General features: G+C 46.6%; 3 protein-coding genes and 1 non-coding gene across 5 annotated transcripts; 1 reads left to right on the top strand and 3 right to left on the bottom strand.

The window, feature by feature from the left end:
- The first annotated feature begins 11,697 nt into the window (after nt 1–11,697).
- On the top strand, nt 11,698–14,924 carry Il24 (interleukin 24). Of its 2 annotated transcripts, XM_052736547.1 has the most exons (5): nt 11,698–11,868; nt 12,593–12,655; nt 13,473–13,631; nt 14,075–14,149; nt 14,841–14,924. In XM_052736547.1, exons 1-5 carry the CDS (start codon nt 11,704–11,706, stop codon nt 14,922–14,924), a joined length of 546 nt encoding a protein of 181 aa, XP_052592507.1. In that variant the 5' UTR covers nt 11,698–11,703. The 2 variants fall into 2 exon arrangements, with proteins under 2 accessions (XP_052592507.1, XP_052592508.1); XM_052736548.1 differs by lacking the exon at nt 13,473–13,631.
- An 822-nt stretch (nt 14,925–15,746) lies between these two features.
- Nucleotides 15,747–31,594, bottom strand: Fcmr (Fc mu receptor). Its single transcript, XM_052736546.1, has 8 exons — nt 31,460–31,594; nt 23,097–23,429; nt 22,322–22,453; nt 21,089–21,308; nt 19,819–19,970; nt 19,389–19,547; nt 19,213–19,277; nt 15,747–16,997 (listed from the first exon to the last, which is right to left on the bottom strand). Exons 1-8 carry the CDS (start codon nt 31,494–31,496, stop codon nt 16,821–16,823), a joined length of 1,275 nt encoding a protein of 424 aa, XP_052592506.1. The 5' UTR covers nt 31,497–31,594; the 3' UTR covers nt 15,747–16,820.
- Nucleotides 31,595–41,418: 9,824 nt separating this feature from the next.
- Nucleotides 41,419–57,017, bottom strand: Pigr (polymeric immunoglobulin receptor). The gene is made up of 10 exons (XM_052736693.1): nt 56,975–57,017; nt 50,597–50,941; nt 47,412–48,065; nt 45,879–46,211; nt 45,004–45,336; nt 43,678–43,867; nt 43,155–43,276; nt 42,654–42,785; nt 42,482–42,540; nt 41,419–41,514 (listed from the first exon to the last, which is right to left on the bottom strand). Exons 1-10 carry the CDS (start codon nt 57,015–57,017, stop codon nt 41,419–41,421), a joined length of 2,307 nt encoding a protein of 768 aa, XP_052592653.1.
- A 9,862-nt stretch (nt 57,018–66,879) lies between these two features.
- Nucleotides 66,880–66,960, bottom strand: Trnaa-agc (transfer RNA alanine (anticodon AGC)). Its single transcript has one exon. It is a non-coding gene; the product is annotated as a tRNA-Ala (tRNA).
- Nucleotides 66,961–69,871: the final 2,911 nt, after the last annotated feature.

Genomic DNA, 69,871 nt, shown 5'->3' with positions numbered 1-69,871 from the left:
GCATTGGCTTCAGCTGGAATGGTACACATTTCCAGTATTTCATTGGTCTCACTGTCATGCCGCCATATCTAACTTCAGTGAAGAAAAAAATGATGGTGTATAGTTTTTCCTGCCCATCTAAAACGAGGAAATGGGGTGGGGGAAGGAACGGAGGAGAGGAGGAAGGGGAAACTATGGTCGGTATGTAAAAATACATGAAAAAAATGTTATTTAAATAAAATAAAAAAGTAAAAAGAGGAAATATGTAAACATGTGGGAAGGAGTGCAGGGTCTATCACACATTCATGTGGATAAGAAATCTTAAAATGCGTCCTTTGAAATGTTGATTTAGTTAAGATTTGAGACACAGTTGTATTAAGTTTCCCAGGCTGACTGGGAACTCAGCAACACGTCATTCCCCATTGCCACTGCAGCGGCACCTCCAGTCTCCTCTTTGTTTTCTAGTGCACTCTGCTTCACTGTAAGGATGGAGAGCAGGCATGAGAAGACCACTCAACAGATCCTTGCTGTTGAGCCAGATGTTGCAACCTCAGGAGCACCACAGGATAGCTTCCACTGCTTGGAAAAGTGAGCAGCTCAGAGGAAAGGGAGTTCATTGTGTGTCACAGTTCAAGGGTACTGTCCATCATGGTAGGGAAGTTCAGCGGCAGGAGGTTGAAGTGGCTGCTCATGTCATAGCCACAATCAGGAAGCAGAGAGCAGTGAATGCTGGGACACACCTAGCTTTCTCCTTTTTTATGCAGTCTGGGACCCAGGTCCAGGAAACGGTGCTGACCTCTTTCAGCATGGATTGTCCCACCTTAGTTTACCCAGACAAGATACCCTCTCATAGGTGTGTCCAGAGGTTAACTCATCCCTCACAGGTTCCTGGAGGCTGGCCTCCTCGGGACTAGTGGTCCTATCAGGTAGATAGTGAGTACTAACCTTCACAAGATAGTCTCTCTGATGGGTAAGGGGCATGGGGAGGTGTCATCCCCACTTCAGATGCCATTTGCAAGTCCAAATTACCACTCTGCTTCTGAGCAAACAACTAAAAATTGGAGGTTCTCATTATGACCTCTGTGATGTTCTGGAATCACCCATAGGAATCAGGAAAACTGTTCATGTACTAGATCACCAGTTTGTAATTTTGTAACTGCCAAGTGGAAGAAATATTTGGGGAGGAGGCATGTGGGAAGGTGTGCAGACCCTTTGCAACCTGCCCGTGCACACTGCCTTCTGGTGCTCTCAGATCTTTACCACCAGGTAATTCTCTGAACTCTGCTCCTTGGGGTTTCCATGGGAGCTTCATTGCATAGGCATGAAGTGTTGCCATCTGGGGTCTTGAATGGGTTTGTTTTCTCTGCCAGTTAAACAATTAAAAGGCAAGTAGCAGCAAATAAAATCTCACAAGGCAAGCAGGAGCAAAGAGAATCAGCAGCTGAAGAAAAGTATTTATTGGTGGTGAGGAAACACATGCATCCAGCAGACACACAGAGGAAAAGACCCTCCACAAAAGCACATGGAGGGCTGGGGAAGTAAAAAAAAAATGCAGTCTCTTCTCCAGGGCTGGGGTTATAATATTCTCAGAAGAGTCTTCCTCCCCTAATTTTCAATTTGAAGAAAGCCAGGTGCTGTGGAATAATCCTCTTGTATACTGTAAAGATTTGTCACTGGAATTGGTTTAATAAAATGATGATTGGCCAGTAGCCAGGCAGAAAGTATAGGCAAGGTGACCAAACTAAGGATGATGGGAAGGAGAAGGTCAGAGTGAGGAGATGCCAGCCAGCTGCCCAGGAAGCAACACATGCTAGAGGACAGGTAAAGCCATAAGCCACATGGTAATACATAGATTAATAGAAATGGGTCAGTTTAAGTTGTAAGAACTAGTCAGTAACAGGTCTGAGTTATTGACCAAGCACTTATAATTAATATAAGCCTCTATGTGGTAATTTGGGAAGCAGTTGCTGGGTATTTGGGAACAGGTGGTTGGGACAGAAAATGTCTGATTACATATGGCAGCCCAATTTGGGGCAGGAATCTCCACATAAGACCTGAGAAAGCTTAAAAAAGGTTCTAAATGCACCAAAATAGAGCCACATTGGGCTTCCTAGTCTCTCATGCTGGCCTTGGTGCAGAGACACATCTCTGGACAGTTGCCTGTGAGCTAAGCAGCATGGTGTCTTTCCACAGTCTCTCACATGGGCTGTAGTACAGAGAGGCTTCTCCCAGCCACTGCCTTTGGGCTTGAGCTGCAAGTGCCAGCACACTGCGTGGTGGGTTTAGGGTTTTTGCTCAGGCAGACAGAAAAGGTCACAGATATATAGTAAAGACAGATTCAGACAGAAAAAAACCTCTAAACAGTTTACAGTGTATTCAAAAACATAAACAGGCTTGTGAGAGAAAAGAGAAGGTATAGACAGTCATAAAAAAGAACTATATAGCTTTAAAATAATAAAGCCCTTAAAAAGGGAGTAAAGTAATATAAAGAGAGCCACATAAAAATGGAAAATATACAGAGAGTCTGGGTACTGTATGTTGTTGTGTTGTCTTTGAATTGTTCGAGGAAGGAGCAACAGCTGCTAAGAGACATTTGATTATAAATGTTGCTGGATTAATCCACCCTATATATTTTTAAAAAAGTATCTTGACATCAAAATTTAAGTCAAGAGGTGTGTTACTTTGGGGAGAGGTTTTGCTTTTATTTCCACAGGAAATGAGAGGCTGTAGATTCATTCAAAGTGAAAGACATTCAGATTTCATTGAGGAAATACTGATTAACCCCCCCTGAAATCCTGACTACAGACATAAAAAAAAACCTGAAAGAACTACAAGACACATGATATATATTTTACCTGCTCAAACATATAACAAAAATCATCTTTGGCTGACCTACGCACAATCTATACTTGTACTAATACAGATATGTATATTACCTTTAAAAGTTTGTTCTGGATGATCCAACATGCAGAACAGCTTCAAGGCTGCTGACTGAGATTATCCAGCCTCACAGGATACTCCAGTCAGGACTTGACCATAATCCTGAATTTTCTCAGGGTCCCTTCCCCAAAGATTGCCAGCACCCTCAATCAACATGAAGCAGTCTAGAGAACTATGCCCACATTCCCCAAAAATGGGTTATGTATATTTATTATCATTTAAGGGGGTTAGTTAAAAGTTGTTATGGATAATTGTCAGGAAAAAAGCTAATCAAAGAAGATTAGATTCAGGAATCTTGTTCTGAAAAGAAAAAGGGAGAATACAGAAATGACAGGATAAAAAGATAGACTATTGAATCTAGTTTAATCAAAAAAACAACTATTAATCTTACATATTTTACATTGGTATGGATTTTAGTTTATTGATACAAATTTAAAGATAATTTTGTTATTTGTATATTTCTACTCTTTTTTTTTTTTTTGGTTTTTCGAGACAGGGTTTCTCTGTGTAGCTTTGCGCCTTTCCTGGAACTCACTCTGTAGCTCAGGCTGGCCTTGAACTCACAGAGATCCGCCTGGCTCTGCCTCCCGAGTGCTGGGATTAAAGGCGTGCGCCACCACCGCCCGGCTATTTCTACTCTTTTTAAGATGTTATGTTTATACAAATCATTTAAAAATGTAATGTATAATTAAAAAATACAGATTAAATTAATCTATAATAGTCAAACTTACAGTCATGTTAGTTAGGTTTTCTAGGTGTACAGAAATATATAGGTATCTATATATTTCAGATAGTTAATCTTCAGATATTTCAAAGACTTACATATGGAATTTAAAATGCTTTCATAACTTAGACTTTTCATGACAGTGAGACATGTCTGCTCCTGGCAACACCAATGTACTCCAGAGAAGATGATGGGCATCAAAAAACTTCATATGGAATTTGTTTTCTTTATGGCAAAAGCTAGCCATATGGACAAAGAAACTGCCCTTGCCTCAATTGCTGATAGTTACTGTAGTGGGTAGCCATTCCAGCTTTGGTCTGGAAGTTCCAACTCCCAGATCGAGACTTCTCTGGATTTTAGTATGTGTTTCTGGCTTGATATTGTTCACATTGATTGTAGTTCCATCTTATCTAGGTCATTATCCCTCATTACTCCTGGACAATATTTGATAACCATTCCTTTGTATATAATCTTGTATTAAGTTAGAACCTTCTTATTTAGACAAAAAGGGAGGAGATGTAGTGGGTAGCCATTCCAGCTTTGGTCTGGAAGTTCCAACTCCCATTGAGGCTTTGGTAACTATCATGCCTACAAGGCGGGGCCAAGGGAGGGCCCTGAAGACCTGAGATCGGGACGCGCCACCCTCTCTTGTTCCTGGACCCTGGACAGTGGAGGTTGACTGAGCAGAGCTCCAGAGAACACCGCTGGACTGCGATACACCTTCCCCAGACCCTGTGACCTACCTATCCCTTCATTTGTAAGTTGTGCCACTAATAAACTTTCCTTTTAACTATGTGGAGTGGCCTTAATAATTTCACCAATAAGTTACTGTCCAAACTGGACCAGCAGGACACACAAAAAAGCAACTGCCAAACTGCCAAGACAAGGTAGGATAGCCCTTCAAAATTCCTTGCTTCACAGGAAAGTCTGTCAGATATGCTAGGCCTGTAAGCCAAAGATGGATGCTCCGACATTGCAGAGAAACTTTGGTTGACTGTCAAAGTAGCCTGGTGTCCCTGTCATTAGGTAACATTTCATCCTTCTAGGGTCCTTGATGGAGTTGAAGAGTAGATAGTTATAGTTACAGTTCTCTTTAGTTGTGATAAAAGATAAATTAGGGTACAAAACTTTGGACTCACAAAGATGAGATAGATAATAGAATATTTTCTCTAATTTTGCCAAATATAAATAAACCGGATATTGTTTTGTTTTTTTTTTTTTTTTGGTTTTTCGAGACAGGGTTTCTCTGTGTAGCTTTGCGCCTTTCCTGGAACTCGCTTTGGAGACCAGGCTGGCCTCGAACTCACAGAGATCCGCCTGGCTCTGCCTCCCGAGTGCTGGGATTAAAGGCGTGCGCCACCACCGCCCGGCTCTAAACCGGATATTGTAACTGTAATTCTTATATGATAACTGTTTTTATTGTATATAATCTTACTATGTTACAATTAAAACTTTCCTTTTTAATTAGACTAAAAGGTGGAAATGCTGTGGAATAAACCTCTTGTACACTGTAAAGATTTGCTACTAGAATTGGTTTAAAAAATGATGTTTGGCCAGTAGCCAGGCAGGAAGTGGGTGACCAAACCAAGGATGATGGGAAGGAGAAGGGCAGAGTGAAGAAATGCCAGCCAGCCACCCAGGAAGCAACACATGCTAGAGGGCAGGTAAAGTCACGAGCCACACGGCAATACATAGATTAATAGAAATGAGTTAAGTTGTAAGAACTAGTCAGTAACAAGCCTGAGCTATTGGACAAGCATTTATAACTAGTATAAGCCTCTGTGTGGTAATTTGGAAAGCAGCTGCCGGGTATTTGGGAACAGGCAGTCAGGACAGGAAATATCTGTTTACAGTCAGGATAGCTGATTGGCTCACAACAGTTGTGAAAACATATCTTGATTGGGCCTTGAACTTGTTGAACTAATCCATCAGAAGCAGCCTGCTGGTAGAAGAAAAAGCCCACAAGGACTTTGTTTTAAGTTGCCAGGCTTTTGTCTCAGGTCAGGAGAGTGAGGAAGAAGCCAGCCACCTTGGAAATTTGCCACCTCTACAACCTAGCCATGGCCTCTCTCTCTATCTGTCTGCCTACCGGGGAGTGTGCCAAACTCTGAGTCCCTCAAAAGGATTGAGTCATGGGCCCTCAGTGAGGAACTTAATTGTCAGCCTCTCTTCGTACCTAGAAGTGTATGCGTAGGGCAGGGCACTGACCTTCAACTCTCTAATAACCCGGTTGGTTCCACAGCAAGCAGCCTCCATCCCAAAGCCTGTCTTAGCAGCATCAAAAAGATGAGTGTCATTTCAGGGATTTTAAGAGTTGTGTGCCAGAGAATGACGTCACACCAGCCATAGGACATTCCTTTACCCAACGGTGCTGACTAAACTCCTGGCTGAACTCCTCCTGTTAAGTACAGGAAAGGAATTCAGTGATGGATAAAAATCAGGGCTTGGCACTGATGATCCAAAAACGAACAGCTGTGGCCCAGAGGGCACACGAGAAGGGAAAGCAATGCTTCCTGTGAGTCCAGAAGGTAACTTGTGGGTGGGGAGAATGGGTGGGACACAAGGAAAAGGGTGGCTTTTGGACTGACCCTAGTGACTATGAGAACACAGCTCATTTCCACTGATGCCTCTCCTCTTTCCCCTCCCTGCCTTCCCCCCTCCCTCCCTCCCTCCCTCTCTCCTTTCATTCCTATTCTTCAAGCTTGAAGGTGACCCCTGTGGTTGCCTGTTACAGGTAGGATTTGATAGCTTTAAAATGTATTTAGAGAACGACCCTTTCACAGGAGTCCCCTAAGACCACCTGTCTATCAGATATTTATATTATGATTCAAAACAGTAGCAAAATGACAGTTATGAAGTAGCAATGAAATAATTTTATGGTTGAGGGGGTCACCACAGCATGAGGAACTGTGTCAAGGGGTCGTGGCATTAGAAAGGTTGAGAACCGTTGCTTTAGAACGTTTTGGAATCCCCAACATAAACAGTGTGCTCCTCAGCATTCGCTCCCGTTCCCCACACCCACTCTACCTCGACCCTCAGCCATGTAGATTTGTCTTTTCTGAACCTTTCGCATAACTGGATCGTAGAAATTCTGGCATTTGGGAACCTGAGGTGGAAACATCAACAGTTTAAGGCCAGTCTGGGGAACTTAGTGAAACTCTATTTAGAAAGAGAGGAGAGGAGGGGAGAGGAGGGAGGAAGGGGAGAGGGGAGGGGATGAACTAAAATTCAGAAGACTGGCCCTCTCTCACTGGTTTTGCAGGCAGGGCCAAGGACTCACAGAGTGCCCAGGTATTCCACATCCATTACAACATGGGTTTTCCCATCAGTGGAGAGATAAACATCTGTCTTGAAGATTATGCTCAATTCATTGGAAGAAAAGTGATGTCATGACTCTCTCCTATCTTTTGGCTTTCAAGAAATTCTAATTAACATGCTCATTACTTCTCTCTTTGCTGGGCATTTTTTTCCACCCCTTGGGAAGGGGCAATTCAGGTTTAGTGAGCTCTTGATTGCCTCCTGAAGCAGAGAGGAACTCAGCTCCACGGTGGCTGAGTCCTTTTCTCCTTCTATGTTGGTTCAGAGGAACTCGGAGAGGGAATGAAATTCCAGTAGACCTGTTTTCTGAGTGTAGAATCCGGCCTCTGCAGAGCTCTACAGGACAGCACTATTGATGAGTTGGATGGCACAGTTCTCCCTGGAGAGGGCAGAGATGTGCATTGCAGGAGCTCATTCACACTCCCAATCCAGCCCACTACATGTCAGTAGTGCCCACCAGTCAGGACAACCAAAAACCTTCCCTAACATTGTCCGCAGAACCCTGGTGACAAAACCATTCACTGAGAACTCCTGCTTTAGCTCCTTCTCCCTTAACTTGGACCCCTTGGTCCTAAATGTTTGCCATGTGGAGGGCCCTGGGACAAGCCCTTCAGATGCTTTACGGATGCACGTCTCACAATGTACTGAGAACCACCTTAGGCATCTCTTACAACGAGAATCTTCTGGTTCAGTAGCTTTGGGAAAGGCTTGGCACTGTGCAGTTCAGTCAACAGATGTTGGTACTTGCTCAGGGACCACTCTCTGGGGCAGGACTAAGTGCCACTCTGTCCCCATGGCCCACTGGGGCCTCTGTTATGAAGATGAAGACTGAGGGAGGACCCGAACGGCTCACACAGGAAGCCAGGTCTGCTACTGCTGGAGTCCGCAGTCAGAATCAGGGGGTTTGGGCTGGGCTCTCTGTTTTCTCTCCTCATCTTCCTTTTGAGGAAACAGTATGATGACAGGCTCACCTGAGACTGGACTCTCAGCGTTGCATTCCCCCTTCCTCAGACAGAGCCGTGCCAGTATCCTACAGCCTTCTGCCACTGTTCCAGCCTGGTTCGTCAGCCAGCCCTCAGTCCATCAGCAGCTCTGTAGCCGGAAGTTTCTCCTGTCCCGCCTGGCCCCGCAGTCCAGATGAATATCTCCCACTTCGGTCCTGTAGCCGCTTACAAAATAATTACTCAGAGGCTCAATATTAATTACAAACTGTTAGGCCTATGGCTCAGGCTTCTTGCTGGCTGGCTCATTCATCTTAAATCAACCCATTTCTATTTATCGATGCTTTGCCGCGTGGCCGCTGGCATGTTGCTCCTTGAGTGTTGGGCTGGCATCTCTCCCATCCCGCCTACCTCTTTTCTGTATCTCTGCTTGGATTTCCTGCTTGCCTCTACACTGCCTTGCCATAGGCCAAAGCAATTTATTTATTCCTGCTTTCTTTATTTACAAACCAATGGGAACAACATACATTCACAGCGAACAGAAAGGCATATCCCCCTCCCCCCCCAAGATGGATAGAGCGGCAGCTAGCCTGGGGCTCCCTGGCGTCTCAGCCTCCTGCCTCCACTGCCTGGGGCTCCCTGGCGTCTCAGCCTCCTGCCTCCACTGCCTAGTTGCTCCCCCACCCCCCACTTTGTCGATTGCTCTACTTCTTAACCTGATTCCTTCCAAGAGTGGAAGTGGGTCTTAGGAATGATGTAGGGAGGGATGGAAAGGTAATTCTTGGCTATCACAACTGGGGCGTAATTATTGAATTCTTTTGACAGGAGGGAGACCGGCATCCTGAAGGGGGAAGAAAAGAGTGTCACCCAGTCTCTGCTTTGGGCCAGAATGTGACACTCAACGTCCCCAGCGACAAGAGGACTCAAGCTGGTTGCGGCAATAGTGGGGCCTGCTGGCTGGGAACAACACAGTGTGTTTTAAGAGGACACCGCTGTCCCAGCAGGATGACATCCCGAGGCTCTGCCACCAGCCAGCGCCATGTCCCATCCTCCCTCCCGCCCAGCTGGGCCACGTTAACCCGCCTCCTGTCTTGTTACTTCGCTCCCTGTTTCTTTTGCCTGGACTCAGGCCTAAGGAGGTGTCTAGACTGTGCAGGAGGGTAATTTCTAGCAGGGTGTGGTGAACTTTCTGCAAAGTACCGCAGAGTGGATGTTTTAAACTTCGTGGACCTCACGTCTCACTCCCTGCTGCGTAACCTCTGCTGCCATTCCAAAGCAGCTGGGTAAGGTGCGATGATGTCCTGCTAAGACATATTTAAAATCTGAATTTCATTTTCTTTTCATCTGTCACAAAATACTGTTTTTCTTCCGATTTTTCCTCTCCATTTATTTAAAAAAATGTAAAGTTACTTTTAAGACACAAGATGTTTGTAGCTGAGCAGTCACATGTTGAATCTGGTCTCAGCCTGATTGCCAAGCTTTGACTTCATAACCCACTGTTCCCCAAACCCTGTTCCTCCAGGACATGGGCAAAGGCTTACAGGAAGTGTGGGAGTGTTAAACCAAGTTAATCACTGCTGCCTCCCCGCATCCCCCAACCTGCCCCCAGACCCTATCCACAGGCCTCCTCAGTCCATATAGCTCTCCAGAACAGTATCCATTCCCATGAGGGGCTAGTATTCCATCATGCAGCCTAGGCCTAGGTTAGGGTACCGAGGTCCTCATGTTTATGTGCCTGTCCATTACTATTTTTCCCAGTGCTTAAGGAGAAATATACTTAGGGTGATTGTAATCCCAGAGACTATGGGTGGTTGCAAGTCAGGAAACTCCTAAAATTCCTGGCCCTGACGATTAAAGGAAGGTGTTCATGGGTTAGCTTGGTCTCTGGGCTATCGCTCCATCATGAATAGAGCATTAAGTATTGAATGAATTTGATAGTATATGGTATAACAGACTGGTACACTTTGCATAGTAATGGTATGGTTACATGTTACATGTGTAGGGATTACAGAGTACTTCTGTTTTGCTTCTCTGTTTTCTCCTTATGCCTTTTCTCTGGGAAAAGTAAATCGGACCTTTTTTTAAAAAAAAAAAAAAAAACAAAAAAACAAAAAACAACAACAACAGGAGATCATGTAATTTAGGTAGGTATTGAACTGACTCTGTAGCCAAGAAGGACCATTTTGAACTTCTGATCCTCCTGCCTCTACCTCCCAAGTGCTGGGATGGCAGGCATGTAACACTGGGCATAATTTTGAATGTTTAAAAATGAAATTTTGTAGATGTAGGAACTGCAGTTCAGAGAGGCTTGGAAAGTGATTCCCTTTGCTTGTAGACAGTGGGAACGTGCAGAAATTAGTCTCTCAGGTGAGAGGAGACCTGGGGCTGACTTCTTTATGAGCAAAGTGTGACTAGGCAGTGAAGTCATTCTCTGGAGAAAGCATCACCTCTCCCCACATTCCTCTCTTTCTCGGCCCCTCCCTGCCAGACCCCCTTATATACAGTTCTCCAAGCCTCGCTTCCACAGTTGAGACGGGAACTTTCTACCCACAAGGATATCCTCTGCCAGTGAATGCTGAGGGAGCTTGCTCAACTTTTCCCGTCACAGAAAGAACCAGCCGCTTTCTAACTGCAGCCTCCAGTATCACTTCAGAACCTGAGGTGAGTGGCGGGGCTTCCCCAGCCTTTGCTCTGAGGCTTTAGGCTGTGGCCTTGTTTGGGAACACGGGTTTTAAGGGCGGATTGGCATATATCAACCTTTTATATAAGGAAATGGCTGAATGAAGAGTTGCTTACTACAACTTAACACCAAGGAGACTTGGGGTTGGATGGGAGGAAGGCCAGGGGGATAATAGACCCAGATATGAACTTCAAGAGAAGCTGGGAAGCCTGTAGCACTTAAGAAGAGAACAGGAAGAATTTTGACGATGGCCTCTGGCCTTAGGCACCTGTTCCCTATCCCAGGTGTTCACAGTCATGCCAACGCCGGCTTCTCTGCCCTCTCTGCCCTTCTGGGGTTGGAAGACAGTTTCTTCGGGTGTGAGGAGAGTGTGTAAATAAGAAGGCTCTGATATGGTTGTAGAAAATGGGGCGGAGGAGTTAAGGGGAAGGAGAGAAGAAAAGTGAAGGGCAGGGAGGCCCAGAAAGCAGTCTGCTGTGGCAGTCACCGAGGCCCGGGGCCGACTCCTGCTTGAGGGCCCGTCACACAGTCCTTCCAATTGGCACTTCAGAGAAGCAGTTTAAAAATGACTCACCTGGAACTCCTACCCCTCCTTCTGGTTTCGCTTACTGGAAAGATCAATTCTTAGAGTTAGGAGTGGGTCTGCCAGCTGGATGGCAGGGCTGAATGTGTGACCCAGACTTGCCTTCCGTGTGTCGCCCTGGGCTTCCTTGTGTTGATGCGCGAGGGCTGCTGCTTGCCTTCTGGAAGGAGAAATAGATCCACGTAAGGTCATCCCGGTGACTCAGAGGCAGGTCCTAGAAGTCAAAGGAGGAAGTGAGCTTCCTCCAGTAATCCACACATTCGTGAATTCATTCAAGAAGGCAAAGACGTGGCAGCCTCTTAAAGGCTCTACCTCTACATACCTCACAGGAGGGAGGGAATTTAAATAGGAGTTTCGATGGAGACATTTAAACCATAGCGTTTCTCTAGCCCCAGGCATCCCATTTGTGTCCTCCTAATGGTGGCTTGAATCAACTCCTGGAACATTATTTGGGGATGGCAAGTTCCGAGGCAGAGGTTGGCTTCAGGCTAAAGTCTGCTTTCCTTCAGCAGAAGCACCTGTCCGTTCTTCGACGCAGATGAGCTCAATACTACAGACTCTCTCCTGCCTGAGCCTCATCCTTCTTGTCTGGAACCAAGTGCCAGGGCTCCAGGGTCATGAGTTCCGATTTGGGCCTTGCCGAGTGGAAGGGGTGGTTCTCTCAGAACTGTGGGAGGCCTTCTCGGCTATGAAGAACACTGTGGTGAGTAGAGGCTCGCCCTGGATCCTTTCATGGTGCTTCCCTTATGGGGGGAGGGTATTTTTTTTTCAGGACCGTGGATCCCTTTCCAACTTTCTCAATCAGTTCCATACACAAGAACCCGGATGAGGTCAGGAGGCTCCATACGGCCAGTGCTACACACGGGAAAACAGAGGCTCAGTCATGTGTGGCCAGCCTCCAGCAAAAGAAGCAGAGTCCAAGGGGAGGCAGGGGGACCCTGAGTGGCTCAGCTTCATCCTGGGTGGGCTCTGGCTCCCAGTATAAGGAGTAAGACGAGAGGCTGGGCTTTGGAGAGTCCTCCAAGAGCAAGAGGCAGCTCCTAGGTGCAGCCACATGCTCCCATCTGCTTCCCATGTGAACTGTGGAGATGAACCTTACCCTTTGTGGCTCCTAAAGCTGAAAAGCTTATTTCCTTGTGTCTCATATGGCCAAAGGAAGCAAAGGTCCCCCCTTTTCAAGTCTGTGATCAGGGGGTCCTTGTGCCCCTTTGGGATGAGTAAGCTTAGTGGTTTTCTGTAGACAGGACCCATACCTCCTCCCCAGGAGCTAGCTCATTATGTTCCTTCCTGGGTCCTCCTCTGGTCCCTCTGGTCTCCAAAGTCTCCCAGATGGGATAGCGTTTGGAGTTGGGGGGACAGTATTTCAGCAAGATTGGCTCCTACGAAGATCCCTAACCTGGAGACATCTTTTCTTTCTGTTCCCAAAGCAAACTCAGGATGACATCACAAGTGTCCGGCTGTTGAAGTCGCAGGTTCTTCACAATGTCTCGGTAATCAAATAGTAGAGAATGGGATAGCTCTCCCAAGGGGCTAATGGGAGCTCCTCCTTTCTGTTCTGAGGTGACCCTACACAGGACCCTATGTATAGACCAGAGGGTCTCAACCTGTGGGTCGTGATCACTTTGGGGGTCAAATGGACCTTTCACAGGGGTCACCTAAGACCATCAGAAAACACAGATATTTAATTACAATTAGTAATAGTAGCAAAATTACAGTCATGAATCATCAATGATGATGATTATATGGTTGGGGGTCACCACAACATGAGGAACTGTATTAAAGGGTTGCAGCATTAGGAAATTTGAGAACCCTTGGCCTAGATAGACTGTGAGCATGAATAGACTGATTCCTGAAGGGCGCCAAGCTTCCTGGGCAGAAAGGGTCAGGTAGCACTTGTTGTGTTCAAGGGCATCAGGTTTCTCACTCTTCTCCTTCCTGCCATTTTCCTTCTAATTCTCAATCACTAAGTCCAAGTTCAAACGCTGTTCAGGATCCATCATGTTAATGAGGGCATACAGTAGAGAAGAAAGGGAATCTCATCTGGGTGGTGATCCGGGAGTCCTGGGAGCCAGGCTAGCATCTGGGGTGGCTGGGTTACCTTGGGTGGGTAACATCTTTCTGGGGTCTGGGCTCCCGCTGTGAATGTCAAGTTGTTCCACAAGACTCATGCTGTCCCTTCAGATCTATCTAGTGCCACCATCATTCCCAAGGAGACACTATAGTGTCCATCTTACCTTGAGTAGTACACGGGTTTTTCCCTTGAGGGTCAGGGTTAACAGAGGCCTCAATGATTTGCTTCTTCCCCAGGATGCTGAGAGCTGTTACCTTGTCCACAGTTTGCTGAAATTCTACTTGAACACTGTTTTCAAAAACTACCACAGCAAAGTAGCCAAGTTGAAGATCTCGAAGTCCTTCTCCACTCTGGCCAACAACTTTTTTGTCATTGTGTCAAAACTGCAGCCTAGTGTGAGTAGATCATGGCTGGAGCCTGGGAAAGGATGTGCTTGAGAATCTGCCCCTCCCTCCATTCAGTCCCGGCTTCCATTCTCAACAGAGTCCTAGGTGTCATGAAAAAGGGTTATAGGTTCAGGTCTCTATTTGCCCTGATCAGCTAGGGAACCCTTGCAAAGTGCTCAACTTCTCTGGGCTTCAGTTTTGCCACCTGTAAAATGGGGGTAACATTTCTACCTATAGAGAGTGCTGTGAAGAAAGATAGAGCCCTGCTATATGCTGGGAATCTGGCTCTGGCTTCCCTGAGAGTGTGGAACTCAGTGCAGTCCTCACAGGATCTGGGAGTCCTGCCCTGGTATCACCAGGAAGAGCAGGAGGGGTGAACCTCCTGCCTGATCTGGAGGGGCTAACCTCCATTCTGGTCTAACTTTAGGAACATTTTTTTTTCTGATATGCAGAAGGACGAGGACATGCTTTCCATTAGTGAGAGTGCACACCGGCGGTTTTTGCTGTTCCGAAAAGCATTCAAACAGGTAAGAACTGGGAGCCTGCCTCCCCAACAGAAGCAGGCTAGCTTGAACTGCCACAGAGGAGTGCCCCATAGACCTTGCAAATGGAAATGCTATTGTATTTCCTTACAAGATAGTTCACTGTTGAGGACTTTCCCTAAGAGAAAGTTTTACAGGCACCTAATGTCAGAATTGAGAAAGAAGGTGGGCAACTCACCTCCCAACACAACGGCATCATTTCTGCAATGTTCAAATGGTCTCATTTTGAATAAAAGATACAGAAGATCATATTACATCTTTCTAAATTAACACACCAAAGAAAATCCAAATCTCAACCCTAGTACCCTCACCCTCAAAGAAAGCATCCTTGGTTTTGATTGCTTTGTGGAAGAGCAGATATACCAGTCTACAAATATATGGTGGAATGCAACGTGGGCTCATTTCTTACCTGCCCAATGAGTTCACCACATCTTCCCTGGGCTGCATCCCATGGTTCTTATGTTCCAGGAGCTGTGTTCTTCTCTGGCCCTCTACCTCCTACTCAATAGTCCCCTTTCCTCACCCTGGGGTACACGTGATGGGTGGATCTGTTTATCAGAGGCCGTTCCCCAGGGGATTCAGCTAATTTGGAGTCAGGTCCCTTTCAGGCAGGCCAGGTTGGAATGAAGCTATTCTCAGTCAACATACCTGACCCCTAACTCTCGATTCGCTGCAGATGGACACAGAAGCGGCTTTGGTGAAAGCCTTTGGGGAAGTGGACATTCTCCTGACCTGGATGCAGAACTTCTACCAGCTCTGACTGTCCATCAGGATAACTTCCTATTTGTTCTCCACGCCATTTCAAGCCATTGTTAACACCCAGACTGTCCTCAGGACACTTCAGACTCTTGGCCATGGACTGACTCCGTTGCTGGCTCAGGCTTCTCCTCAGACTTCACTCTCCAGCAGTCCAAATGACAGTCATGGCAGGCACCTTGGAATGCTGTGGTGAACCCCTAAAGTGGACTTGTGTATTTATTACACCTTTATTTAATCATTGTCACTGTTTCAGTGGAAACCGTATTTATTTGTGAGACTGGAAGTTCCGGGAAAGCAGCAGAACGTAGTGTCCCATGCTTCCGCCTTATTTCCTGTGCTCTGGCTACGGCGTGGGGGCAGTGGATGGTTGCTCAGGAAATATTTAAACTGCGTTGTTTTTATTTATTGTTGTCTCTTGTGGATTATTGGGGAACAATGAATGATGGGTTATGAAGCTAAACTTCAGTGCATGGAAAGCATGCAGGGACAGAGTGCTGGGGCATGGAGGGCACTGATTTGAGATTTTGTTTATTTTTGTGTGTATGGGTGTTTCGCCTACCTATATGTCTATACACTTCATGCTTGGCATGCAGTACCCATGGAGGCCAGATGAGGGCGTCGGATCCCCTGGGACTAGAGTTAGAGGCAGTTGTGAGCTGCCCTGTGGGTGCTGAGGATCCAACCCAGGTCTTCGGGAAGAGCAGCCAGTGCTCTTAACCTCTGAGTTGTTGCTCCAGCAAAGGACACTGATTTGAAGAATAAACGATGAAAACTACCATGTGGGCTAAATAAGGCAGATTCATCCCCGACACTTCACCTTTTCCTTGATTTCCCCACCCATCCCACTCCCCGATTTCTCTGAGCACCCCTCTTTTCTTATGATACCATTCTCTCCTTATCTGTCTAATACAATGTATCAAGCAGATAGTAACATTGGACCCGGTTGCACTGTCCAATCTGTGATGACATTCCTCGCTAAGAAAGGCAACTCGACTCAGGTAGCCACTCCATTCTATTTCAAGAAAAGTGTCCAGGGAGCTTATGTTGGGTATCTGGGAAAGACCTTCTTCTCAAAGGCAAGATCTGGCATTCTCTTGCCTCATGCTGTGGCTGCACTCTGCAGCTGATGTCAGTTCAAGAAGTGTCTGACTCTATCTTTGATCTAAAAAGTGGGATGTCTCTTCTTCCATCCCCCAGGTGCTTTTCTCCCATGTCTTGCCATGAGTTGTCTGGAATTGACAAGAGAGGTGATGGTTCAGCTAAAATCAAAGTGAAAGTATTAAAATGTCGAAGAAGGTAGGGAGATAACCAAGACTTTCTAAAAGGAGAAAGATGCTGGAGTCTTGTTATCTGTACCAAGTGATGGAGAGTTAAAGAGGATTCATGTGGGTGTATAGCCCAAACACAAACAAAAGGTTAGTTTTAAAAATTTAGATATAAGTCATCATATCAAATAAGTTGCCCTTGCCATGGGACTCAAGAAAAGTAGCTCAGTATGCACTTTGGATCTTGGCCTGGAGATGTCAGCCAGGCTTATGTTCCAGCCTGATGCCACATGAGCTAGGGGTAGGGCAGCGAAGATCATGTGACCAAAGACAGTGATGAAACACCTTGTAAGTCCCATAGCTGTTAGATGGCACAGAAAGGACAGGTGCCATCATGACTAATGAATGCTCGCCATCATGACTACTGAATGCTCTGCATGTCCAGAGCTCTCCTGATGAATGCAGGGGGCTTCAATGGGGGTGGTGGTGGTGAAAAAATTAGCTTGTAACAGGACCATTCTCAAGGCATTCAGACAGTCAGGTGAGACTCAAGTTGGGGTAGGGGACGTGGGAGGTGACAGGGATCCTATAACAAATGGAAGAGGTGCTGGAAATCAGCCGACAGGCAGGACTCATTGGCACGAAGATCTGGGCCCTGGGAGACAGCTGGGGAGATGATGTGGGCCAGGAATATTGATGTAATCATCTGAATCAGTGTCTCCCACGTTGACAGCAGGCTGGTGGCACAAGGTCACGTATTCACAGCTTGTCTTCAGAGGCGGGGTGTGAGGCCAGGGGGCCTCAAGTACCTGGGAACAACCAAAGGAATGTCACTAGCTCTGGCTGGGGGATTTTAACACCTGTTTAGGTGGATTTCCATTGCAGGAAATGGACGAACATGGACATGGTTGCTGAGTTCCAGATGTCAATGACGAAAAATTAGCTGAACTTCATTAAGTGGGCCAGCCCTGGGGTTTTTCAGGGTGCAATCTCACACCTACAAATAACTGGAAACTGCTTCATTCTAATGCGGGAAGGATGCTTTACATGGGTTCAGACTGCAATCATAGGGCTGAGCACAAGTATGAAGGAGGCCCACCTGAAGAAGTCTCCCCTTGGGGGATAAAGGGATATGACTTGTAAGGAAAATACGCATCTTTTCCATCAACTATTCAGAGGTAGGGTGAGTCATTTCTTATACCTCTGTAAGGACATGGAGAGGGCATGGCATGGCACCAGAATGCATTCCAGAAAAGGGCTGGGTATCTGAGGAAGGAAGATTACGGGTCACGTGGGCACTAGGGTGCTTCTCTTTGTCAGACAGAAGCGTCAGGACTCCCCCTTCATGGCAGCTAGTTCTCAGAAGACAAGGCTGTGTCAAGACTCCAACATGGTACACGTACTGCACTAGCCACAGAAGAATGCCATGGCAGACACTGTGATCAGTCATCTGAAGTTCTAAGAACTAGGAGCACAGTCCTTTGAATGCAGGAAGCGTCTGTTAGAAAGAACTTCTACATTGTGTATTTTACCAAAAAAGAGACACAGGCAGAAGCTTGCTTCAAAACCACATCTCCCACTGAATGTCGACTTATTTGGTTTAGACAGTAAAAATATTCACTATGGGCCTGGAGAGATATGGCTCAGAGATTAAGAGCACTGGCTGCTCTTTCAAAGGACCCAGGTTCAATTCCCAGCACCCACATGGTAGCTCACAGCGGTCTGTAATTCAATTTTAGGGAATCCGACACTCTCCTACAGACATAAGCAGGCAAACCACCAATACACTAAAAATAAATTTAAAAAATATTCAATATGAAGACTGAAATAAGTCATTGAGCACATGTACCCTGTAAATTTGTTCTGTCAGGATTTTTTCCACCCTAATTGAGAGAAGGAGGGTCTCACAGAGGGAGGCAGGGTTAGCTTTGAGCAAGAGGCAGCCAAGAGGAGGGTCTGTATGATCATAGGGCAGATCCACAGGAAAAGACTAGCTCTGGGGAAGAACAGACAGGCTCTGCTGGGCCATTCATTCCCAAGCCTTGAGGACTGTTTTGGGGGTTACATGGGTGAGGGAACACATTCAAGACGCTGGAGGTGACTACAGGACTTCTTCCCTTTTTAGCCAGACACATCATCATTTAATCAATATATTACCAACCAGGCATGACACTCATAACCTCCCTTGAAGGCAGATGTGTTTGCAAGGCAGCTAATGAGAGGCAAGTGGAAGTGGGATATGAAAATTCAGGGTCATGGTCATAAAGAAGCCATTTTTCCCTCTGGGTAGAAATGAGAACTTGGTCTGGTGGCTGAATACTGGCCATGGACATGGAAGTTTGTTGGGGTTGTTAGAGCAAAATGTCACTGGATGATGTCATGGATTAACCCAGTTCTTCCTATCTCTCTGGTTTGAACCCTGACTTCAGAGGAAAATTGGCCTCCATGTCCTGAGCTCTGCATTTTTGGGTCTGTTATATTTAATTAATTAAACACTAATTACACACACACACACACACACACACACACACACACACACACGGAACCCTTATTAATATTTTTCTGACTACAAAATCCAATGTTTTGGACGTTGAGAATAAAGAATATTTCCTTAATTTAGAAAACGAAAGGACATACCTGTAGTGCTGAATGTCTGCATCTCTGCCCAGTCACTTTGGATAAAACCTAATGATCACGTTACTATGACTTCCTCTCATTTTAAGAGTTGTCTTGAATGTTCTCCCTCACACTGAGGTAAAACTGTCCTGGTAGCTTCCACCTTCTCTAGCCTTCTAGAAACCTATGTGTCCCTTTTACATCATGGCCACTGCAGAGATACACACCTTTTATCATTCTCTTCTAGACTAAAGCCATGTCATTCATTTATCACAAAAGAAATGCTTGGCCAGTAGGTAAAAGTAACCACAGTTCTTGTGGAGTCACCCTCCAGAGGGCTTAAACCTAGGAACTGGATATAACCGGTTGGGAGACCCGGGAGCACCGGCCGGGGCTGGTGGAGCTTACCTGTACCTGCTGCGGGGCGGGAGATGCTGAGCCTGGGGCACTGAGGAGCGGAGCCTCTGCTGGGCCTACAGGTCAGAAGAAAGTGGTGAGGGCCGGGCCTCTGCAGGCCTGCCCGCCACCTGTCCCCTGCTCCACGCTGGAGCCCGTCTCCACGCTTCACTAGTGCGTGCGCTCACCCACTCGGTCGGGGATCGGTGCACGCCGCGGGCAGGCGCTGTAGACGTTGTTCTGCGAGCGCGGCCTCTGCGGGGCACCCCGGCGCTGTGCCGGGAACGGGCGGGACGCCCCCTGGCCTCGAATCCTCATCGCCACCCGGCCCATGCGCCTGGAGAAGGCTTCAGGAAGTCACCGGGAAGAGAGAAGGACATGGCATCAGACGCTGCGTCTCCTTCCCCCAAATTGAGGGCTACACACTTCTCTGAGGCCTGGCAGCGTATGGTCTGAGCATAGATGCCCAGGGTGCAGAGCGAAGGAGGAAGGGCAAAGCCCTCCCGGGCTCCATCTCCCATCCCACGGTCCCTGGGAGTTCAAGCTGGATCTGAACGCTCTGGGCTCTTTGGGTATCTCAGCTCTCCCATCCCAAGCCTAGAGCCTCAAGCTGCTCACCTTTCCTCCTTTGAATGGCTCTTTTTACCATCAGCCCCAACAGAACCAGCAAAAGAAAGGCCAGGAAGGTCGGAATCAGGATGTGAAATTCCAGGATGGGGATGTGAAGCCCCCGGTCTTCTCTCCCATGCTGTGGGCTGTGGTGGAGTGTTCTTGGCCGGAAAAGAGAGGGAGAGAGGGAGACAGAGAAGGTAAAGGAGGAAAGGAAATTTAAAGACTCATCCTGTGTGGCCACCTTTTTTTTGGAGATGACTCAGAGTTGACCCTTTGTGAACAGAATTTCCTCCATCACCCCCCCCCCCCCCAAAAAAAAAGATTTGTTTACGGGGTCAGGAGTCTTGGATTCAAATTCAAGTTCTGCATTTTACTGGTTATGTGGTCTTGAGCGAGTCTTAATTCCCCTGAGCTGTATTTCCTTATAAATGGGAACCATAAAACCCGCCACGAAACTGTTAGGGCTGTGAAACAAAGGAGGCATAAAGAATTGAAGGTGCCTGGCCTATAGCAGTTTCTAAATCGGCTCCTGTTCCCGCCGTTAGAAACCCTTCCCCAGGCCGACTTGCATCAATCAGACCTGGACATTGCATGTCTTTGGCATTAAGAAAATGTTTATTACATGGATTTCTGAAATAGGAATCAAGAGTCCTGTTTTCATGGAAACCACTTAGATTTCATTGCCCCAGTTCCCTCACTTAAAGGATCCAAACAATTCTGGGAGTCTTTTTTCCTCACTCACAAGTTTATATTCGCTCAGGCTATAAAATCCTTGTGTGCTTTCCTCGCATTTGCTGTAATGCTGCCCCCTCGTGGCTCATTTAGGTCCGACATTTAGGACAATGTTAAGCAACAGAAACATTTGTCACTTATGGAATTTAAATTGTGTTAGCAGCCTTAATATGGAAAAGAAAAAAGAGCATAATTTTAACACTTACTAATCAGCAATTAATTTTAATTACTTTAAATTGATTAGAAGTTCTTCTCATTTAGTTATTCATTACAACAGACCTGAATGAATATGTATGGGTTGAAAGATCCAAGTCTTTCTATAAGGTCAGAAGTGGCCCTTGGCAAGTGTATTCTTTGTTGAGGAGACTGATGCATTTATATAGCACACTCAGAAACAGCATTTCTCTGTAGACTCTTGGAGACAAAGCTGAGAAGTGGGCAGGCTGACTTCACCGCTCTTAGCTCAGAGGCCCTAAACGCAGAGACCCTTACCTTTGCCTAAATGCAGAGACCCTTACCTTTGCCTTAACGCAGAGACCCTTACCTTTGCCGGTGAAGTCTGGTGTGGTGGCTGTAGCTGGCCCCTAGGGACCCGAGTGCTTGCTGAGCTGAGGTCTTTGAGGGTGTGGTAGCTGGCAGGAGGGCTGGGGACTTGGCAGCTGTCACGGAAGATGTTCTGGAAACTCTGGGATGGTGGGTGACTGGATTGGTGCTGGAGGGCTGGTGAGCTGGAGAGGTCTCAGTCTTTGGGGCTGGTGTGTTAACTTTAAGAGAGAAAAGGAAAAGGTTACATTAGTGATACTAGGTGTTCTCCAGTCTCCAGAAGGAGCGGACCTCCTCTTCCTCTCTTGATCATTTCTTCCCTTTGCCCGTCCATACTACCTTTGTTCTTGCAGTCCTCATGGCCCGAAATGCCTTTATAGCATGCCATCTACACAGACAATTTTCATGCATGCTTCCTTCAAATTTTCTCAGCTTCCTTCCAATTGAACTCAGCTCAGCAAGTGCTGGGGTCCCTAGGGGCCAGCCACAGCCACCACACCAGACTTCAGGGCAAGGGTTAGACTCTGCGTTTAGGGCTTGTGTGCTAAGAGCCCTGAAGTCGGCCTGCCTCCACTTCTCAGCTTTTTTTTTTTTTTTTTAATCCCAGCAAGCCTTTCCTGACTTCACAGGCAGAAGCATTTACCATGTACTGAGCATGGGGGAGGGGGGAGGGTGGGAGTGGGGGTCTTGCTTTTCTGTGCTCATCTATTCTCCCCCATCCCATCCCTGTCAGTCACACTGATGGATCTATGATCTGCCCAGTTACACTGTTTCTCTTGGCCCCAGCAGGGTTTCCTGGAGTAACAATGTTCACTTAGCGTGTCTAACTGATCTGGTATATGTTAAGATACAATGGAAGTGCTAGCATGACAGTCATCTTTTCGTTGCCAAGTGGAGTTGTTAAAACCACTAGTGACCAGCAGCCAGAAGACACCCCCTGCAGGTAGGAGGAAACATAATGACCTCCAGCTGGGAACCGGCTGCTGCCCGCTGCCAGTCATTCAAACAGGAGCTGGCGTTTGTAAATTGGTCACTTGGTTACTTGTGGTGCCACCTGGTGGTGACATGGGACTCCTCCAACTAGAGCCTGGCATCCTAGCGGTAGGCTGAAGCCCTCTCTTAGGGCAAGGGCAAAGCACGGGAAACCCATGTCTGCTTTGCAAGCTACCCTTTGAGCTGAAAAAAAAAAAAAAAATCTCTCCCTCTTCTGCTGGTCTTGATTTGATGGACTGACCTTCGAATATGAATTCAGAAGAACTGGCATGTTCAACCTCACGGAGCCAGCTGGGAATCTGCTCCCGCAGAAACCTGTGAAACCATGGTGGAGGCTCAGGAGTCGGTTCGTCTTCCCAGAATGGCTCATACTCTGTTGGAGGCAAGAGGGGATATACTGGTGATCATGAAGAGATAGGACTAGGGGATCAGGTAGAAACTGACTCAGCCAAGGCCATGAGGAGATGAGTATGGTCCCCCGAGACAAGCAGAAAGGGAACTGGGCATCCCCTCCCCACCACTTCCCACCGGCACACCCAGCATTCCCTATAAGACTATCAGGCTATTGGGGTTATAAACTGCTGAACCAGTCCTGCATGTGTTAGGAAGCCACTGAAAAGAGGAAAAGTCAGGGGTAAGAAGAAATGAAGGTCCCAACCATACAGTAACAAATTTGGACTAGATATGGCTTGATCATTGAGTCTCTCTCCTTTTCATTCACCCGAGACTTCTCATGACATAGGATAGTCAGGGTCCTTCTGGTTTCCTCTGCCTCAAAGCCTCTCCTCAGGCTAATGTCTATCTCTCCATTCACACCCCAGGTAGGATGGGCAATGCACAACATCCATCTTATTCCTTTCATCCCCTGTGGTAGAAGGTTCTAGGCTGGGGTGTTAGTCTTAGGCTCTGTTGAACCGCATTGTTATTGGGCTCCCTAACACGGTAGTAGCACAGAGCAGTTACAGTTAGAAGATTGCCTCCGTTTTCCCCACTGGGAATGTTTTCTAAGCACCTACCATTGTGGACATTCAGGGTGATTTTCTGGGTCTTGCCCCGGTCCGTGTATAGACCCACACCACAGGCATAGACTCCATTGTCACTTTCGGTCAGATGTGTCATCTCCACTAGGAAGAACTTCTTATCCAAGCATGGCGTTAGGGTGACACGTCTTTCATACTCCTTCTTGACAAAGCTGCTGGATACCACAGTGGCACATATTCTAGGGTCAGTCATCTGCCGGCACAGATACATCCTCACATGTGTTTGAGGGAGCGGGCACGTGATGGTAATGGATCCACCCCACTCTACATCCAGCTTTAGTTCTGGGAGGACCTTCAGGGTCCCAGGCACTGCAAGGAGAAGAAATCAATGCAGAAGAAGCTCCATACTCAGATATTTCTCGACTTCAGCCACATCCTCAACTTCAAGCAACTCTCCAAACCTAGAGCTGATCCCAGACCACCCTCACACCCACCCCTAGACCTAGCCACATCCCTGTCATTAGCCCAGGCTCATCCTTATGATGATTTCTGCCTGTTGACTCATGCTCAGTTTCTTCAAGGTCCTATTCTCATTCAGGCTTAGTCTGTGCCCACCCCGTGTCCTCAGGCTCAGCCTCATAATTAAACCTGAGACTTTAAGAACATAGACACAACAACAGTGCTTACTCCAAAGGGAAATAGTGTGCCTCGAATGACCCCCAATGACACACAACCCCCAAGTGAATTCAATATGGGGGTGAGAAAGGTGACACATTCTTGCAGCACATTTCCGTTCCAAGTTCTTTTTTCCCTCAAATCCTCTCATCTATCCAGTCCTCTTTTCAACTCTATTAAACCATTCAACCCGTACACACTGGATGCCTTTTGTGCACATCCCTCCCTCATACGATAAATCCTGTGGTAAATTATCCCAACAGACAGCTACTGCAGCACAATGGAACAGAGTCCATGAGACGGACAGCTCAGCGCTCCCTGAAAGGAGCAAACAGGAGCACCTGATTCAGGCTACCAAGGGGATGGTGTCCCAGGAGGAGGGCTTTTGAGAGAAGTGATGTCCATGCTGCACCCTGAACCAATGGGCATGAAGGACAACTGAGAAGGTGATCTTAGTCACGAGTGTAGAGAACTCACGGGAGGGAAAGCAGGCATGTATGAGTGTGAGTGCACATGTGTGGGTATGAGCACACATGTGTCTGGAGGGCGTAGATCAGGGAGGAGAAGAAGTTGTGTGCCCACTTCCTCAAATACATGTGAGGATGTATCTGTGGCCACAACAAGCAGGAGAAAAGGGTAGTATAATTTGACCTGCTTCAGAAGAGGATAAAGCCCCAGACTACAATGTAAGTGAGTCCCAGCAAGTGCCTCCATGTACGGAGAAGAGGGTTGTCTTAGTTACTTTTCTATTGCTGTCACAAAGCACCATGACCAAGGCAAATTATAAAAGAGAGCGTTTAATTCGGGGCTCATGCTTTCAGAGGGTTAGAGCCCATAATCACAGTGGTGGCAGGGGTGGGGCATGGCAGCAGGCAGGCAGGAATGGTGTTGGAGCAGTAGCTGAGAGCTTGTGTCTTGATCCGAGAGAGAGAGAGAGAGAGAGAGAGAGAGAGGCAGACAGACAGACAGACAGACAGAGACAGAGAGAGACAGAGACAGAGAGACAGAGAGAACAAGCTGGAATGGTGTGGGGTTTTGAAATCCAAAGCCCACTCCCAGTGGCATACCTCTTCAATAAGGCCACACCTCCTAATCCTTTGCAAACAGTTCCACCAAGTGTGGACCAAGCATTCAAATATATGAACCTATGGGGGCCATTATTATTTAAACCATTGAAAGGACTGATAGGGCAAAGTGTGCATGTTCAGGTGATTCTGGAGGGCTAAAGCAGAGGTGAAAAGGGCCTTTCAGATGACAAGAACCAGCTGTATCAAGATGGGGATGTGAGAAAGAACATGGCAGGGAAATCTGCCAGCCTACTGATGTTTATCTACAGACTGTGCATTCTGAATCGCTCCAATGATTTAGTCAGATGAGAGTTTAAAAAAACTAGAATATCCATGGGTCTGAGGCTTCTATATTAAGATATTTCTGGTAGAGGGGAACATTGAGGGGTAGGAAGGTGGGAAAAATGAGTTAGAGACAGATATGGAGGTTAGGAGAGGGCGAGGGACTAAAAAAATATCCACAGGAAATGCTGAGATGGAAAAGTGAAGTTTTGCTTTTTGTTTTGTTTTGTGTTTTTTTTTTTTTTTTTTTTTTTTGTTTTGTTTTTTTTTTTTTTTTTGTTTTTTCGAGACAGGGTTTCTCTGTGTAGCTTTGCGCCTTTCCTGGAACTCACTTGGTAGCCCAGGCTGGCCTCGAACTCACAGAGATCCGCCTGGCTCTGCCTCCCGAGTGCTGGGATTGAAGGCGTGCGCCACCACCGCCCGGCTTTTGTTTTGTTTTTAAGACAGGGTTTCTCTGTGTAGCTTTGGAGCCTGTCCTGGAACTTGCTCCATAGACCAGGCTGATGCCTGTGAGTAGTCTTGTCCTTGGGTGTGGCCATTCTCTCTGTCTACGCTAGTATAGGGCCCGCTTTTTAAAGGAACATCCCAGATGCAACTCTTGGCCACTGAAAAGCGATTCTTGGGAAGAAAGGGGAGATGGGAGAAGGTGTCTAAAGGACCCACCGATGTGATATTAACGTTGGAGAGGCAGTTAAGTGACATCTAGTTTGTAATCTCTAATTTGGCGACTAAGCAGCTGGTAATAGGAGAAGGGACTGATGTAGTCTGAAAAGTCATTGTCAATGTAGAGTTGTGTGAAAACGCATGTCTGAGATGTGAATGACGCCCTGTAGCCTTTCCCTAGTGCAAAATATGGTGAAAGAAGGGAAGGCCGTGAGGGGCCGAGGCCACTCTAGAGATTGTGTAGGTGAGAGTGGGATTCAACCCAATCAGGAGCAGAATGCTCGACAGGACGGGGACAACTGCTTGAGATTTGTATGTTTATCAAAAGGGCTATAGCTTATGAGCGCGTGTTTGCGGGGCAGGCGTTCTCTTTACCTGGACCTGTAGCTCACCCATTCACCAGCAATGGTGGGTATCCGTTCGTCTCTGCCTCCCCAGCTCTGGGCTCACAGGTTGTGTGTCACCGAGCCTGGCTTTTTTTTTTTTTTTTTTAAATGTGGTGGCTCTGAACTCAGGTTCTCATGTTTTTGTGGAAAGCATTTTACCTACCTACCCAGCCCCTGACTGTAAAATTCTAATTTCCTTTGAAAAGGTTGAGAGGGCTGGTGAGATGGCGCCGTAGGTCAAGGCACGTGCTGACAAAATCCGGGCGATTTTGATTCCCAGTGCCCACGTGATAGAGAAAGAGAACTTACTCCTCCAAATTGACCTCTGACCTCCAGATGCATGCTGTGGCACACGACCCAAAATAAACAAACAAATGTAATAAAGAAAAATGTAAAAACACGAGAACTTTCCACCTAGCATCCCATCTCCATCTACAGTCGCCTGACATTCGCTCTGCAACAGAAAACGGTCCTATTTCCTTTCACAGGGCGCCCCCTCAGCTGCAGCCCGAGTCCACCCTTCTCTCCTTTCAGAAGGTCTGTCTGCAGCGATCCCCCCTTTCTGCCGCATCCCTGGCTCCATGTTCTCGTCAGCACTGCAATAGCTCACACACGGGCCCTGGTGTCGGCGCTTTTAAAACCCCTCGGAGGATGTTTGCCTCTTCTCCGCTCTCAAGGGTCTCATCACATTCCTATCCGCTCCTTCAGTTTCTCTTTGATCAAATTCAATCAAAAGTGTGTCTCTAAAAGTCCACCCAAACTGCTCTCCTCCGAGTCGACACCACTGCCGTCCCTGTCTCTGTGGACCACTTGTTTGTACCCATCTTACTGTTGCCCCCCTGGCAGCATTTGACCCAACCGAGTCCTCCCTGCTGGGACCACTTTCTGTGCTCCCCCTCATGCTATCCGGCCGTAGCTGTTCCCGCGACGGCTCCTCTCTCACTTGTCCGCCTACATCTACCCCTCCACTGGGCTGGCTGGCACACAGCTCGGTATCCCACCTGCTCTTCCTGTGTCTTCCTTCTCTTTCCGCGCTAGCTCATCTGCTCCAGGGCCTTTTAAATACCGGTGCTGACAGCCTGGGTTTTGACTGAACGTATGTTTGTTTCTCGTCTTGTCCTTTCCTCTGAGCTCCCGGCTGGCTCTGGCCCCCGGACTCCATGGGATGTTTAAGATGATATCGAACAACAGCCAGCAGAGAGCTCTTCTTAAACCTGCTCACTCACGAGAGAGTTTTCTTTCTTGGGAAATAACGCTACCACCCAAGTGCTGAAGGCCAAACTCACCCTCATGCTAATGAATCAAGAAAAAAAAAGTTGCTGGAGGTCCAGGGAGATGGCTCACCAATCCAAGCTCTGTCCTTGGAACCCAAACATGTATACATGTGTAAAATCCCAGACATGCATCTGTAATCTCCTTACTCCCGCGGTAAGATGGGAGACAGAGGAAGGAGAATCGCCCGGAAGTTCATAGGCCAGCTACCTTAAAGTCTGTAGCACAGCAGCAGACACAAGACGGGTAGGAAGAAGGCATGAAGTGACCCCCCCAAAAGCTATCCTCCTATCTCCACGCATGTGTTGTGGCATGCGCACAATAAAAGTTTTTTAAAGGAATAAACTTGAATATTCTCTCTCTCTCTTGAGTACATGTCTCACACACAACGTGCTGAGTCATAATATGTATATGTATTCCTATTAGTGGTCTAGGGAAAAAGGTTTGAAGCCCACATCCTATGATACTGTCTTGGTTTATGAGGGACCTTCCCATAGGGCTCAGTGTCTACAGTTGTACTGAGCTCTAGGGACAGGCCTACCCCAATATGCACAGGCCTGAGGGCAGTATTAACAAATAAAGGTCAAACTATCATACATCTCGTTATTCAAAGTTATTACCAAGGGCTGGGGATGTGGCTTGGTTGCTACAGAGCTAGCCTAGCACACACAGAACCCTGAACTTGAGCCCCAGGCCTGTGTAACCAGGCGTGGCGGCCCATGCCTGTAATTCTAGCTCTTGAGATCCTCTGCAAGAGCATCAGGAATTCAAGGTCATCTTCATCTACAGAGCTCATTAGAGGTCAGCCTGGGATACAGGAGACCCTGTCTTTAAAAAAAAAAAACAAGATTAACAATAGACTATTGATTAAAGTATTTTGTATGTTCTAATCATGTTAAATCTCTATATTTCTGCTCTGTTGCTTATGGCACATGTGACCTCCCTCTGGGCGGGCTCCCCTTGGTCCCTCAACTTTCCTCAGTGATATGATTTCCCCACATTTCTGGCACCTCTCATATTTTGGGGTTTCCATTGCTTCACCTTCACAGTTTTGTGCAGTGACATCTCGGGGTCTTTGTACAGACAATCCAACCCTGCACACTTTGCCTAGCCTCGGAGGCTGTTTGGAACCTTGGTGCTGGCCTTCACGACCCCTTTGCCCTTATATGTTGCACATCTGCAAAGACAGCTGTGTGTGGACAGGCCAAGTTCTGCTATAGACTTGAGATGTAGTATGGCCCCTTGGACCACAACTAGAACAGGATCTGTATGTCTTTGAGGACAAACACTTTCCAAGGTGGCAGTATTCTAACATCATGCCCTGAGAGGCTCCGTACTCAAGTTCTCTTTTTTCAAATGAAAATTTGTGAAATGAGTTGAGAGGTGGAATATTGTGCTCAAGGCATCTTTCCTATTGTCCCATTGCAAAGTCCGAGGTTTCCCCTTGGGCTGGATAGTTTTATGTCTCAATTAAGAAAATCCTTCCATATGATTGGCTTTCAGGCAAGCCTATGGGGGCATTTTCTTAATTAGTGATTGACAGGGTAGGGCTCAGCCCGTTGTGGGTGGGACTGTCCCTGGGCTGATGGTCCTAGATTCTATAAGAAAGCAGGCTAAGCAAGTCATGAAGAACACGCCAGTAAGCAGCACCCTTCCATGGCCTCTACATCAGCTCTTGCCTCCAGATTCCTGCCCAGATTTCCTTCAGTGATGAACAATGATATGGAAGTGTAAGCCAAATAAATCCTCTCCTCCCCAACTTGCTTCTTCTTCTTCTTCTTCTTCTTCTTCTTCTTCTTCTTCTTCTTCTTCTTCTTCTTCTTCTTCTTCTTCTTCTTTTTTTTTTGGTTTTTCGAGACAGGGTTTCTCTGTGTAGCTTTGCGTCTTTCCTGGAGCTCACTCTGTAGCCCAGGCTGGCCTTGAACTCACAGAGATCCGCCTGCCTCTGCCTCCCGAGTGCTGGGATTAAAGGCGTGCACCACCAAGCCCAGCCCAACTTGCTTTTTGGTCATGGTGTTTCATTGCAGTAATAGAAACCCTAACTGAGACACTCCCTAATTGTACTAATCTCTTAAAGAATCATAGTTCTTTGTCTGAATCCATTTTGTCTGCTCTATTGGCATCTTTCAAGCTCCTTTCTAGGCCAGGCAGAGCATTTTCCACACATTTCTGTTTTTTCTCGCTGTAACTCTGGGTAAACGCAGTGAGCCGTAACTGTACCATGGCACGAATGCTATGCCACGTTTACAATACTTCTGTCAAACAACTTAGTTCATGTGAACTCAGCATCACTCAGCTTACAGAGGCACAAACAGAACACAGGCAGACTCTTTGCCAGGTTATAACACAAATGACTCCTACTCCACGTTCTGATAGAGTCCCTGTTCTCCCGTGAGCACAGTCTTTACGGTGCCCCCCCCCCTTTGTTGTCATTCTGGTCTTATGTGCTCTTTCCAGTATGGCCCAATTAACTTCCAATTACAGCATTCTAGATCTTCTCTACATCATCCATGTTTCAACATGCCTCCTGAAAGCTAATTCTGAAGGTCTATAAAGCACAAGGTCAGATTTCTCAGAGCAGGAACCCCACTTCCTGGTATAAATTTCCTATTATTAGTTACTTTTTCTCATTGTTGCAACAAAACACCCAACAAGAAGAAACTTCAGTAAGAAAAGGCCTATTTGGGTTCACAGTTTGAGGGTCTAGACCAGTGGTTCTTAACCTGTGGGTCATGACCCTTTTGGGGGTTGAATGACCCTTTCACAGGGGTCCCCTGAGGGTATCAGAAAACGCGGATATATACATTGTGACTCATATCCGTAACAAAATTACAGTTATGATGTAACAATGAAAATAATTTTATGGTTGGGGGGTGGACACAACGTGAGGATTGTACTAAAGGGTCGCAGCATTAGGAAGGTTGAGAACTGGTCTAGACTATCATGGTGTCGATACTGTGGTAGCAGAAGCATGAAGCTGCTTGATTTTATCTCGGGGTGGGATCAACAAGGAAGATGAATTCCAGTGCTCAGCAGGCTTTTTCTCTTCCCTGTTTTGATTCTGTCTGTCATCTCAGCCCGTGGTACAATCCACAGTCGAGGTGGGTCTTCTCCCTCAGGTGATGGAACATCTCACAATCATACCCAGAGGTAAGCCTCATGAACACCTCAGCATTCCCTAATCCAATCGAATCTTGAACGAGGCTTAACCATCGCAAAGGAGATATTATTGACAAACCCAGTAAGATAAGCACACTGAGCCAAAATATGGTGTGAGTGTCAATGGATTCAGAAGGTGCTCAAGAATGAGAGGTAGGTGGGTTTGAGAAGAACCGGTGAATGGGAAATGGGGAGGAATGATGTTGTCATAGCAGGAACAGCCTGAGAGAGGGTGTGGTAGCAGGGATCTGTAGCATTTGTTCAAAGAAGAGCCTGTTTGGCTGGAAGAAGATACAGGGAAGTGCAGTACATTTGGAGTAGAAGAGAGGAGAGGATATTTAAGATAGTAGTGGGAGCCATCGAATGACATTCTAATGTTAGAGACAGGATAGATGGAATAGCTGGTTTATACGGTGGACCAGTGAGGTATCTCAGGCAAGGCATTAGGCACACTGAGTTCCAGATCTTGGTGATCATTCAAGTAGGGTGCCAGATAGGCAGTCGTAAACCGAGATATGAAGTTTAGGGGCTAGGTTAGGGAGTCTTCATTTGAACTTGAGGGTTGCCAGTTCAAGAGTGAAAAAGAAAGATCTAAAGAAAGAGAAAATAGAAATAAGAAGAACAAACCTTGGAGACACTCACTTTTAGATCACATACATATAAGTGAATAGTTAGGATACGTGACACCTCCAACCTTTAAGACTCTAAGGGCTGCCCTGGATGGAGGTCTGGAAGAATGAGGAGGGGCCAGCACTTCAGGGGTCCCCATCCTGCTCCCCCTTGGCTGCAACTCAATCTGTGCAGAAACGGTCGAGCCGGAGATGGCTGCCGATGGATGACCTCTGCCTACCTCAAACCTGCCGATTAGCCTGGAGTGTTTCCCCATGGCACTCACCTGGCAGGAAGTAAAGTAACCAGAGCCAAAGGCACATGGTTCCTTGGAGGCCAGATCCTGTCCAAGAGCCCCTGGAGTGCGGCGGAGACACAGCGATCACCTGGGAGCCTTCTACAGTTGGGCGCTTGAAAGAGATTCTGGCCCCCCTGAGGGGTAAGGGCTTGAAAATGAGGAAATGATAATCTGTCTTGTTTGCTAACTAGTCTTTGTCTAAAAAAGAAAACAGCAGCAAACCACAGCGGAAATCAAGTGTTGAGAAAACATGTGTTACCTAAAGATGGGTGACTAGGGCTCAAAGGGCCTCTAAGAAACTCCGGACTCCCGGAAGCTACCAGGTTTGGGCACCTTTCTCAGAGGGGCTCGGGATTTCTATGCATTGATTGGCTTCTGAGTTAAAGGCATTTATTGTCTCTCTGCCTTCAGGACAACACAACCTCCTCACCAATCCTCCCCCAACGACAAAGGCTTTGTGTGGACCAAAGCTTGGCTGCCTGAAGTCTTAATGAGTTGTCAGTTAATTCCTCTGAGGAACGCTTGTGAACGCCTACTATTCGTAGTGATATTAGCCATGGATTTTCAGCAATTCGCTATTTTCCCTGAACTTTATCTAGAAAATAAGTGAAGGTAAGACACACAGCCTCTGGCACCCCACCATGCAGAATATCATTTCCGGGGTCTTAGCCACAGCTTGCCCCAGCTATACTTCGGTCCTCATTCTCCCGCGGTGGTCTCCAAACAGCGGCTTCCCTCTTACAGAGGCATTGATACAGAGAAGAGAGAAGCCAAGGCCCAGAGAGCTCATGAAAACAGCATTGGTTTCAAAGGCAGAATGTCTGAGGGTTTGTCCAAGCTTGACGCTTTTTAGCCTTGGGCAAGCTTCCCTGAGCCTGTGTTCTCACTGATAATTTGGGGACAGTCACCGTCTTGGCTGGTGCACAGCAGAAATCACTGATGAGGCCAATACTGTGCAAAGCTGTAACTTATCAGAGGATTCCCAGGTTTTCCTTCAGAGGTCCCCTAGTCTAGGCTTTCCAGCCCCTTGTGCCCACCCTATTTCAGGCTCCTTGGTGGCTGGCTGAGTGAACACCACTCCCCACTCACGCCCACACACCAAATTTGTCACATGCTCTCCAAAACACAACTGGACAATTTCCTCAGCCCCGGAGGTTGAATGCGAGTGAGTTCAGAGCAGGTGCAGAGGAAGAGGAAAGAGGAAACGTGTGGGTGTGAGCAGCCTGCCCTGCTCTGCCCTGCCCATCTCCCTCCAGGTCTCTACTAGCTCAGAGGAACCGGCATGTGATGTCCTCCAGCTAGCAAATAGGCCAAGAGGTCTGAGGGCAGCCTCAGGCTTCTGGTTTGAGTGGCTAATGGAGGCCAGTTTTAGCCAGGATCAGTGTTTACACTTCCTACTTACAGAGCTCTTTGCTCTTTCCCGGGGCCTCCATCTGCCAGACAACTAGCAAGGCTCTCCATTGGCTGGGATTGCCTTCGAGTCCTGGGGTGGGTGAGAGGAAGCTAAGGAGAGAGGGAAGAAAGGAAGGAGGATATGAGTGAATATACAAAGGACAATAGTGGGTGTGAGAATGTGTGGGTGTCAGTGTATTGTGAGTGTGTGAGAGCAGTGTCCTGTGCCGATGTGCAGCAAGCCATGTAAATGGGTGTTGTGTGGTGTGTAAGCATGTGATGGGTCTTCTGTGACACACATGTGGAATGTGACGTGTGAGCATATGATGTGGCTGTGAGTGTGCATCATGTATATTTGGTGTGTAATGTCTGCATATCTATGAAGTTCTGGAATTTGCCGTGTGGCCGAGCCTGCCAGTCAGGGCTAAAGACCTGCGGATGAGAGAACACTAAACATGTGCAGCCTACACAGATTCCTTTTGCAAATTCATATGAGGAGGAAAACAAGAATTAGTGTGTGTTGGAGGGGTGGAGGGGTGGCCATCTGCAAACCTTTCCATCTGCTGTGGTGACCTGCCTGCATGATACACTGGGGTGACAGTGTCACAAATAATGTGGGAGTGACCAACCAGTATCTGATTGGAACTGAGGCCCATTTCATGAGATGGAACCTGTACCTGCCGCTGCTGCTCTGGGGGACGGAGGACTTGAGACTAGATTGGACGTGGACCTAGGGGAGAAACAAGTACTATCGTTCTACTAAAGGAACACTGTCATTAAATGACTCCTAACAACATTCTTCTATGAGACTAAATTGGACACAGACCTAGGGGAGAAACAAACACTATCCTTCTACTAAAGGAACATTGTAATTAAATGACTCCTAACAACGTTCTTCTATACATACAGATCTTGCTCAGCCTTCGTCAGAGAAGTTTCTTCTTGTTAGTAACGTAAACTAACACAGAGGCCCACAACTGTACAATGTGCAGAGAGTGAGAGACTTTGGAGCACTTAGTTCTAAATGGGATGTCTCCATCAAAGCCCTCTCCCTAGGGTTCAGGGACCTATGCAGAAAGCAGAAATGTTGTTAGAGCCAGAGGTGATGGATGACTCCCAAACAGCATCTTCTGGATACAACAGGCATAGGACCAAGCCATATAAAATAAAAATAAATAAATCTTAAAAAAAAAAAAAAGAATTACAAGTCTAAGCTATGCGAGGTAGGAATGACTGGAGAGATCAAAAGTCCTAGACCTGAGTCTGGCCAAATGGAGGGCCTCCACTTCAGGCAGTCCTCCTCCTGACTCATTGTCCTTTCCACAGTGACGCATAAGTCAACCAACCAATCAATAGTAGCTGTTGGCTGAAGCTATGGCTCAGTAGTAGAGTGATTCCCTTGAATGCACAAAGTCATGGGGTTCAATCTCTAACACCACAAAGATGCCACCAATCCACTCTCACTGTTAGATGGGAATGTTCCAGATATGTTTAAATGCAGTTCATCTATAGTGTACTTTAGCTATGAAATTTCTCTGCTAATTTTTAGTTTGGAAGATATAGCTAAAGATGAGAATAGAGTATTGGCGTTCTCTCTATTAGTGTATCAGGCCCATCTGACTTTTCATGTCCTTTAGTGTTCGTTTTATGAAATTACAAGCCCTAACAAACATCTGCATATATGTCTTTATGTTTTATATCTTCTCATGGGTTGTTAGCTTTATTAACATATAGTGCAGTGGTTCTCCACCTTTCTAATGCTTCATCCCTTTAATATAGTTCCTCATGTTGTGGTGACCCCCAACCATAAAATTATTTTGTTGCTACTTCATAACTGTAATTTTGCTACTGTTATGAACCATAATGTAAATATCTGATATGTAGGATATAAGATATATGTGACTCCCAAATGGGTTGCAACTCACAGGTTGAGAACCACTGATATAATGATATAGTGGCTTTCTTTATCTCTTCCCTGGACAAGTTTTGGGTTGAGGCCAACTTCAGTCGCTATCACAACAGCCGAGGAAGCTGGTTTACAGCTGCCATTTGCTTCGTGGGTTGACTCTGATATTTTGATCTCACCGTGAGTATGTTTCTTGGAGACAACAGATAGTTGAGTTTTGCTTTTTAATACATTCAGATTGTCTGAATCTTTAAATGGGGCACTGAGGCCATTTGTGTCAAAGGTTGTTTTTTGAGAGATGTTTGTTAGTGTCTGTGACGAGATGTTGTTCTGGTTGGTTAGACTATTGTTCTTTGTCTCTTATTAATGTTAGAGGATTCCTGGCTTACTGTGTTGGATATGATATCTTTCTTAGCTCTCCTTTGTTAATCTATTCAGTTCATAAAAGTCATTCTTTCTTTTGTTTTTTGTGAATAAGATTTTCTTTTAGCGTACTATTTTTAAAATACTTTCTCTTTTGAGGATCTAAAAAGTTATCAATGTATATAAGTGTGTGAGAGTATACACCATATGTGTGGAGGCCAAGAGAGGGTGTCCGATGCCCTGGAGCTAGAGTTATAGGCAGTTGTAAGCTGCTAGCTGTGTGTGATGAGTAATAAGCTTAGATCCTTTGGAAGAGCAGGACACACTCGACAGCTGGGCCATCTCCTTAAGTATTTCCTACAGTGCTGGTATGGTGGTCATGGACTACCTTAGTTTGCAAATGTCCTTATTTCTTCCTCAGTGTCGAGAGATGGCTTTGCTGGGCGCAGCCATCTTGATTGGCAGGTGTGCACTTTGAGTGTGTGCCATAGTATCTCCATGGCTTTCTAGCTTTTACTGTTGCTGATGATAGACCTGATGTTATTCGGGTATGTTTGCCTCTGTAGGTGGGTTTGCATTTCCCCTTACAGTTTTAATACAGTTTCTTTGTTTTGAAGGGTTGACATCTTGACTATGATATGTTCTTTCTATTTGGGTCTCTAAATGCCTTTTGTGTTTGTATGTCCATTTATTTCTATAGGTTTGAGGAATTTCCTACTGTAATTTCATTGAAGAAACTACTTATGCCTTTAGATTTTACTTCAACTTTTTCTTCTTTCTTCAGGATCCTTGGGTTTGGTCTCTTGAACATGTCCTGGGTTTTGGTCATGCTGACCAACTTTTCTTTTGTATATCTGAATAGATTATTGTCTTTAATTTGTCCATCCCTTGATAATCTTTTTTCTTTCCTTTGTAGCATGGTTTTGTTTGCTGATACCTTCCACTGTGTTTTTTTTTTTTTTTTCATTTGATTGATCGCCTCTCTGAATCCCAGCATTTCTGTATGACTCATCGGAATCTGGAGCTGAGGTTTCCCTGTTTTTCTAAGTTTCTTATCCATGTGGTTCTCCTGTTCATCTGATTCACTAACTTTCTGTTCTAGGTCCTGCGTTGACCCCCTCACTTCGTCCATCTGCTTGTTTGAGTCTTCTGTGTAGCTATTAATTCTTGACAAAGTAGGACTCAGACACATGGATTCCAGCATGTCTTCTCTCACGGCCTTTGGTTTCTAGTTTTGGGGAACTGGGGTCTTGTTGCCCTTTTCTTCTATTTGCTGTTCCTTTGTTGTGTTTTGCACTTCTGTCAGTGGTCCTGGTTTTTACTTTTTCACATTTCCAACTTTTTTTTCTTTGATTTTTTTTTTTTTTTGCAAGTCCCTTGGGCGAGCTGTTTTTGCTTGTGTGTATGTTTCCTGAACTCTGTAGAAGGGATGCTGGCTACAGCAACAAATGCTAAGACTTGACGGAAGTCCTGGTGTGAACTTGTAGTAGTGGACACTCGGTCCTTCACTTGTGTTCTCAGTAGGGTTTGGAGACAGGCGCTAGGGCACTGACTTGGAAAAACGTAGTTAGTAGGTTTTTAGAGCTGAGAAAATTAATAATTAAAAAATAAACGGAGGAGGAAATAAATAATTAAGAAGTAAAAGGAATGGGAAAGGAAAAAATACAGTTAAGTTTCAAAAAGAGGGTAAGTATGGGTTAGAGTGATAAGGAATAATGGAGACAGTGTTCTAGAATAGGTGCAGAAAAGAAGAAAAGAAAGGCCAGCATAAAAGCCTGTTTAGATGAGACAGAAGCGAAAACAGAAAACTAAACAACTAAAACAGCGAAGCAAATATTAAAAGAGAAAATGAAAATGCACCAGCGTAGACTAGCAGTCCTTGTTTCCTGCTGGTTGGATTGGACACAGTTTTGCCTGTCCCCTTGGTCATCTTTCACTGCCGTCTGGGCAGGTGGGATGAGGGCTTTAAGCAGAGCAGACCTGTGTGTCCTCCCTACTGAAAGGGGACTGTCTGGGATTCTCCTTTCTTCAGCCCCTTGCCCACCACCTGTAGCTTCATCTCTGGTGTGCATGCGGGGCTTTCTGTGAGGGAGCGTGCAAGGCACACCCGCACTTGTGTTCACCATTGCTGCTGGGCGCTCTCTTTCCTTCTGCATTCTGCCCGTCCTTGTTCCTCTTCTCTGACAGCTCTTGTCTAAGAATTCTTGTGCTCAGTAGTGGGATTACGCCACGCTAAGCGCACCGTTCATATTCCTGCCTTCTCGCTCGCCTGGGCAGTGGCAGTGGAGCTGTCCTCCTTATGTCCCTCTGGAGACTTGCAGATAGTCTCAGCTTAAGACTCTCGTGCAGTGTGTTTACCACAGTCCCCATAGTTGTGCATCGCTCTGACTGTCTTTCTGTCCAGAGTGTGCCTAACTTCTGACCTCAACCCTGTAGTCTAGCCAGTCCCTCTTTAGCTTGTCAGTCTTATGGTGGCTGTGCTCAGCCGGCAGCTGCGCCTCCCTGGCGGCTACCACTGACTCCAGCCTGGTATGAGCACCATAAAGTGACTGTGTGCCAGCTGACTGCTCCTGGCTATTTCACCATGATGACACTGTAGATGTCGCCATGGCTTGTTTCTTTATTTCTGTTGCCCATCTTTGTTTGCCCACTGTCCTTCGCGTGTTTCTGATGTTCTTCTGGTATTTCTCTCATAGGAATTCTGGTCCCTTTCATCTTGATTCTTCTCCTTCACTAGGTCACATAGGGGCCTTGCCTGTCACCATACCTAGAAATCTTATTTACTTTTGAGACAGAGTCTTGCTATGTAGTATAGGTTGGCCTGGAACTCACAGGATTCTGGCCTCGACCTCCTTCATGCTGTGATTACAGGTGTGTGACATTACACCTACCTGCCTTGGAAGAGACTCTCTGGAGCACCTTGGCTCATTGGCTCATTTTCTCATTCCCGCTTTAGCTTCATGGCCAACTTGGCGCCACTGGCCTCCATCTTAAATCTTTTATCTAGTGCACCCTTTCTCCACTTAGATAGTTTTGTTTCTGAGATAACCCTTCAGTATTATTTTTTTATGGTCCAGGCTCCTCAGCACAGTTAAGTATTTCAGGGAAGCCTGGGTGCGGGTACACTACAGATTTCTTTGCCTTGGGGTCCAGCTTCATAGTCATCAGCATAAATGGTTGGTCTCTAACTTCATATTAATTATTAATGTCTAGTGTTCTTGAAAGAGTTGTCCAGTCTTGAGTCTAGAAAAGTCTTAAATGGTTAGAGATTATTTCAGTTTACAAAGTAAAATCATCTGTCTTGGAACTGCTAGGTGGGCCTTGTTAATGCATAGTCAGACTATTATGTAACAGCCTTTCAAAGGATAATTTTTAAAACACAGGAAGGTTTCCTTGTCATCAGATGTTTAACTCCCTGAATGGTTGACGGCCATTGCTGATTGGTTTATCATCATCAAGAATAACAAGCTCACGATTGTTATTCTTTTGTATGGGGCTGAATGACATCCTAACAAAGTTCAGGTCCAGCCAAGCGGTGGTGGTGCACGCCTTTAATCCCAGCACTCAGGAGGCAGAGCCAGGCGGATCTCTGTGAGTTCGAGGCCAGCCTGGGCTACCAAGTGAGTTCCAGGAGAGGCGCAAAGCTACACAGAGAAACCCTGTCTTGAAAAACAAAAACAAACAAACAAACAAAGTTCAGGTCCACCTGTGACCCAGCTTCCTTCTTGTAAGGAACTTCCTCAGGACCAGACTCTGTGGTGCACTTGCCATCACCTATTGATAATACAATACATTGCCTGTGGCTTTGGTGACATTTTTTGGCCTGTGGGTGCAGGGATTGGGATAGGCCATGTGATAAGCTCAGGCTCGGACTCCCGGTTACTGACATTAATGCAGACATCGAATCTCAATCTCCTGTCGCAGGAGAGCCCTTCAGTGACACTGCAAACAGTGTGGAGAAGTACACGGAATGAGGATATATAATGTCTAAGAACAAGTGACACGGCTTACAGTTAATTATACCTCTTCTGGGCTGACTTTCTATCATCACCAGAGAAGTAGATCTGCATCCACATCACAAAGAAAAGGACCTACCCCCAATACCCTTGCATCCCTGGACAGGTAGGACTCATGCTTGAGTCCTATCATTGCTACTTGTGAAGGGGGGAATGTGAAGGGGCCCCAAAATAGCTTGACGACGCAGCAGCCATGACAGGCTTAGGGGCCTAGACACAGCTTCTGTGACAGGCTTACTGGCAGGCAACACCCAGATCCAGGAAAAGCCTTAAGCTCATACCACCCAGATATTCACCCCGGGGTGAGGAAGTACCTGGCATCCCAAACATTCCAACCATTAGATAAGGTGGCCAGATGTCCTTGAGTCTAGCACACACCTATTTTTTTGTTTTATAGATACCCCTAGACAATTGTCAACCAATCAGGGTCCTGGACCGTGGAAATCCCTTCACCCCAACCTCTGCTATGATAAAAACTCTGCCCCACCTGAGCTCAGGGCTCTCTGCTCTCACCACTGTGTCAGACAGACAGAGGGATCAAGCTCTGGAGCTTGAAATAAAGACTCTTTGCTTTTACATGCGGGAGGTGGGGGGTGGGTGGGTTGGTGGCCAGGGAAGGACCTACCATTCCTCATCTTTTTCTCTGCCTCTTTTTGCCTGGGAAGGAGTCAAAGACTCTTATGTAGGCCAGGGTCAGGGAATTAAGTCCTGCAGTTGGATAGCCCAAGAGGAGAGCAGAGGAGAACTGAGCTCAAGGAACAGCAGGTTGGCTCGTCTGTCCCCAAGACGTTATGCTCAAGACCCCTTCAGCTTAGCCTTCGTAGGGGCCGAGTTTGTTAGCCAGGGAAGGACCTACCATTCCTCATCTTTTTCTCTGCCTCTTTTTGCCTGGGAAGGAGTCAAAGACTCTTATGTAGGCCAGGGTCAGGGAATTAACACATATATTCTGGGGCACCTGAAGTAGGAGCTAAGGTGTGGGGGACAAATGCATCCCGAGCCTCCTTGGTAGAAATCATAGACTTTAATTATTAATTGGCATTTCTGATTTGTTGGTTTCAGCTGGTTGAAGTGCAGAGCTCAGAGAGAAACAGTTTTTTAATTTGACCCTTAGAAGAACAGCTGCCCCCAGGCTCCGTCTTCTTCCTGTCCACTCAAAACTCTCCACATACAAGAGGGTGAGAGTTCCCTTATCTGAGGTCCACATGAGCGACAGGAAGGGGAAAGGTGACGCCAGGGAAAGACCCGTTTGTGTTATTTCTTCTTCTCCTCTTCCTCCTCCTCCTCCTCCTCCTCCTCCTTTTCCTTCTTATATCCTTCTCTTTCTCCTCTTCCTCCTCTGCCTTCTCCTCTTCCTCTTCCTCCTCCTTCTGCTTTGAAACAAGGTCTTTGTGTATCCCAGGCTGGCCTCAAACTCCCTACGTAGCCAAGGATGACCTTGACCTTCTGATCCTATTTCTACCTCTTGAATGCTGGGATTGCACGTGTATACCACCATGCTCACGTTACTCATTTCCTCTTACTTTCCTCATGTCAAAGTTCACCCTCTAATAAGGGCAGAGGTCTCGAAGACAGATCCCAGGCCTACAGCCAGGAGTTGCCAAATCTGGTTTGACACCAGCTTATCTCATGGGTGCCCTAGAGCAAGTCTCTTCCATCTGAAAACCGTGGTGCCCTTAACGACTTAGGTATGCTGTAGACTGCAGGAATTCCTTATGCTGCCCTATAAGGTGCAGAGGCTGGAGGTAAGCCTGGTAGTGATGCCATGTCTTAGTGAAAAAGATACAATCTGGGAGGAGATGGGGTCTCTTTCAGTGATGTTTATAGAAAGGCTGTGGCCTGAGTCTCAGCATTTAGTAGGCACCTGAATGCTAATAAGCTTTCAGATGTGTCTTCTGAATGGAGAAGAGAGGAAGGGAGAGGTGGAGGAGAGAAGAGTTACATTGACATCCCATCATATAGTATAAGAGGCTTCAAATGGCTCTCCCTCCTGAGGTGAATCCTAACTTCGAATCCTCTTCTTTCAGAAATGTCTCTCAGGTTTGACTCTTTATTTCCACCTTTAATTAATCTTTTAACAGAGAAAAGCTGCAGGTCGGAACTCCTCACACCTTCCAAACAGGCACAGGGAGGCCAGGCTTTGATGGCTGAGCAAGGGACCAGCACACCTCTGAGGTCAGGAGGGAAAAGCCCAGGAGACAGTGCAGGCTGTGAGTGGATCAGTGTGATTCTCGAGTTGATTGTCACAGGCAGGGGTAGGCAGTCAGCACTGTCTAGACTTCCTTGGGAACATCGTGGACCTGTGCAGCGATGTTGCTGGATTGGATCAGGAATGCTGAGTAGGCCAGGTCAGCTTCCTCCTTGGATGACTGGGGAGCAAGAGGAGAGGCATTAGTTGATGGGCAAGAAGAAGGACATACACGTGAAGTTCTGCATATACCATCTCTGCTGGAGCAGCACACACTTCTGAGACCTTGCTCTCCGTCCAGCCCCCATGCTCAGGAGGAAGAGCTAAATTTTGAGAAATGGAAAGTTGTAGCCTCTAAAAATATCTCCTACTGTCTCACTACCCCCTTATGCAAAGTGGAGTGGAACACCCTCTGTCGGCGGGGGCTGTCCCCAGAAGCCATGCTCTTGTTGTCCACAGGTGAGCTGACCTAGGTTCTTGTCAGCCAAGATGTCCAGCATTTTCTCTTTCTACCACCCTGGAGAGGTAGCTCTTTTTTAACACTGTCCAGATGGCAGGGACTCATTTCTAGGACGAACTCTATATCCTGACTATGCTAAATGCAGGCTCTCTGGTGGTATGAGGGGAAGCAGATACAGTAAAAAAAAAAAAAAAAAAAATGTCAGTACTCCATGATTAGAAAAAACAGGGCATCATAAGGAGCCTTGGGAAGACAAGGAGGGCAATTTGCAACCCAATGGTAGGAGTTGCTTCTTCTGGGGTTTCAGGAAACTCGTTGAGGTGGGCAAGGGTATGATGATCAAGATGCCCACTGTGAATAAATGTCTTCCAGTCTCAGGCCAAAGGATAGTCCAGAGGAAGCTTTCAAAGGGGGATGTGTGGTCCACGGAAAGGCCCTAAGGCCCTGTAGCTCAGGAAGACCACCCACTCAGTCATCACTGTTAACATGTGACCCTCTGCCTGTGACCACATCTTCTGCAGTTCACAGCCTACAACTGAGTTCCTGTCCCTCTGAAGCTTCACACGGAAGGATTTGTCCCCTTCTCAGAAAGTCCTCTCGAATAGTCTCCAGATGGGGGGGATTTTGCCCTGACGTCTAACTGTAGTCCAAATTCCCTGCCATGCAAAGGGATGCCCTTCTTCCTTACCCGCTTTGCTTTCTTGGATTCTTCTGGCTCTGTGGCAATCTCAGTGGTAGTCACGATTTCTGCATGGAGAGAGAGAGAGTGTGTCCTTAGCCCTAACCATCTCTGTTCTTTCCCAGATGGGAGCAGGTCCAGTTTTGCTATCCCAAGGGCTGTGCATTCTCAAAATACATACCATCTTTGCTTTCCATGACTGTCTCCTGATTGTCTGGAGAGGCTCCCATGTTGTCATTGCCTCCAAAATCCCTGGAGTTCTTAAAGTCTGACATGCTAATGTCTGTCCTGTAGCTGCTGATTGACATCCGGTCTGTTGGGCAGAGGAGTCGGTGTGAGGGTAGGGCCATGGGTAAGGAGAGCAGTGTGTGTTGCTCTCCCTGAGAGGACCTAACACACACCACAGCCCAAGGAACACCAAGGAGTGGTGTCTTTTGATGCTTACCTCCGAATCAAAGTGAAAATAGTCTGACTCCCTTTCTTGGGTAGTCAAGACACTAGGACCTTTGCTAATCTGTGACTCAGTTCACAGCACTCCATTCTAGCTTAAATCAGCCCCGTGAAAGGTAGTTATTGCCTTGTCTTGAGCCACAAGGAAATGGAGAATAGAATGGGTTATAGCAGAGTCACATGGCTGATCAGCTGAACTGGAGGTGGGATGGGGAGCATTCTGGGTACTCACCTACATTCTTCCGGTGACGGACTCTTGCCACCCACACAGCCACAGCACCCACTGCCAGCACCAGGCCCAGGGGCACCAGGGTGGCGAACAGCACTTTGGAGCTCCCCTTTGGTACGTCAGCACTGCAAGAAGTATTAAGTGAGCCCACCACTGAGGGAGATCCTCAGAATGTGCTGGAAGGCTGTCCCAGCTAGAGGTCCCACCCGCCCCCCCCCCCCCTGCACCCTGTCTACCTACTCTATCTTTTTGATGGAGTTCTCAACTCTGCTTTGCTAAGGACCACCCCAAGCCCTGAACCAGCAATGCAAGGACCTGGCCTTCTCCATATTCCAGGCTTGAGATATTGAACTGGACTGCTCCAGCTATGGGAGAAGGGGTGTGCACCCTCCCCTCCCCTGACAAGCATAAGCCAAGGCTGTGAGAGCTGCCTGTCCACTAGTCTCTTTCACACTCTGTTACTTGGTTCTAGTGGCCCAGACTTGGGGCTTGGCCTCTGGAGTGGTAGAGTGGGCAATCTACTCACCTGCCAGCATCCACAGATGCTCTGTTCTCCTGAGCTTGGTCTCCCACGCTCTCTATCCCTCTTTCCTCTGCCAGAAGCTTGGGGTTCAGAACGGCTTTGTTCTCATTCTCACTGACACTGGATTCAGCTGCCTTTTCTGGAGCAACATCCGCATGTGCGTTTGCATCTGGTGGGTTGACATGGCGTGACCCTGCAGCAGAGCAAAGCAAAGCTGGTTATGGTTTTTCCTCTGTGTTCTTGTGCCTGTGGGTTAGGGAGAGATCACAGGGCAAGACCTCAAAGCTACTGGGGTGGGCTCTGGACTAGCACTAAGCTTGGTAATGAAGACCTGTTCTAGATCCCAGACATTATATCTACTCTTACTGCCCCCACACCATGATTACCTCTATCCAATCCTCTCCCCTAGTCTTACCAAGTTCATTTCCATTGTCAAGGATCTATGTAACAGATCCACCTGTGACAACAGGCAGACAAAGAGATTTTCACAGCATCAAAATCTTGTCCCAGGGCTGCCTGCAGGCAGCATCACCACAACGGCTTCTCGTGAGCTAGTCTTGCTAGACTCAGACTTCCTGAGATATCCAAGGCTAAAAGGCCCACATCATACAAGATGACATCTTATATGACTTTTTCTTTTCTTTTTTCTTTCTTTCCTTTTTCTCTCTTTTTTTCTTTTTCTTTTTTTTTGAGACAGGTTTCTCTGTGTAACAACTCTCACTGTTCTGGAACTAACTCTGTAGACCAGGCTAGCCTTGAACTGACAGAGATCTGCCTGCCTGTGCCTCCCAAGTGCTGGGATTAAAGACATGCACCACTATCACCTGGCTTACATGACATTTTAATCAGAGGCTGGGAATACCAACTTGCCAGATGAGCTTGCATTAATTGTTTTCTTCCTCCCTTTATTCTTTTGGTGTCAGGAATTGAACCCAGGGCATTGCGCATGCTAAGCGCATGCTCTAATCCAAGCTACACTCACACCCTGTGCCTTCGTGTTCTTGGTCAAGATGTTGGTACCCGACCATCTTCTGAGAACAGTCTTGCACAGATGGAGGAGGACGAGTGTGCCGATGTGACTGTGACTCTGAAATTGCTATGTGGGACTTCTGGACGGAGAGGGGGCTTCACTCTGGTGTGAGAGGCACCCGTGAGACTTGTCTTACGACTGAGATGAAACAGGAAAGCTCCTGATATTTGCTTCTCTACTCCTTCTCTCTTATAGCAAAACCCGGAGTTACCCTGATGGAGAAGCTCCTAGTCAGGGGCCTTTGGTAAGCCCTGCCATGGGGTGCTGTGGGGTGCAGGCACTGATTGCTGGAGACTCACCCACTGTCCTCTCTTCAACTGCCACGTAGATGGCTGTAGTTTCTCCATAGGTCTGGCCTTGCTTCACCCCACACCAGTACCAGCCTTCGTCTTCCTTCTTGACAGGGTTCAGGGTCATGGAGATGAGCTGGTTGCTGGGGTCACAGCTCACAGAGGACTGGCGGGCCCCTTCGTCACGGCTAGGCAGGACGTGGCAGCCCTTGTTGCTCCACTTGCACCAGTACTTCTCATGGGAGTAGAGTTTGCAGGGATAGTGGCAGGAGAGCGTGAAGGTCTCTCCCAGCACAGCCATCGCGTTCTGGGGTGTCACCTCGAGGTTGGGCTTCCCTGGAGCTGGCAAACAGACACAGAAACTGAGACTTGGAGATGCGACCGGGGAAGGAAAGTGGTGGTTTTGGTGTGCCGTGTGCGTTTCCCCTGAAGATATCATTGTGATACATTAGTCTGCATATAATAAGAAGCAGAAGGCATGCTAATACGGTGACTATTGATGACCACCATATCAGCCCAGAGTTTAATACAGAACATACGGCCTTGCTCGCTGGCTTCTCTTCGCTTCTTTTACTTGCCTTTACTTATTTAGTTTTTTTCTAGGCTTAGTACAAAGAGCATGCCCAATATTCTACTTCAGGGGACATCTGTCTACAGCAAAGGAGGCCAATATTTGATATCAGGAAGTGTTGCAAGTGATGATTGAAGGAACATGTGGTGCTGTCCACGGGTCTGGAAATGTGACCTCCGGACAAGCAGGTCCTTCCTGCACCAGCATAGATGGAGATGGTACAGCAGGGAAGATGTCAGGGGGGCGGATGGAACCGCTGCTGTTGGAATAGTCCTCAGCCTCCCGCCTCCACCTGCTCCAGGTCAGCTCTCACCTTCAGCAACCTGGAGCTCTATGGTGGTTCTCCAGCGAGAGTCGCCATTGGTGAGACACCAGTAGGAGCCGGCATCCCGGGTGGTGAGCTGGTTGAGGATGACAGTGTAGGAGCCATTGCCTGGCTGGTCATACAGAGCCAGGCGGCCCTCGTAGTCTTCTTGCACCACCCCCTGGCTCTCCACAAGAATCGGGCAGTGGCCGTTTCCATCCCCTTCCCAGCGACACCAGTACTTGAGGCTGCTGCTTTCCCTGGGGTTGTAGGGACAGATCACGGCCACAGAGCCTCCTGTGACACCCTTCACCACAGAGCGACTAGGGGGAATTGTAGACTCTGGAAGTACAGATGGGGATAGTGTGAAAGGGCAGAAATACTCAAATAGCAACTTTTCTTCCCATGACATCACCATGGAGAGAGGAAAGTTTAGACAAATCACCTTCCACTCCTCAGAAAATGAAAAACATTTTATTTACATCTGAGTCTGTAGCCAGAGTCTGGGGGCCAGACTCCGATGACTTTGGTGTGGGTATCTCGTCCCTCTCTTCCCATCTCATTCTCAGCAGTGAATGAAAGGCATTTAAGAGAGAATATTGGCCCCCTTCCTTTGGCTTCTTATAAAATCTCCCTCTGGATAAGCTTCTATTCTGTTTCTTAGCATATCCAAAAAAAAAAAAAAAAAAAAGACTCAACGTATTGTACCTAAATTACAAAAATGTATTTGGAATCGCTATACTTTAAAATAGAAACTAAAACAATTTGGTATGATTTTAGGAAAGACCCCAAGAGTCATCTTCAAGAACACAGAAGCTAATGCAGAGTTCCAGAGGGAACCCATGGTGACTGAAGATGTCAGGGATGTTGATGAAGACCCAGATTTGGGAATAGGAAACAGTGTCAGGAACATAGTCCCCTTAAAGAAAAACCATAAGGACAGATACTTTGAACTTCAACTACTGGCTTGCTGCTTCTCATGAAGGCGATTCTGTGTGTGAGGGTGAGAAGGAGGATGGGCTGAATCATTCCGCCTTGCTGATAGCACATGGAGGTGTAGCTGTTGAGGCAGATTGTACCAAATAACAAATAACCCTTAGAGCTGTGGGAGTGGAACATTCAGATGCTGGGGTATTGCCTTTCCTGGAAGCTTTAAGGTCATGGTATGCCAATGTTCTCCCATCTGAGTTTCAGGGTTGTGATGTACAACTTGCTCTGGAGTTGAATGGGTTGGGAAGGGGACATGGGCCTACCATGTCTACTAGTCATGCCTCCAGCAGGGGCTCTACTTTCCTTGTTCTTGTTACCCAGGGATAACCACCAACAGCCCCTCGATAATGCAGAAGAGTAATTGGGAACTAGCATAAGGCAGAGGTTGCATTTTCTAGCTTTCCTGAACTGCCTCCCACTTAGTTCAAGACTTACTAGTGAGTAGATACTGACGACTAACGTGAACATTGATGAATATATCAGAGAGTTAAGCTAATGTCTCATCTGCCATCCCATTTCACCCCATCTTGCTTGCCTTTTGGAGGGTCTCACCTTCATTGACAAAGAGTTGCCACGCCTGAATGGGCCAGCCTTCTTGAGGCAGACCAGAACTGTGGGCTCCACACAGGTAGTGTCCTGCGTCTTCCTTCCTCAGGCCTGTGATCAACACACTGAAACGGCCATTATTGTCCTTTTGGGTTAGCAGGATCCTGCCGTCAAAGGCTGGATCCCTCTTCCCCAGGGTGTTGATGACCACATCACAAGTTTCCTTGTTCATCCGGCACAGATATTTGGCTTTATCTGACACCTCACGGCCTAAATCGCAGTTAAGAGTCACTGAGGATCTTAGATCTGCATAAACCAGTTCTGGCTCAGGCTCTAGCACCTGGAGGTCAACATTCTTCTTATTGGCACTAGACCCTTCCCCAGCCTGGCAAACATACAGCCCAGCATCACTGAGTCTTAGGTGATTAATGCTGACACCGAATATTACTCCGCTGGTCCCTTTCATGAAAATTTTTACTCTGCCCTCATAGCTGGGGTTCACGTTTCCAGTAGAGTCAATGACAAGTTCACAGGTCTGACCCATCTTCTTACACAAGGATTTCTTGCTATGAGAGTTCTCCTTTTGGAAAGGGCAGTCGAAGGTCACATTTCTGCCCATGTCCTCAGTGTAGACATGAGTGTCCTCTGGGAACTCAGGAACTGAGAAATGAAGGACAGGGGTAAATTATAATTTTTGTTTCACAACCTAGGGCCATTTGCTGCTCTTAGTGAGGGCTCTGGGTGGGCCAATGACCTAGAATGCCCTCCTCTCTAGAGCAACATTGTCAGAATTTTTCTGTTGGAACTTACACAATGACACACCAGGACAAAGGCCGCTAAAGCAAAGGTTTTATTTCTACTTTCTCCTACCCTTTTATTTTTCATGCCATTATTCCCAAGGGCAAGCCATGGAAACCAGAATTCCTCTTCTCTAAGACAGACCATAGAAACCATAACACTTTTATCCTAAAGCTACCCACAAATCCTAAAAACATTACTTTGACCTTCTCATTTTTCTCTGTGACAATGGGGCCGAAAGAAACTCCTGACCTACCATTCTGTCTATCAAGATCTTCACTGCCGAGTCTGCCTCACACCCCAAAAGAGGAACTACAGCTGAAGCACCTGGAGGAATTTGAACAGATGAGCCTTGCTGGGTTTTCCACTCAGTCTACTAGCTCTGGTTCACACCTGTTTTGTCCTATCTCATCTCTATATGGCTGCCCGTGCTTCATGGAACTCCATGTACAGGTTGCATAGGAACCAGATCTTTGCATGGTCATTGTGAAGGTTCCTATGATAGCAAAACTTCAATAAACAGGGGCTGGAGAGATGGATCAGCAGTTAAGAACACTGGCTGCTCTTCCAGAGGACCAGGGTTCGATTCCCAGCATCCACATAGTGGCTCACAGCCATCTGAAACTCCAGTCCCACGGGATCTGACACCTCTTCTGGCCTCTGAGGGCACCAGGGACATACGTGGTGCTCAGAAATATATGCAGACAAAACACTCACACACATAAAATAACTAAAATTTAAAAGCCAGCTTGGTTAAATGAAGTGTCCTCTGGTTACCCTGCCTTTTGTTGTGGAGGTGTTGGCTATGACCTTTATGAGTGAAGTCAGCAGTCACCCATCCATCTCCTCCCTCTTCCAGGGCCCAGCCTGACTTCCATCTCCTCAGGAAGGGTTTCCCTAAGCTTGCCCTATTTTCTCCCTTCTCTGTGTCCTCCTGAACATCTTTGTCAGTCAACACATCCAGTCTAGGCTCTACCTCTACAGACTGGAGGAGACATTTCCTTCACATTTTCCCTCTCTGCTGTGACTGGCACAACATCTATTTTTGGCAGGTGCTAAATTAACATGTGCAGAAACAAACAGAATTGAACATGAATTCTCTAAAAATAATATTCCAAATCTTCTGGGTGGCCGTAAGAAGCAGAGTCTGCTATTCAAGGTGTTTAATTCCCAGCATCTGCAGTACCCTTCTAGGTATCTAGATGGGGTCAACTGTGAATAAGCCTCATCTCTTAGGGACCTATGGTGTTATGACTCTCCATGAGCATAGGAACGACCTTCTTATTTAGGATACAGTTAATGGCACCCACATCCCAAAGAGCAATGCATATCCTCAGAGCCCCTGTGAATTTCCTCCCTTGAATTTTCTCTTTTAACTCCCTTGGACAATCAGAGGTGCCGTCACTGATGAACACTTGTCAGAAAACCTTTTTTTTCTCCTTCTAGATCTTTCAGTTGCAGTGGTTTTGTTTAGTGGCCAACCTCTGCAGGGGCTTAGACTTCAGTTAAAAAAAAAAAAAAGCGAATTCATGCTGATAGTTCTAATGGAACTACCTGTGGTTAAGCGGAAGGTTTGAATTGTAGATATGAGGGAGAGTATAGCCAGAGGCATCTGGAAGAGTCCAGAGCATGGAGAGAACGTGGTAGACTGAACATGGCCAGCAGATACAAGAGAGAAGTGGGAGCATGGTAAGGGGTTGGGGGAGCAAAGAAAGTGTGGGCCAAAAGGAGGGTGCGGAGTCCAAATAGCAGGGTAGAAGGAGAAATGGGGGACAGGGCGGGGGAGGGGTGGGGGCAGGGGCAGGAAGCCCATGAGCTGTAGAAGTTTAGGATAGGGGAGGGCCAGGATGCCAGCATGGGCTTTGGGTATATAACAGGTACTTGTGATCCTGAGGGAGCCTGGATGCCAACAGGGGCTTCGGTATGCTAATAGGCACTACAGATAGCCACTTGTCCCTTCTGTCAGTTCTAAGGGAAATGGTTCCTTTAGTAGAAGGGAACTGGCTTCACAAGGTCCCAAGGAATGATGGCTTTCATCTATCCTCCAGAATTTGGGGAAAAGGAGTTTCCTTTGGACCTGACAGACATCGTGTCTCAACTCTATCAAATCAACAAAAGCTGTCCTCCTGGTACCCATTCAAGCCACTTAAGATGCTTGTTAGAGATCCAGAAGACACAGAAAGTTTCACCCATTTCCCCCAGATATGCCTCATCTGTCTTGATATTCTATCATGAAAAAAAAAAGAAAAGCCTTTGCCTCGGGAGGGAGGAGACTTATGACATCATGTCAGGATACCCTTCTGCAGGAGGTATCTTCCTGGGGCAAACTCTGTCATTGCCCCTGAATTGATTTAAACTATTTTCCCCAGGAGCCCGGGGAGCTGGATTCTTACCCTGGCTGACCTCCAGACTGACGTCAAAGAACAGGGGTCGGTTACTGGTGCCCAGACCACACTTGTAGCTCCCAGTGTCATCCTGGGTGAGCTGTGCAATGTTAACCACAAACGTGTTATTCTCTGGGAAGTTGATGATGTTGGCTCTGCCTGCATACTCCTTGGAGACATAGCCGTTTGAAGAGATGAGGGTTGTGCAGAGGCTGTTGGCTCCCTTCCGGCACCAGTACTTCCGGGAGTGTCGGTTGACGGAGGTGGCTGGGTAGTAGCACGTGATGGACACCGAGTTACCTACCACACTACTCACCTCCTGGGGACCAAATATGGGGCTTTTTGTGGAGGCCGCTGTGGGAACAGAAGACAAGAGAGTTTTAAGAATGGAGAGAGGTCAAGTGGGCTGAAGCGATCCACATAGCTCATCCGGAGGAATGCCATTTTCTAATTAATGTGTATTCCCTAATTATTTGCATGATACTACAGCCATACAACACTGTATAAAATAAAATGGTTACTTGATCATAATTTGGTTCCATTTTAATTGTAATGTAATAGGTAAGTAAATTCCATTTTGTACCAGGCATCCACTTTATTAGTTGTTGGCCTCTGACCTCAATTACTAAAAACTCTGACCCCTTGTCTCCTCCCCTAAATTGTATAACTGTTGTGAAATGATTAACAGTTTGTTCTGGCTTCTGTAAACATGGTTATCGCTGTGGCATAAGGAATGGCAGTTTCTCCTGTAGCTATAAATTCTACAGAAGTGGAGTAATTGTGGTGCTAACCTTTCAGATCCTTTCCCCCATCTGTTCAGGTGTGGCACATTTCTGATTTGGCTTAGAGTTACCTGCCCAGCTAGCACAAATAATAATTTTGGCAAATTATATCTGTAATTGAGTTTGTAGTCTTTTCCCAGGAGTCTCAAACTCCACAACATTCTTGGAGGCCCCAGCGAGATCCTGGGGGACCTCAGACTCAAGGCCAGGGATCCAGGATAAGCCCCAAGTGAGGGCAAGTCTAAAGCAGACTTGGAGACTCAGGGACATCAGAGACCATGGCTGCCACAAATTAAAGAGTCGCTAGTCAGAGTCAAGCCCTAGTTGAGGACAAGCACCAAAACTGGGAGGTCCAGTGATAAACAGCTCCAGATGGGGGGAAGCACTTTTGTGGACTTGGAGGCCCAGGGATGGCCAGACTGTGACCACTGCAAATTTGCAAATTGAAACAAAATGGAAGTAAGGATTGCTGGCTCATGCATACTCAAGACAATACCGATCAGTGAGCTGTTCTGGGAAGTCCTGACCTCTGGGGACACATGGACGAACAGCTTGCATCTGGGCCACTGCTGCCCCAGCACTATTGTTAAAGGAATTTGATCAACTAACCATGGGACAGGAAGGAGTTGGTTGTCACCAATCCCCACTCCATTGAGGTGCTCCTTCGAGGAGCCTCTGAGCATGGGATAGCAAACACACACCTCACCCGTTATCAGGCTCTCCTTTTAGATGTACCCAGGATCAAATCCTTACCATCTGTTGTGTTAAACCCAGAATCCCTCCTGCCTGACCCTGAAGAACAGCTGGTCCATGCCTGTGCCCAGGTCATTGACCACCTGCACTATGGACAACTGGACCTCTGAGACCAGCCCCTTAGGAAGGCAGATGTGATCTTATTCACCTAAGGAGGCAGTTATGTACAAGGCAGTTCCAGGTATGCGGGAGGGGCTGTAGGGACACACACAGAGGTCATCTGGTACAATCTCTGCCTCAGAGGACGTCAGCCCCAGAGGCAGAACCCATAGCCTTGACTCAGGCACTGAGATGGGGAAATAGCTGAGCCATCAACATCTGTGCCAACAGCCGACATGCCTTTGCCAATGCACATGGCCATGGGGCCTTGTACCCGGAACAGAGCCTGCTGACCTCTACAGAAAAGACGATCACAAACAAGGAGGAGGTCTCTGATCTCCTAACAGCTTTCAGGTTGCTAGAGAGGCTTGCTATTACCCATCGTCTGGGACACCAAAAAGGGGATTTGGCAGGACCCAACAGATTTGCTCATGGCACAGCAAGAAGAACAGCCACAGGGCCAGGGCAAGCGTTTGGTCCACCACACACATACACCTGTGAGGAAGAAAACTGGGCCGTACAGTGGGGGCCCACTGGGACAGAGGACTGGTGGATGCTTCCAGACTGATGCCCCATCCTACCGGAAGCCTTGGGGTCCACTCCTTCTCTCACAAATCTATCACAGTGACCTGAGATCGACCAAATTAAAAGAACTGATCAGGGACAGGTAGGCCACCTAGATGAAAGAGTTGAGCAAATTGCCTGCCGCTATCTATGCCATCCACACCCAGGTGAACCCAAGAGGAGGAAAACCTGCACCTGTGGGTGCTTGAGGAAGAGGCTTGGTCCCAGAGAACACTGGGAATTGTATTGAAGTTACTCCGACAATGTTTGGTTACCTGTATTTGCTAGCTTGTATAGATGCCTTTTCAGGATAGAAGCCTTTTCCACAAGGTCAGAAAGAGCAAATGTAGTTACTAAAAAGTTGCTGATGGAGAGTCTTCCCAGATTTGACCTCCTCTCCTCTTTGGGGTCTGACAATGGACTGGCCTTCATGGACAAAGTCCATTTTAGCAAGCAACTAAAATGCTAGGGATACATTGGAACTTATGCTGTGCCTATAGGTCCCAGAGCTCACGACAAATAGAAAGAGCTAACGGGACTGTTAAAGAGATACTAACTAAACTCTGGGCAGAAACTGTCCAAGGGTGGATAGAGTTGCCTCCCACCATTCTTTTTCAGATCAGGTGTGCCCCCTACCAGGACAAGCTACACCATCTGAAATAATGTTTGGCCGCAGCTCCACTTATTTCTGCAACGGGAAGGCCACAGACCATTGAAATATCTAATGATTCCTTCCTCAAGTCCTAACAGGCATTGCAGCAGACCATCTGAGACATCCAGAGTTGTCTATCACCCTGCCCACCAACGCTGCTTTTGACCAAACAGAAAGAAGCACAGGTTCCAACCTAGTGACTTGGTGTAGGTCCATCGCCTGCCCAGCAGAACCCTGGAACTTTCCCGGAAGGGGATGCACCAGTGATCATGACAACACCCGTGGCCATCAAGGTAGCAGGGACTGAGGCTTGGATCCACCACTTCCATTTTAAGGTAGACATGACTAGCCAAAACTACAGTGAAAAATGGAGAGTACTGAGAGATCACCAGCTCCCCCTAAAGGTGTGGCTCATCAGCACCTTGGACTCAGACACACTAATGTTGGGAGTCTTGACCGGTATCTTTTAGGCTTAACTCACTGAAAATGTTAAGGTTTGGGACTAGGAGTTGCCATGGGAACCACACATCTTATATCCATGGTCAGAAAGCAGAAAAATAATGTGTTCTATGAAACAATGCCTCCCAGCCTGTGTTTAGATTTGATCTAAGTAAACTCTTCAAGGATTCTCTAGTCCAGGCTGACAAAAAAGATTGGGATCGCTCACTTCTAAGATACAGTATATTGGAGGCAATGCCATGGCCATTCCCAGGATGTGATAAGAATATACTAAATGAAACCCTTTTCCATATATGTTCAGCTGATGGCCCAACACATTGCCTTTAGTAAAAATGAGATTGTCATTGTTCTGATCCAAACTGTGAGACTAAGTTTGTCTGAGAAAGAGATATTGGGCACCTAGACCCATACATCTTTTTTTTTTTTTTTTTTTTTTTTTTTTTTTGAGAGTCCGTGTAGTTTTGGTGCCTGTCCTGGATCTCTCTCTCTGTAGACCAGGCTGGCCTCGAACTCACAGAGATCCACCTGGCTCTGCCTCCCAAGTGCTGGGATTAAAGGTATGTGCCACTGCTGCCCTGCCATGCATCCTTTTTGAGTGAGAAATCTCTTCCCGAGGGTGAACCTGTGAGAAATGGAGCACTCCCACTCTGTTGTGACCTGGAATGAATAAGCACACAGCCTCGGCTTAAAGGAGCACTTCCACTCTGTCATGACCTGGAATGAGTGAGCACACAGCCTCAGCTTCAAAGCTGGTCCTGGGGTTTCTGGCTTGACATCAAGAGTTTCAGTTTTCAATGTGCTGTGGCTTCTCTATGCAAGAAAGGGTTAGGGTTAACCCCAACCCCAAGTGAGCCCTACAGGCCCAGGTACAAGCTGGATGCCTTAACCAAAGACTAGGGTGAGTTCCCTTCCTGTCCTCCCTCCTCCAACTGCTCTACTCATGATAATAAATCAGCCTTCAGTCTCAACAGACGAGTATATGATAATAGACTCTACCTAAGCCCTAATACAAAAAGACATGAAATAACATTTTCCCGATGATGTCCCTAAGCATGACAGCTTAAGGTTATTAAACAGCTTGATTGAATCATACCCTCTCTAACCTGGGAAATAAATGTTGTCTTTGCCTCGGCTCTAGGCCTCCTTTTTATGTGGGGATAGGGGTCAATCTCTCTATTACCCCAACTACTACCCCATCTGAGAATTTTAATTGTGAACCAGAGGAAAGTAAGCTCACTCTAGAAGATCTCCAAGGAACAGGTACTTGTTTAATCTCTTCAACTAATAATACTCAGATTCCCTTTATGGCTAATCCTGTAGTACTCACTTGTACACCAATAAGTCTGAATATATGAGAATGTGCTTTCCAGCTCCTTTAGGGACATGGTGGGCCTGCACGTTTGGACTCGCTGGATGTGTAACAGCGGAACACCAGAATTCGGGCCATGGAAGGAAATCTCTGTATTCTAACCTGTAGTCTTCCCCAAGTATATATGTATACTAGAGAAGAGAGTAGAAACAATTGCCTGTATATAAAGGACACTCCCGCCGTGAGTGCCAGGGCCTAGTTAGAAGAAAAAGAATAGTAACTCAGCTGTGGTTATATCCCCTCCTAGTGACAGCAGGGATCACAGACTCGGCTGCCTTGGGAACATCAGCTTTAATTATCCAAGATCAGACTTTCCAAATTCTAAACGATAGAGTAGACCAGGACATACAACACCTCAATGATTCTATAGGACAACTTGAAAAGCTGATTCCCTAGCGGAAATGTTTCTTATAAAACCACTGGGGATGAGATTTGTGCCATCTGATGTGAAAAATGTTGTTTTTATGCCAACAACTAGGGAGTTATCTGAGAAACATTAAACATGGTCCAGAAAAATTTAGATGCAAGAGTGAAGTGTGATGAGGCCTCTAGTTGTTATCTGTCCGTTTTCTCTTCCCATGGCTTACTATCCTTTGACTGCCTTAGCTGGACCTATCCTTTTACCGCTCCTTGGCATTATGATCAGCCTTCAAATTTTAAATTGCTTGATAACATACGTTAAAAAAAGAATCAACTCTGTTAAAAAATTGTTTCAGCAGGAATCAATGATTTGATTCACATGATCTAAAGCCAGGGGGGAATGTTGTGGCTAAGAAAATTCCATTTGGTACCAGGTGCCCGGTTTTGTAGCTGTTGACCTCTAACCTAAAGTCCTAAAAGCTTTGACCCCTTGTCCCTCCCCTAAACTATGTAACTGTTTTTGAAATGATTAACAGCTTGTTCTGGCTTCTGTAAACACGCTTATCACTGTGGGCAGGGGGAATGGCAATTTCTCATGTAGCTGTGGGTTGGGGGAGTGAAGCAGTTCCTTATGTCCAGGAGAGAGGGGCAATTCTCCATGTAGTTGTAAATTCCGCAGAAGTGGAGCAATTGTGACGTTTGCCTTTAAAAACAGTTCCCCCATCTGCTCAAGTGCAGCACATTTCTGATTTGGCTTAGAGAGAGCCGCCCTACTAGCAGAAATAATAAATTTGGGTAATTGTAATCTGTATTGAGTCTTTAGTCTTCTCCCTGTGGTCTCAAATTCCACAATAGCATCTCATTAACAATAATCTTTTTAACGACAATGAGTGACAAAGTAATGGTGTCTTAACACTACTTTTCAGGATGCTACGTTTTTTGCATTTACTATACAATTTCCCTTGGTAGATTCTTTCTTTCTTTCTTTTTCACATTAAGGGCCAGGAAAATTAGTTCATTTAGTTAATTTCCCCCAAATCACACAATTCAGAAAAGATGTTTGGTTTGAGGTCAAGGTCATTTTTTTTTCTCTTTAGTCTCCAGAGAGGATTCTCTGTAAGACTCCTTGTCTTAAAATTAGGAATTTTTGTTCTTACCTCTGGTTTCCAGTGCTATCAAAACCCACTTTTAGACATGCCTTTTCTGCATTGCCTCTGTGTGTCTGTGTCTCATAGGGATACACATCTTGTGAGGGACATAGCTGGGGGTGACTGATGCCGTGTCCCATGAAGCTGGGATGAGTCTAGAAACAAGGAGTTTGAGCTGGGGAGTTGGGACAGCAGACCCACCTGAGAACATAGCCAGCAGGATGGTGACTAAGAAGAGCCTCATTGCTGGTGGCTTCCAAGGGGGTTGTGCCATTCAGGTCGACTTCTTATGTGAGATGCTGAAAGACAATAACCAAACAAGATGAAGTTCCTCTGCAGAAATGGCTGTAAATCCTGTTGAATGAATGAATGCATGAATGGGGCTTCCTTATTGTTAACAACTCCCAGTCCTCCCACCCCTCTTCTGTTCTCTCTCTCTCTCTCTCTCTCTCTCTCTCTCTCTCTCTCTCTCTCTCTCACACACACACACACACACACACACACATACACCTACAATAAAAACATTCCTCTTAACCATACCATGGAGCAGCCATGTTGTCAGTTTATATGAAAAATATCAAAGACAATCTTTGACAAATGATAGGTGTTCTTAATTGCTCGTCAATAGTCATAAGTACCTTTGTCTTCTTACCTAAGCTTCATGTTTCTTCGGGATAGTGATGTTGGTGACATTTCTTTGTCATCATCCAGGACACAGTTGAGTACACCATAACAAGACCCTGTCCTTCTGTGTCAGTTACCCTCCCTACATCCCTAAAGGTAGAGGAGGCTGACATGTTTTCAGCGGTTGTTGAGTAAACTGAGAGGAAGCAGTAGTTTAGCAGTTATGGTGTTTGTAAAGGCATGCAAAGGCTTGCAAATGCCATACAAGGGTTGACTGTGGGATAGGCAGAGTGAGCTGGGAGAAATCTGAACACTGCCTTGTCTATGCTCTTAACCTCTCTGCTGCATCAAGACTCTGATAGTATGCTTATACTGGTTTGCTAGAATGCCCATTGTTTGTCAAAGACTGTCTTTGATATTATTTGTATAAACTAACAACATGACTGCTGCATGGTTTGGTTAAGAAGAAGGTTTTTTTGTTTGTTTGATTGATTTTTGTTTTTATTTTTTCTGTTTGTTTGTTTGAAACAGGTTTCTCTGTGTAACCCTGGTTTCCCTGGAACTCACTCTGTAGACCAGGCTGGCCTCGAACTCACAGAGATCTGCCTGCCTCTGCCTCCGAGTGCTGTAATTAAAAGAATGCCTGGCTAAGAAGAAGGGTTTTTTTTTAATTGTAGATATGAGAATGAGAAGGGGTAGGGGTGGGGGTGGGGTTGCAGATAGATACATCTGGAAGAGTCCAGAGCAGAGATAGAAAAAAGTAGACTGGACATGGCCAGCAGTCTGGACATGGTCAGGCCAGTCTATGAGAGAGAGGAGAAGAGCAGGGGAGAAAGAATGGAGAAAACATAGGGAGAGAAACAGGAGCAGAGAGCTGCAGAAAGATAGAAAATTTAAAATATAGCAAGAATAGCAGGGTTATAAGGGGAAGCAGTAGCTGGGGGGATTGAAGCCTGTAAGCTGGGGGGAGTGTAGGGTAGGAAGGAGGTGAGGAGGGCTAGGATGGACTTTGAAATGTGTAACAGGTACTTGTGATACTGAAGGAGCCTGGAGGCCAGCGTGTGCTTTGATATGCTAATAGGCACCACAAGTAGCCATATGTCCCTTCTGCCAGAGGTCCCTTCCTTTTGGTAGAGGTTCACAAATTCCTGAGGAATGCTGGCTTTTATTTGACCACCAGAAACCCACCAATAGTCCAGATTGAACTCATTTCTAGACATTTGGACTATCTTTTCCAGTTTGGGGAATTGGAGTTCCCTTTGGACCTGACATTATTCATTTGAGTTTTCCAAGTGCCCTTGAAATAAGACAGATAGGCAGACACATAATCACAAGAAAACTAAGAGCTGGAGGTGATGAGTTATGCCCAAGGTTTCCTGTGATTCCATTCTGGGGTTGGAGACAAAATGGTAGGTGAGTTCTGGCAAAGAGGGAGAATGCAAGCAACCCATGTGGACTTCTACGCAGTTCAAACCTAGAGAGGATTGAGGTTCTGGCCCATGCTAGGCTGTACTATCACAAGGACCCAAATGATACCCTAGATTCTAGAGACTAGAGGAAGAGAGAAGAAAGGAGAGGGGAGTCCCCGCTTCCAACAGACTTGGAGGACTTTGCCTGGCTTTAAACTTTGGAATGGATTTGATGGAGCTTTTAAAGGAGAAGGACAATGATAATAGGCCCTCTGCACTAATGAGTACCCATAAAGATAAGGAAGCTGTAAGCTGGAGGGAGCCTGGGTATTATCTTTTCTCCCTGCTGGTCCCTAACTCCTGGTTCCCAGAGACTTCCTTCACTAGCTGAGCCAAAGGCAATAAGTTTGTTTATCTTGGTTATTTCTTTTCCTTGGAGGGAATTTCCCAGCAAGAAACCCTTTTATTTCCTTGTGGAGATAAAGGTATTCTGTTTCTCTAGTGCTTTGGAAGAGTGAGGGCAGGGGGTGGGGACAGACAAGGGCGTCAGATGGCTACTAAAGGCTTTTTTACTGGGGTTAATGGCCCGTGCTTTCTTACCAAGTCAATGATAAACTCCTGGAGTGGAGTGTTAGCCAAACTCAGCTTAATTTGGATGTGATCAGGTCCCATGGGTCACCTGAGTGGCAAGAAGCTCCTAGGCAAGAACAGCTGTGAGGCCTATCTTTTCTGTAACAGTTGGGATGGGTGGTGCCAAGTCCCTTGGGACCTAGCACCTGCCCTCTGTGCTGGTCCTGGGTGCAGTCACAGGTGGGAAGGCCAAATATTATCAGCTTTTAAGAACTCAAACTAGTGGCGACCTTCTTTTATTGTCACTCTTGTCCTTGACTCTAGACAAGCAAGCCTCTAATACTCATGAGGAAGGACCTGGTCTTCTTTTCATAGGCTTGGCTGGGGTCCTACCCTCCACTGGAGGGTGACTTCCCCTTTGTTTCTGAGGTGGGGGCTTTCCATGGTGGGGGACCTGACTTCTAGCCCAGGCTGCCAATCATTTTATGACACATTTTAGATGGCTAGGTCAGTCAGCTGGGAAGCGGGAAGATGTGTGTATACCTTCAACTTGGGGCGTAGCTTGAAGTCAGGTGTGAGAGCATCAGGTATGCATATCCAGAAGGAAAAACCTGGGAGAGGGTCACCTTCGCAAGGAAGTCGAGAGTCTACTCACAGGGCAGATGATGGGCAAGAGACATTTTCTTTTTTTCTTTTTCTTTTTCTTTCTTTCTTTCTTTTTTTTTTAGAGACAGGGTTTCTCTGTGTAGCTTTGCGCTTTTCCTGGATCTCGCTCTGTAGACCAGGCTGGCCGCGAACTCACAAAGATCCGCCTGGCTCTGCCTCCCGAGTGCTGGGATTAAAGGCATGCGCCACCACCGCCCGGCAAGACATTTTCAAAAACAGGAATTCTTCCTTGCCTAGAGCTAAAATTTGGAGCTGTTTCTCTGGTAGCAGCTGAAAGGACCCTGTATTTAAGACATTTTTATCTCAGTCAGACTTTCCCCAAAGCCCAGGCAACCCAGAGCTCAGGGAAGCCCCAATGGCAGGGCAACTCGAGATGGATTTAAGAAGGGAAAGAAAGAGTGAAGCACCCCCACCCTAGATGCTTTGCCAGGAGTCTCTCTTACATGATTTACTGTATTACCACAGGAACCCCAGGCATAGACGCTCTTACCTTATTGCTGCAGATTGGAGACCTAAGGACTAGGGATCCTTGACCCCAAGATGTATATCAGAATTGGAACGGGGACCATGAATCTATTACTGCTTCTTGCATGAGCCCAGAGATGAGTTCTCCGGGGTTATAAGTATGTTAGTGACCAGCTTAAGAAGGTCAGGCTGTCCTGACTCCTAACCTCCCCCACTTAGGAGCCACATTTGCCTCTCAATAAATAGCTTTTCTCACCTCTTGACAAAGTGTTTTACAGCACCAAGAGGACCCTCCATCTACGCCGAGGAAGGGTCCTGATATGCAAAAACAGTTTGGTTCCTCTAGAGCAGTGGTTCTCAACCTTCCCAACGCTGCAGCCCTTTAATACAGTTCCTCATGTTGTGATGACCTCCAACCATACAAATTGTTTTTATTGCTATGTCGTAACTGTAATTTTGCTACTGTTATGAATCGCAATGTAAATATCTGCATTTTCTGATGGTCTCCGGTGACCCCTGTGAAAGGGTCGTTCAGCCCCGCCAAGGGTCTTGACCCACAGGTAGAGAATTGTAGCTCTGAAAAGTATGACCTTGTGTGATGTTTTACAAGATCAAAGGTTACATTGTAAAGACCCGTAGCCTACACCAGGTATGATGCGTATGCAGCCTTTTGACTTTAAAAACCCTACCCTCCTTTATCTGGGTACCAAGAGTCTTTTCCCATGTCAGGGCCTACTCTTGGTTAGCCCACTAGAGGACTCATTATACTCTTAATTGGCTTAATAAAGCCGAAGTGTGGTGATCTGTAACTTCTTGTGTGAATTATTCAATAGTATCCTTGCACTTAAGCTAGGATTGTGCTGGTTTTTTTTCACCGATGAGGCCACTGTTTGAAGTTTACTGTTAGCTTCCCAGTATATTTATAACCTATATGCCCAAGATTGTAGGTTGGGGTAAAAGTATGAGCCACATGGGTTGGTCTCCCTCCGAACTAATTTAGTTCCCCTTTAGTTAAAGTGACAGCTTTTCAGCTTTCAGGACAAATCTTTGTTCATCTGACCTCTGATAGCCCTCTTCTGAGGAAGGGAACCTGGGCCTGGGTCTTAGCTTGGCTAGTAAGCTATCTACTCTTGTATCTCTGAAGCAACCTAAAGCCTTTACCTCCCAAGAAAAGGTAAGGTGAGTTTCTCAAAGCTCCAGGGGCTTCAGAGGGACAGAGAATGTGAGTTAAGAAGACCAGAAGCCAAGTGACAGTTTCTGAAAACCCAGGAGTATGAACTTGAAGGAGTAAGATGCTCTGGAGTTAAGAAAAGGGAGAGGATGACTTGGCTGCATAGGCTTTCTTTTCATTTCTTCCTTCACCTGAACTGAGTTGTCCCTTCTACTTCCGGAGAAGCATTGCCTAAGTCCATTTGGGACTATCACTTTCAGCTCTCACAGACCAAGAGTTGAGCACAGGGTAGCATGAGCTTGGAAACTGTCATGTGAAGAAGGGCGTCAAGGATGGAAGAGAACCTGGGAGTCTGCATTCCATACTATCATGGGGTATAAGGAGCGTTCTATCACTTGGGTAAAATATACTGACTCAGTGATTTCATTGATAAAATAGTTATAAGAGTTTCTGACTCTTCTAACTTGAAAGGGGAATGCCTTGGGATGGGAGGACATGGGGAAAGATGGAAGAATAATATATAGGGACACATTTTTAATGACATTGAGTGCTCCTCAATTGAGAGCAGCTACGATTACTCTAAAGGGCAGGAGGGTGGGTGGTGTCTGATCTTCATGGTAGCTATGCACTGGGCTGAGTGGCAAAACCACTTGTCCACTTGGCTTTCCACTCTCTCACTTGGGGGCTGTGTGGATTTTTAAACTGAGCCTACAGGTCCCCATCTGTAAACTGGAGGTGACTCTACATTGTAGAGAGGTGTTATACAGATCAAATGACAAAGTCCTTAGCAGAGTGATGGGATTGGAAGTATTAACTCACCCACATCTCCTATCTAAAGTCAATGCAGTCTTCTCTTTCTTTTGGTCAAACAGTGAAAGGGGACTGGAAGGCTGTTGGCTGGGCATCCTATCAAGATGACTCAGAGAGAGCTGTTTAGATTGAGCCCTGTGACTCCCAGAGGCAAACACTGTGCCCTGGGTTAGAAGAACACATGCAGAATTCTTTCCAAGACCTTTATTGATGTTAACTTTTTAATTGATGCAGCTACCCCAGGAAGCAGGGTATGAAGCACAAACGGGTAAGAAAGTTGCCCAAGGTAGGTGCCCAAGTGAAAATGATAGAGAAACACACCCAGCAGAGATTCTCTGACCTCCATATGCACAGGCACAGGCTGTGCACTTACACACGCACACACACACACACACACACACACACACACACACACACACACACACCACAGGTGTACACGCCACACACATACACAAGCATGTATACCGTATACACACACACACACCACATACATGCTAAAATAATAAAAATAAATTCTATAAAAAAGCATAGGAGCTTAGTCGCTCTGGTGTGCTGGAGAGGGTCTTGCTGTTAGAGGAATCAGTAGGAAGAAGAGGGAGCAGGAAGGCCAGCCTTAGAGAGGGAGTGAAGTTACTCTCCCCTCCCCATCTTTCACAGAAAAGGCAATTCTCATGAAGAGTCCCTTGGACCTAGAGGGGGTGCCAAGTTCTTCCCGAAACCACTAGCTGTTATTTATTTAGCATTGGGCACCGATGAGGAGTGATACTTTTGTTTCCTGAATCTGGGTGCATCCATGCCAAAGCTCTGTCACTCCTGCCGTGCTGCGTCAATGCCAGCGACTCTGGAACCCAAGCTTCCTTGTACCCAGAGTCAGAGAAAGGAGGATGTGGATCATGTCCCAATGCACCGATTATGTAGGCTGAGTGTCCCTTATCAAAAAATGGTTAGGCTCAGAAGTGGGCTCCATTTTAAGTTTTGGATTATTTCAGATATGTAGTAAGATGTCTTGGGAAGAGGACCCAAGTCTAAGCACATCCTGAAGATAACTTGATATATTTTTAGTGTGCCTGTGTTTTTGATTGACACCCATTCCCTGAGGTCTGGTGTAATCTTCTGCTTGTGTGGTGTTGGCTCTTGAAATGTCTAGGTTCAGAGCATTTCAGTTTTGAAAATAACAGATTCAGGAATCCTCACCTGTGATCTATCTATCTATCTATCTATCTATCTATCTATCTATCTATCTATCTTTAAGAGTCTCTCTATGTAGCTGCCATCTAACTCAGTCCCTCCATCTTCCCACATTAACCCCACAAGTGCTAAGATTATAGGTGTGTTCCAGTTGCACATATATTTTAAGTTAAGTGGTTTGTTTTCATAGGTGATATCAAAGTGTCTTTAAAACCATACCAGAAAGGATGCACCAACTTATTGTTCAGCCTTGCTGGGTGACTTGACATCATTCACGTTAACTCATGAAGTCTTAGTTGTCTCAATGGTAAGATGGGATTGTAGTGTCTACCCTTCCTAGCTCCTTGGTGTTTGGGGCGGGACATGAGATGAATCTAGGAAGTCTCAGGGTAAGTGGACTTACTGAATGGAAGCTGAAGTAACTGGGCTTTTTGTGAATGAACCCCACAGATGTAGAGGTGTGCTAAGAAGCAGGTAATGGTCATAGAGCCTGGTGTTCTCCTGACTCCTGGTTCAGGTCATTGGGCTATGTATAACACCACATCCAGGACAGGCAGAAGCATGACTGGAAAGTTCTGTATGTGGCTCAGAGCCGAGCCCCTACGTTCAGTTACCGGATAGATGCCTCTACCCAAATCCCCGAAACTGGTGCACACCCCGCTTTATATATTAAGAAATCTCTAAGTCCCTCAGCAGCAGGGGAAAGTGTTAACGGAAACTATCATACACATTGCGTGTGTCCTGTCCTGGGTGGCTCCAAGTATAAAGGCAGTTGTACAGATGGAGCTGGTGCAGAAGATGAAGCTAAGCTGCCACTGTCCTTCTGTACTGGCTTTGAACTATTGTGAGGATGGACAAAGCTGAGGAGGTTGTCTGATGGGTGCATGTTAGGGGGTGCATCAGGGCATAGGGCTAATGCCTGCACCTAGAAGGTGGCTCTGCTCCTCCCCCCACCCCATTGTCCTTAGTCTATCATTCCACAAAGACACTGTTATCCCCATTTAGAGCAGGGCAGAGTGACACCATAATGCATATTTGTTTCTAGTGGCATGAATACGTGGAGGCAAATCTGGATTGCAATTGGAAATGATTTCAGAGCCTCACAGAAGCCCAGGAAAAGCAATCGAGTGTGCCCCCCCCCTCTGAAAGGTAGCTGACACTGTGTGCTTTATTGTATGATCGGAATTCAGATCTGCCTGCCCCTCGATTAATTCTTGAGTAACTGAACTAAATTATGACGCACCAAACCATTGTCATATTGCTATACGTCACACTTATTTTCTCAGGTGAACCCACTTTGACCAGCAGTGATAGCTGTTATTTTTAAATTCCCATCTTACAGATTGAGACTGAGGCTCAGAAAGACTAGGTGCTGTGTAAGTTAGTAACGGAAGGAGAATAAGGGAATTTGGGGACTAAGGGTAATGGGTATGTTGGCAACAGAGCTGCTTCCTTCTTACCCCTGCTATTTTGCCAAAAAGGCATGCCCATACACATGTCTGCCTTTCTTCATATCACTGGAATATGCCCTACAATCCCTTGGGACATGCAGGCACACAGTCTGCCCTGTCCTCCTCACCCTCTCTGTGAGTTTGGTAGTTGAGAGTCAGAGGGTCATCTGAACCAAGATCTCAAGAAGCATCCTATCCCAGGATCCCAGGCAGCACACTTACTTTTAGCCACTTCCTTCTCTCCCGCTGATCCAGTTTCGGGGCGCAGCCTGTCAGCCAGTATGTACCCTTGCCTTTCTAGAAGCTTCCAACAAGGCACTGGTTACTGCTGCCAAAACTGAAACTGTGCTCTGTGCTTGACCCGCACCTGGCTCTTAAAGGGCCGCTGTCCCATTAGGCAAAGTAGCCAGCCAGAGCACGTGACTCCCACAGATCCTCGCTTCCCTGGCTGGCTCCATTTGTTCTCCCCTGTACTTGAGGAGACAATGTCGCGTGTGGATCTTCCATTGGTGCAGCTTCAGGATATGGGACAGAATGTCCCTTAGAGTTTGGCCTCACATCCCCAGTCGCTATGGATTGCCCCTGCTCCCATGACCCCCTAGCACATGGAGCCTGAAATGCCACTCTGTAAGCATCATCTGCGAAGTCTCGCTTTCCGGCCTAGGGCCTTTGGGAGCTATACTTCTTCCCCTTTTCCCCCTGACTCTCCCTGTGCTCCCTGAAGCTGGGCTGAATGGGGAGCTGTGTTAGGGGCCCCGACCTGGCTACACACAGAAGGTTCCCACCAGCCGAGTTGAGGGAGCAGCCTCCCTCCTCACCACAATTGTTAGTCCGTGGAACTTTCCCAGGTCATGACCTGTTTGGGCCTCCTAGGTATCCTCCAGATAATCATAGCCTTCCTGGGCCACACAAAGAAGCCCATTGTCCAACACACCCCATACCCTCACAAGCTCCCCCTCCCCTTGAAGCGCTACACACTGACCTGTGCAGGGCTCACCGGTCACTGGCTCTTCCTCAAGAGTCCTAAGCAAACTCCCAGAAAGGGAAGGGGAACAGGGCTAGAGAAACAGGAGGGGCAGACGTGCATGTGAGCTCACTCGTGTGCCCTAACCCACAACACAATCGCAGCTTTTGATGGTAAGAAAAGAAACTGTATTTTTTTTTTTATTATAAAGCTCCATGGAAGACCATAAATCCACAATCTGATTGATGCATGAAAAATAAAAAATAGCTATAGTCACTTCCAGGAAAGCTCAGTCCGATGCAATGGTATTTCAGATTGGATTTCTTTTTCCCTCTCTCTTCCTTTCCCTCCTCTGGGCGGCAACACAGCTCCTGGGACAGTGAGGAGAGTCCTGATTTTGGTGTCGGTCTGGGGTGCTGTTGTGTCTGTCTCGTTCCTTCAAATGCAAAAGTGATTCTGTGAACCAAAATAGAACTCGTTCCATCTGGTCAGTGGGACCATTTATCCTTGCTCATTCCAAGGGCTTGGGAGCTCACGCTGTACTTTCTTGTCACTACTACTCAGTTCCTTCAGTAGGACTCGAGGGCTTCTCAGCCCTCCTTTGCCCTTCTCGTGGCTGCAGAGTGGATTGGCCAATCTATGTAATCTATAGCTATAATGCGTATGTATCCTTTAAACTCATGTAGTTGGAGGGGCAATGGGTAATGGTGAGACTGTGGACCACGGTTAGTTTGGAGAGGACAGTCAGTGTTGCAGCCTCTTGACTCTGGAATTTCTTTTTTCTTTTTTTCTGGAGCTGAGGATCGAACCCAGGGCCTTGTGCTTGCTAGGCAAGCGCTCTACCACTGAGCTAAATCCCCAACCCTAGACTCTGGAATTTCTAAACTGTCTAGATACCTTTGCTACTCTCCTCTCTTCTACCGGAGCTCAGGCTCGGAGCCTTGGTGGCTGGCGGGAGGTCACAGAGACACATTAGTAACTAACTTCTTTTTCTTCCTCATTAGCAATTTCCTCCTCCCCATTCCGGGGCAGAAGGTTAGTGGGAGATGTGCTGGGAGAGGGAGATGTATGAGGATGACGGAGAGGGCATGAGCCTCTCTCGGCCATCCGAGAGCTCTTTAGACGGCTTTCTGTCCCTGCCTCCTTCTATTTAAACGCAGTGGTCACGATACTTGCAGGATATGATTGCTTCCCTTAGAGCAGGGAATAGCTTGTGTCTAGTTGTCTGGGATGTAGTAGGCATGAAGGAAGGCCCCTGAGTACTAGCACAGGCACTTGATGAAGGAAGATTTGAGAGGAGGGAAGGAAGTATATCAACTAAATCATCACTTCTTTCACTACCGGGAGGTCGGGGCTGGTCTCCTTACCTTCTCCCACAACTCCAAGATGATGGGTGGCTCTCTAAATCATGTACTGGTAACACATGTTCCCAGTGGTATCCAGAAGTGCTTTAGCAGACATATTAAATACATGCATCCACAGAGAAACATGTTAGGTGTGTTCCCCACAGACCCAAAGACCTTCTCTCGCCCTTCGAGAGCCAGCTTTGAGGAAGAGGAAATCTAAAAGTAGAACCCAATGGTTAATCAGGAAGTAACATTCTTGTGGCCAGTTTTGATCTCAGCCACAAGCTGGTGGTGTGAGCACAGTGATTAGCATCTCTCTTCCTACTGCAGTTTCCCTTTCTAGAATCCAATGAGTGACCCCTGTATTCAGCTCTGAGGGAGGAGGGACAAGCCCACAGCTAGGGAATGTGTCTAGTATCCGACTTAGTGGTGATGCTGTCAATAATGCTTTCCAAAACTTACTTCATTTGCTCAAGCTAATCCTCTCCTAATAGTAAGAAAATATGACCTAGATCTCATCCAGTGTGGGGAGGATCAGATCCACAGGGCCTGAGTCAACACACCTGTATGCTAGCCTTGGCTCTGCCTCTACCTTGCTGAGTGACCTTTGCCAAATCACTTCCTCCTTTTGGTTTGTGGACTTTTTTCATCTATAAAATGAAAGAGCAGGGTCAACTGGTTTGCAAAGCCTTCCGGTTTTAGGTCTGTGTGTGTCAGTTGAGCACTGGGCAAGTTTGTTGTGGTGATTGTAACAACCGCAATCTTAGTGCCGTTAAGCAACAGAAATATGTTCCTCTTCGGTCCTGAAGAACAGAAATCCAGGACCAAGGTGGCAGCAGGGCCACCCTCCTTACGAAGTCTCTAGAGGAGGATTTGATTCTTGCCTCTTTCAATGTCCAGCTTCTGCTACCGTTCCTTGACATCCTTTGATGGACAACGGAACCTTCCAGGCTCTGTCTCGATAGTCACTTTGTGTTCAGTGGACGTTTCCAGTATCTGCTGCTCTTACCATGACACTTGTGATAGCACTGAGGGGCCTATCCCACAATCTGGGATGATTTGTTTGTCTGATCATCCTGAACTTAATCCTGTTTACCAAGACCCATTTCCTAAGCAAGGCCACGTTTACAGGCTTCTGGGATTAGGGTGTAGATGTAGCTTGGAGACTGGGTCTACTACAGACATCTACTCCGAGCATGATCAGTTAGAGATCCAGGGAAACTGAAACTATGCAGATGCGTGTATTGTTGTTTCCTCAGGGTTATAGCCATCACTCACACACAACACTGTCCTGCACAAACCAGGAGGAAACAGGCATGCCATGATGAGGCAGTACAGCCTGTGAGAAGGGACAGGCTCTGTACCTAGCCTGTCCTGGATTCATACCCAGGTCTTTCTGTCTGCTAACTGGGAAGGCTTGGATGAGTGACTGAATGTCTTTGGACCTGCTTATCCTAAATCCATAAAGGTGCTACAAAAGTTAGTATGTATAATAGCTGGAACTTAGCAGGTGTTTATCATTCACGTTTTATCAACATGGAACAGAGCAGGAACTCAGAACTATGAGTAAATCTGCACTGAACACTGAAGATCCATGAGCACAGATGTGAAATGATGCCCCAGTGTATTAAGAATGGAAGTGGCAGAGACAGGCATATACCCAGGATCTTCCTGCACTGGATACCTGCCACCCCATCCACCCCTACTGCTTTTTCACATCGGGGATGAGTATTTTGAGTTACATTTCCACGGACGGCAGGGGTTTCTATTTAATCCTTGGTTGATCGAGTTGGTTGTAGAAGGTCAAGGCCCACACAGACCCAACCTCAGCTTGTCATTAGCTTGATGCTCTAAGGCTATGGACTGACCCAATAATCCCTGATAGAGGATTTCCTCAAACTATATATCTCTTCCTCACTTTGCACTGCCCATCTCTTACCAGCCTGGAGTTTCCTCCTGGTTCATTTTTCTCTGCCAGTTAAAGAATTAAAAGGCAGGCAAAAGTCTCAGACACAGCAGACAGAGTCAACTAGTGAAGAAAGGCTTTTATTAGGGGTGAGGAGACACACACACAGAGAAAGACACCCTGCAGAGTGGAGAGGGGACTTGGTACCCGAAGTCCAGTCTCTTTTTGAGGGCTCTGGGTTTTAAGCGTCTTAGAAGGGTCTTCTTCCCCTTGGTCAGTTTAAACAAAGACAGAGAAGCAGCTAGGCCCACAGTTTGGGGGATAAATATGTCGTAATCTAGCTTGAACTTGTTGGGCCCATACAAAGGCAGATGGTCTTGCTGATGGTAGAAAAAGGATACCAGGCCTTCAGGGATCAGAAGTGTGAGGGAGAAGCTAGATGTTTGCCATCTTTGTTATCTCTTGGTGGCTCTTCTTTCCAAATGTCCACCTATGAGGAATCTGTCTAACTTCTAGTCCTTTACATCT

Source organism: Peromyscus californicus, unplaced genomic scaffold, assembly GCF_007827085.1.
Source record: "Peromyscus californicus insignis strain IS unplaced genomic scaffold, ASM782708v3 Scaffold_14__1_contigs__length_90479793_seg_2, whole genome shotgun sequence".
NCBI lineage: Eukaryota > Metazoa > Chordata > Mammalia > Rodentia > Cricetidae > Peromyscus > Peromyscus californicus.
This window is presented reverse-complemented; position numbering and strand designations above follow the sequence as displayed.

What these genes read in the sequence shown, in the direction of transcription:
- Il24 (XM_052736547.1), top strand. Translation starts at nt 11,704, where the DNA reads ATGAGCTCAATACTACAGACTCTCTCCTGCCTGAGCCTCATCCTTCTT. An exon ending in TGTCAAAACTGCAGCCTAGT is followed by an intron (nt 13,632 to 14,074) that starts GTGAGTAGATCA and finishes TCTGATATGCAG; the next exon opens with AAGGACGAGGACATGCTTTC. An exon ending in TCCGAAAAGCATTCAAACAG is followed by an intron (nt 14,150 to 14,840) that starts GTAAGAACTGGG and finishes GATTCGCTGCAG; the next exon opens with ATGGACACAGAAGCGGCTTT.
- Fcmr (XM_052736546.1), bottom strand. Translation starts at nt 31,496, where the DNA reads ATGTGCCTTTGGCTCTGGTTACTTTACTTCCTGCCAG. An exon ending in GTTACTTTACTTCCTGCCAG is followed by an intron (nt 23,430 to 31,459) that starts GTGAGTGCCATG and finishes TTCTCCTTGCAG; the next exon opens with TGCCTGGGACCCTGAAGGTC. An exon ending in TTCTGAATTCATATTCGAAG is followed by an intron (nt 21,309 to 22,321) that starts GTCAGTCCATCA and finishes TCTCTCTTAAAG; the next exon opens with TTAACACACCAGCCCCAAAG.
- Pigr (XM_052736693.1), bottom strand. Translation starts at nt 57,017, where the DNA reads ATGAGGCTCTTCTTAGTCACCATCCTGCTGGCTATGTTCTCAG. An exon ending in CCTGCTGGCTATGTTCTCAG is followed by an intron (nt 50,942 to 56,974) that starts GTGGGTCTGCTG and finishes CTGTTCCCACAG; the next exon opens with CGGCCTCCACAAAAAGCCCC. An exon ending in CCGTCACCGGAAGAATGTAG is followed by an intron (nt 42,786 to 43,154) that starts GTGAGTACCCAG and finishes TCTGCCCAACAG; the next exon opens with ACCGGATGTCAATCAGCAGC.